The 72,089-nt window shown below is 42.1% G+C and overlaps 2 protein-coding genes and 1 long non-coding RNA gene across 6 annotated transcripts; 2 read left to right on the top strand and 1 right to left on the bottom strand.

The window, feature by feature from the left end:
• The first annotated feature begins 4,141 nt into the window (after positions 1-4,141).
• Positions 4,142-19,655, top strand: dcp2 (decapping mRNA 2). 2 transcript variants are annotated; one of them, XM_035757793.2, is made up of 11 exons: positions 4,148-4,476; positions 5,357-5,508; positions 5,803-5,930; positions 6,063-6,161; positions 6,314-6,466; positions 6,576-6,688; positions 13,206-13,310; positions 13,414-13,540; positions 15,043-15,126; positions 17,471-17,522; positions 18,230-19,655. In XM_035757793.2, exons 1-11 carry the CDS (start codon positions 4,424-4,426, stop codon positions 18,370-18,372), a joined length of 1,209 nt encoding a protein of 402 aa, XP_035613686.1. In that variant the 5' UTR covers positions 4,148-4,423; the 3' UTR covers positions 18,373-19,655. The 2 variants fall into 2 exon arrangements, with proteins under 2 accessions (XP_035613687.1, XP_035613686.1); XM_035757794.2 differs by lacking the exon at positions 15,043-15,126 and having other exon boundaries at positions 4,142-4,476.
• Positions 19,656-21,061: 1,406 nt separating this feature from the next.
• Positions 21,062-21,607, bottom strand: LOC127931724 (uncharacterized). 2 transcript variants are annotated; one of them, XR_008142730.1, is made up of 3 exons: positions 21,459-21,607; positions 21,272-21,355; positions 21,062-21,201 (listed from the first exon to the last, which is right to left on the bottom strand). It is a non-coding gene; the product is annotated as an uncharacterized LOC127931724 (long non-coding RNA). The 2 variants fall into 2 exon arrangements; XR_008142729.1 differs by having other exon boundaries at positions 21,084-21,229.
• A 13,465-nt stretch (positions 21,608-35,072) lies between these two features.
• Positions 35,073-56,788, top strand: ca9 (carbonic anhydrase IX). Of its 2 annotated transcripts, none has more exons than XM_052525127.1 (12): positions 35,073-35,432; positions 46,272-46,304; positions 48,132-48,302; positions 48,473-48,615; positions 49,558-49,650; positions 49,901-49,967; positions 51,409-51,566; positions 52,061-52,187; positions 53,541-53,624; positions 54,568-54,582; positions 54,842-54,939; positions 55,456-56,788. In XM_052525127.1, the coding sequence occupies exons 1-11, from the start codon at positions 35,300-35,302 to the stop codon at positions 54,937-54,939; spliced, it is 1,122 nt and encodes a 373-aa protein (XP_052381087.1). In that variant the 5' UTR covers positions 35,073-35,299; the 3' UTR covers positions 55,456-56,788. The 2 variants fall into 2 exon arrangements, with proteins under 2 accessions (XP_052381087.1, XP_052381086.1); XM_052525126.1 differs by having other exon boundaries at positions 54,842-54,935.
• The last annotated feature ends 15,301 nt before the right edge of the window (positions 56,789-72,089 follow it).

Consider the following 72,089-nt stretch of genomic DNA (forward strand, 5'->3'; position numbering starts at 1 on the left):
TGCATTCAGGTGCATTCAACATGTGCATTCAACACCTCTCATAAATAAAAGTAGTGCATTCAACATGTCAATACCTCTCATAAATAAAAGTAGTGATGAAGTCAATCTCTCCTCTACTTTCAGCCTGGAGAGACTGACATGCATATTATTAACATTAGCTCTCTGTGTACATCCAAGGGCCAGCCGTGTTGCCCTGTTCTGAGGCCCAGCTGTGCTGCCCTTTTCTGAGGCCCAGCCGTGCTGCCCTGTTCTGAGGCCCAGCCGTGCTGCCCTGTTCTGAGGGCCGGCCGTGCTGCCCTGTTCTGAGCCAATTACAATTTTCCTAAGTCCTTTTTTGTGGCACCTGACCACACGACTGAACAGTAGTCAAGGTGCAACAAAACTAGGGCCTGTAGGACCCTGCCTTGTTGATAGTGTTGTTAAGGCAGAGCATCGCTTTATTATAGACAGACTTCTCCCCATCTTAGCTACTACTGCATCGATATGTTTTAACCATGACAGTTTACAATCTAGGGTTACTCCAAGCAGTTTAGTCATCTCAACTTGCTCAATTTCAACGTAATTTATTACAAGATTAAGTTGAGGTTTAGGGTTTATTGAGTGTTTTGTTCCGAATACAATGCTTTTAATTTTAGAAATATTTAGAGCTAACTTATTCCTTGCCACCCATTCTGAATCTAACTGCAGTTCTTTGTTGAGTGTTGCAGTCATTTCATTCGCTGTAGTAGCTGACGTGTATAGTGTTGATGTGACGGATGTGAAATGGCTGGCTAGTTAGTGGTGGTGCGCGCTAATAGCGTTTCAATCGGTGACATCACTTGCTCTGAGACCTTGAAGGCAAGGGCCGTGGCTTTTGTGGAGCAATGGGTAACGATGCTTCGTGGGTGACTGTTGTCTGTGTGCAGAGGGTCCCTGGTTCGAGCCCGGGTATGGGCGAGGGGGTGGATGTAATGTTATAATGTTACATTGAGTCATCCGCGTACATAGACAATCTGGCTTTACTCAAAGTCAGTGGCATGTCGTTAGTTAAAATTGATAAAAGCAAGGGGCCTAAACAGGGGAATTCCTGATTCTAACTGGATTATATTTGAGAGGCTTCCATTAAAAAACACCCTCTGTGTTCTGTTAGACAAGTACCTCTTTATCCACATTATAGCAGGGCGTGTAAAGCCATAACACATAAGTTATTCCAGCAGTAGACTATGATCGATAATGTCAAAAGCTGCACTGAAGTCAATCAAGACAGCCCCCACAATCATTTTATCATCAATTTCTCTCAGCCAATCATCAGTCATTTGTGTGCTGTGCCAGTATCGAGTCGATGTGCAAGGGTACGTACGAGGTAATTGAGGTATATATTGTACCAGTCAAAAGTTTGGACACTTACTCATTCAAGGGTTTTTCTTTATTTTTACTATTTTCTACATTGTCTGCACTATTATTCTACAACAAAACAATTAAATAACACATATTGGAATCATGCAGTAACCAAAGATGTGTTAAACAAATCAAAATATATTTCAGATTCTTCAAAGTAGCCACCCTTTGCCTTGATGACAGCTTTGCACACTCTTGGCATTCTCTCAATCAGCTTTACCTGGAATGCTTTTCCAACAGTCTTGAAGGAGTTCCCACATATGCTGAGCTCTTGTTGGCTGCTTTTCCTTCACTCTGCTGTCCAACTCAGCACAAACCATCTAATTTGGGTTGAGATTGGGTGATTGTGGTGGCCAGATAGTCCTGATGCAGGACTCCATCACTCTCCTTGGTCAAATAGCCCTTACACAGCCTGGAGGTGTGTTGTCATTGTCCTGTTGAAAAGCAAATGATAGTCCCTCTAAGCGCAAACCAAATAGGATGGCGTATCACTGCAGAATCCTGTGGTAGCCATGCTGGTTAAGTATGCCTTGAATTCTAAATAAATCACTGACAGTGTCACCAGCAAAGCACCATCAAACCTCCTCCTCCATGTTTCACGCTGGGAATTACACATAAGGAGATCATCCAATCACCTACTCTGCATCTCACAAAGACACAGCGGTTGGAACCAAAAATTTCAAATTTGGACTCATCAGACCAGAGGACAGATTTTCACTCGTCTAATGTCCATTGCTTGTGTTTCTTAGTCCAAGCAAGTCTCTTCTTATTATTAGTGTCCCTTAGTAGTGGTTTCTTTGCAGGAATTCGACCATGAAGGCCTGATTGACGCAGTCTCTGAACAGTTGATGTTGAGATGTGTCTGTTACTTGAAACTTTTGAAGCATTTTTTTGGGCTGCAATCTGAGGTGCAGATAACTCTAAGTCCTCTGCAGCAGAGGTAACTCCGGGTCTTCCTTTCCTGTGGCGGTCCTCACAAGAGCCAGTTTCATCATAGCGCTTGATGGTTTTTGCGTCTGCACTTGAAGAAAATGTAAAAGTTCTTGAAATTTTCCAGATCAACTGACCTTTGTCTTAAAGTATTGATGGACTGTCATTTCTCTTTGCTTATTTGAGCTGTTCTTGCCATAATAGGGTTATCTTCTGTATACCACCCCTACCTTGTCACAACACAACTGATTGGCTCAAACGCACTAAGAAGGAAAGAAATTCCACAAATTAACTTTTAACAAGGCACACCTGTTAATTGAAATGCATTCCAGGTGACTACCTCATGAAGCTGGTTGAGAGAATGCCAAGAGTGTGCAAAGCTGTCAAGGCAAAGGGTGGCTATTTGATTTTGATATGATTATGTATTTTGATTTGTTTAACACTTTTTTTTGGTTACTACATGATTCCATATGTGTTATTTCATAGTTTTGATGTCTTCGCTATTATTCTATGATGTAGAAAATAGTACAAATAAAAACCCTTGAATGAGTAGGTGTTCTAAAACCTTTGACCGGTAGTGTAGCTCTAGAGAAACTGTGCAATGTGCATTGAGCTCACAAGGTGGGGAAAACGAACAAATTGGAATTCAAATTATTGAACAGACATGAGTAAATTAGTTGTTTAAAAAATGAAAAAAGAACCCCACTTATAATAAAGAAAGACCCTTGAATTAGTAGGTGTGTCCAAACGTTTGACTGGTACTGTATGTACATATAGGTACGGGATGAAGTTACTAGGCAACAGGATAGATAGTGCACTGTAACAGCAGTTTATGTGATGAGTCAATGAAGATAGTCCAGGTAGTTATTGGTTAACTATTTTTAACTAACTAGTAGTCTTATGGCTTGGGGGTAGAAGCTGTTCAGGGTCCTGTTTTCTCCAGACTTAGTGCATCGGTATCGCTTGCCGTGCGGTTGCAGAGAGAACAGGCTATGACTTGGGTGGCTGGAGCCTTTAACCATTTTTTATATGATATATTTTTCTACTACAGCCAAGTCACACATATCTCCTTTATGAAACATTTAATATGCCTACACATTAATATGTCAGCCTATGAAAACACATAATATTTATAATGTATATAATGTCATATATATAATGCCATATAACCTAATATTTGTTTTATTTGATTCATATGCATGTTCATTCAAAAAGGTCAATCCCAGGGTTCACTGACATTCTGCCATTCATATCCTAAAAGAGCATCCAACTTTCAAATGACTGTCACAAATGAGAGGTAATCTTGTCTATTTTATTGAATTAAACAACTATTAATATCCACATGTGTAGATGAGGGCAGTAGACTGAATAAATGGTTGTAGCTGTATAATGGTTTAGTGCTTTCACAGGTCGCTTGCCTCTCACAATATAATATATAGAATATAATAATTTATAAGGGCACGTATAACAATATTCTATATATTTTATTACTAGAACAAGTTTATCTTATTCCTATAATAATGTAATTGTGGCCAAGGATATCGCATGTTATTTATTGTGATTACTGCTAATGAGAAACTGTTCTAATGCCACTGGGATGTCCGCGTATAAAATGTCATTTACATGGCTACACAGGCCTCGCCTCTTCCTCAATAATGTCTAGTTGTCTACTTTATAATCTTGCTCGAATATCTTTGCTTACCGTTTCCTTGTTTTTGTCAACCAAACTTAATACATTGTGCTCGAGTTATTGTGCGTCTTGATTGGTTAGAATATTTTGACAGGCCATCATTTAGCCTAATAAGGTACCACCTACTCAACGTGGCCAGCCTCCCCTGATATACGATTGGATAATAACGTTCCCTCACATCATCAACAGTGGCGTTTCTACCTTTCTTTTTCGATTGCGCGGTGTTGGAGTTTGTTTTTAGCGAGCTAACGTAGCTTACATGTATTTATTTGTGTAAGTTTATGGACATTTGACGAACCTGACACATATAGTTCGCCTTGATTGATCAATAGAATGCATTGATTCGAGATTTAAGAAAATAGTAGCTTTGCGCTGTTTATTTTTCGCCTCATTGTTTCGCGAGTTCGGGATGTTTTTATCCTCAACATGGAGACAAAAAGAGGGGAGATTCCCAACGGCGTATTGGACGACCTCTGCAGGTAAATACCGCGTCAAACGTGTCTAACTTGTTTTCTTACTAACACTATACCCGGAGGGGTGTCTTTATTGTGCTTGTGGCTTGTAACGTTGGTTGTGGATAGCTAGCTAGATACCTCGGTAGTGAGTCTGTCTCCAAGTGACAATGGGGTTGACTTAACGAAAGTGCGTTGCATCAGTGTTCTCAGGGGCTGTATTAATTATGTTACAAAACGTTTCTCAAACGCAACGAAACGGGGAGGGACCTATCTGAATGTGCTAATGAAATGTATTGGTCACATACACGTGTTTACTAGATGCTATTGCAGGTGTAGCGAAATGCACGTGTTTCTAGCTCCGACCGTGCAATAATATCAAGTAATATCCAACAATTTCACAACATATACACACATCTAAGTAAAGGAATGGAATTAAGAATATATAAATATATGGACGAGCAATGTTAGAGCGGCATAGACTAAGATACCAGCATATAATATATACATATGAGATGAGTAATGCAAAATATGTAAACATTATTAAAGTGACTAGTGTACCATTTTATTAATGTGGCCAGTGATTTCAAGTCTATGTATATAGGCAGCAGCCTCTGTGCTAGTGATGGCTAATCGTCAAATATTAACTCGTGATTTGCTCTGTTTGGTTCTTAAACGGTTTTCGTAATGAATGCGCACCTAGCTGCATACACGGAACCTCAAGCTTCGCTACAGTCATGATGGTTACATCATTAATGTTTGGCTACCGTCATGGTACTTCATTATACTGTGTTGTAGTTTCATAACTCAAACTGTATTGTGACATGGACCACACACAGTATGTTGTCTAATTAACTATGTCCGTGTAGTTCTGCTACTGTACTGATTTGCCCCTCCTCTCTTCCAGTCGATTCATCCTCCACATCCCTAGTGAAGAGCGAGACAATGCTATCCGCGTGTGCTTCCAGATCGAGCTTGCCCATTGGTTCTACCTGGACTTCTGCATGCAAAATGCACCAGGATTACCTCAGTGCGGGATAAGGGACTTTGCCAAGGCTGATATCCTTACATGAGAATAATGATGTGAGAGGGGGCTGGGGGGGGTTGATTTCATGTTATTTTTTTCTTTGGTTAGCTAATTCCTGATAAAAAAATAAAATTAAAAAAAAGAAGCTTTATGACCATAGGCCCGCTGTGTGAAAGGTTATGTACATGTCATCACCTAACCGTTTCTTGTTGAACTTGCAAAGACCCCACCACCTTCAATTCAAATAACGTCTTGTTAGGGGTGGTACATAAAACGAGATATTTTTTTTGCAAATGTTCCTTACATTCTCCTTGACACCATGCTACTTTTTAATCATTGTCCATTCTTGCTGCCCAATGGGGAGGATGTACAGAAGGTTCTAGAACAGTGGAAGGAATATAAGATGGGTGTTCCAACCTATGGTGCCATTATTCTAGATGAGTCGCTTGACAATGTGCGTATAGTACATACATTATAACACTGGCTGTGTATGGTGATACTTCCTGATAAACATTTCATGTCTTAAGTTGTCTCAGGTGTGTGTGTTGTATGTCCTTTTATAATATTTAATATTTCTTCTCTTCAGGCATTGCTGGTTCAGGGCTATTTGGCCAAGTCAGGGTGGGGCTTTCCAAAGGGAAAAGTCAATGAAGATGAGGCTCCCCATGTTTGTGCTGTACGAGAGGTCATTAATTACCTCTTATTAAATTATCTCAGTTTTATAGGTCTTTATAATTCTGATTTGGCAAAGTATTTGCTCAATACAGAATGGCTAGATACTATATATGACGTTTCATTCAATAATGTTTTCTCATACCCATGTCTGTATTCTCTTAGGTTATGGAGGAGACGGGTTTCGATATCAAAGATCGCATCTGCAAAGATACGTACATCGAGCAGAAAATCACTGATCAGTTGGCCCGATTGTACATAATACCTGGGGTACCCAAGGAGACGAAGTTCAACCCCAAAACAAGGAAGGAGATAAGAGTACAGTTACCCCTTAACGTTCTCCTCTTTTGTTCCTATTTTCAATTTGTATTTACGACGCAGATGAAGAGAACAACTAGGATTAGCTAATGTGCTGTGTTTCTCCTAGAACATTGAGTGGTTCCCGATTGAGAAACTACCATGTCACAGAAACGACATGACTCCCAAGTCTAAACTTGGACTCGCCCCCAACAAGTTTTTCATGGCCATTCCTTTTGTCAGGTAAGGGTCTTATTGCGCTTCACACATTCAGAAGAACATCACTAGGACAAAAGAACAGGCACTTAATGAACTAATGAAAGATTCATCTTTGGTCATCAAACCTGTAGACAAGGGGGGTGCTGTGGTTGTTTTAGATTATGACAAAGAAGATATTCAGAGATAATTCAATAATGAATGTTTAAATAGAAAACTGAGTGTTGATCCCACACAGGTGTTCCAAAGGGATATATGCTCTAATCTGAAGCAAGCCATATTAAACAACCTTATCTCAAAATCTGAATATGAATACTTTTGCTGCAAATGTGTTGTACGTCCATGCCTGTACATTTTGCCAAAATGACACAAACCTAAAAGACAACAAGGCAGTTATCCAGGCAAACCAGTGATCGCAGGAATAGGTTCAATGCTAGAGCCATTGTTGAATTTCGTAGACTCTTTTATTAATTCAAATGGTCAAGTATTGCCATCATATGTGAAAGACTCTATAGACTTCATAAACAAGATCTCGCCAATAAAGGGTTTAACAGAAGACTGTTGGTCACATTTAAATGTCGGAGTCTATGTAACAGCATTCCCATACGGGGTAGCTGGCAGCCCAAGCTCACTATTTGAGAGACAGAGATACTAACGAATACCCACCAACAAACTTTATTCTTGAGCTGGCTGTATATGTTTTGACGTACAACTATTTCAGGTTTGATGATGAATACTACCTCCAAATCAAATGTATTTATATTGCCCTTCGTACATCAGCTGATATCTCAAAGTGCTGTACAGAAACCCAGCCTAAAACCCCAAACAGCAAGCAATGCAGGTGGAGAAGCACGGTGGCAAGGAAAAAGTCAGCCTGGTTCCTCTCTAGATTTCTTCCTATGTGGGATGGCCAGTCATCTTCTGGCTGTGCCGGGTGGAGATTATAACAGAACATGGCCAAGATGTTCAAATGTTCATAAATGACCAGCATGGTCAAATAATAATAATCACAGGCAAAACAGTTGAAACTGGATCAGCAGCACGGCCAGGTGGACTGGGGACAGCAAGGAGTCATCATGTCAGGTAGTCCTGAGGCATGGTCCTAGGACTCAGGTCCTCCGAGAGAAAGAAAGAGAGAATTAGAGAGAGCATACTTAAATTCACACAGGACACCGGATAGGACAGGAGAAATACTCCAGATATGACAAACTGACACTAGCCCCCCGACACAAACTACTGCAGCATAAATACTGGAGGCTGAGACAGGAGGGGTCAGGAGACACTGTGGCCCCATCCGATGACACCCCCGGACAGGGCCAAACAGGAAGGATATGACCCCACCCACTTTGCCAAAGCACAGCCCCCACACCACTAGAGGGATATCTTCAACCACCAACTTACCATCCTGAGACAAGGCCGAGTATAGCCCACAAAGATCTCCGCCACGGCACAACCCAAGGGGGGACGCCAATCCAGACAGGAAGATCACATCAGTGACTCAACCCACTCAAGTGATGCACCCCTCCTAGGGACGGTATGAAAGAGCCCTAGTAAGCGAGTGACTCAGCCCCTGTAATAGGGTTAGAGGCAGAGAATCCCAGTGGAAAGAGGGGAACCGGCCAGGCAGAGACAGCAAGGGTGGTTTGTTGCTCCAGAGCCTTTCCGTTCACCTTTACACTCCTGGGCCGTTCTGAGCTATGCTAACCTTTATGTGGGTCATTTTGAAGAACGTTTTGTTTACAATGAAAACGCAAATCCGTTTTTGAATAAAGTCCTGACTGGTATTGATATGACAGTCTTTTGCATATGGGGAGGGACGGGGGAAAGAGCTGTCAGACTTTCTGGCATTATTCAATGACATTGACTCCAATCTCAAATTCATTATTGAATGTGACACTAAATGTGTTCATTACCTCGACATATGGATTGAGAAATGCCGTATAGAAAAGAAATGGACAGAAACACACTTACAGGGGGGACAGCTTCCACCCTGAGACAGTTTTTCAGACTGCTAAATATACCACTCCACAGAGGACTATCTAGAAAAAGCAGCAGAGATGCGCATTCGGTTTCTAAGAAGAGGCTATTCTCCACAATGTGTGGATGAAGCTCTTCATTTGACATTGGGGAAAACACGAGATGAATGGATACAAAAAAGACCCACTAGAGCATTTTGATATGCACTTTGTTGTATTTGTTAGCACTTATTTGTTTTCCCTCGACTCCAACCCCATTCGATGTGTGGAACGGATGTGGGTGGGGCTAGGTCTACATAAGGGTGTTCATTTTTTAAACGCTCTGATAAAGGCTGTGAGGCCGATACGTAAAGCTTATTCAAGAGCCGTGTGCAGGTTTCTTTTTTTTTCTTGCTTCACACTGATAAAGATGCCCATTTCGGACATATTATTTGTCTTATTTTTTTGAGTGGGTGGTTCAGCTGTAATATTGTAGCTTCCATCAATGTAATCGAAAGGTTGGAAGTTCAAATCCCCAAGCTGACAAGGTACAAATCTGTCGTTCTGAACAGACAGTTAACCCACTGTTCCTAGGCCGTCATTGAAAATAAGAATTTGTTCTTAACTGACTTGACTAGTTAAATAAAGGTAAAATAAAATTTCAAAGCAATCCCCATATATTTTTTGGGTAAATATATAGTGGGGCAAAAAAATATTTAGTCAGCTTACCAATTGTGCAAGTTCTCCCACTTAAAAATATGAGAGAGGCCTGTAATTTATCATAAATCAAATCAAATTTTATTTGTCACATACACATGGTTAGCAGATGTTAGTGCGAGTGTAGCGAAATGCTTGTGCTTCTAGTTCCGACAATGCAGTAATAACCAACAAGTAATCTAGCTAACAATTCCGTAGGTACACTTAGGTACACTTCAACTATGACAGACAAAATGAGAAGAAAATCACATTGTAGGATTTTCAATGAATTTATTTGCAAATTATGGTGGAAAATAAGTATTTGGTCAATAACAAACAAGCAAGATTTCTGGCTCTCACAGACCTGTAACTTCTTCTTTAAGAGGCTCCTCTGTCCTCCACTTGTTACCTGTATTAATGGCACCTGTTTGAACTTGTTATCAGTATAAAAGACACCTGTCCACAACCTCAAACAGTCACACTCCAAACTCTGCTATGGCCAAGACCAAGGACACCAGAAAACAAAATTGTAGACCTGTACCAGGCTGGGAAGACTGAATCTGCAATCGGTAAGCAGCTTGGTTTGAAGAAATCAACTGTGGGAGCAATTATTAGGAAATGGAAGACATACAAGACCACTGATAATCTCCCTCGACCTGGGGCTCCATGCAAGATCTCACCCCGTGGGGTCAAAATGATCACAAGAACGGTGAGCAAAAATCCCAGAACCACACGAGGGGACTTAGTGAATGACCAGCTGGGACCAAAGTAACAAAGCCTACCATCAGTAACTCACTACGCTGCCAGGGACTCAAGTCCTGCATTGCGAGACGTGTCCCCCTGCTTAAGCCCGTACATGTCCAGGCCCGTCTGAAGTTTGCTAGAGAGCATTTGGATGATCCAGAAGAAGATTGGGAGAACGTCATATGGTCAGATGAAACCAAAATATAACTTTTTTGAAAAACTCAACTCGTTGTGTTTGGAGGACAAAGAATGCTGAGTTGCATCCAAAGAACACCATACCTACTGTGAAGCATGGGGGTGGAAACATGCTTTGGGGCTGTTTTTCTGCAAAGGGACCAGGACGACTGATCCGTGTAAAGGAAAGAATGAATGGGGCCATGTATCGTGAGATTTTGAGTGAAAACCTCCTTCCATCAGCAAGGGCATTGAAGATGAAAAGTGGCTGGGTCTTTCAGCATGACTGATCCCAAACACACCGCCTGGGCAACGAAGGAGTGGCTTCGAAAGAAGCATTTCAAGGTCCTGGAGTGGCCTAGCCAGTCTCCAGATCTCAACCCCATAGAAAATCTTTGGAGGGAGTTGAAAGTCCGTGTTGCCCAGCAACAGCCCCAAAACATCACTGCTCTAGAGGAGATCTGCATGGAGGAATGGGCCAAAATACCAGCAACAGTGTGTGAAAACCTTGTGAAGACTTACAGAAAACGTTTGAGCTCTGTCATTGCCAACAAAGGGTAAATAACAAAGTATTGAGCAACTTTTGTTATTGACCAAATACTTATTTTACACCATAATTTGCAAATAAATTCATAAAAAATCCTACAATGTGATTTTCTGGATTTTTTTTCTTCTCATTTTGTCTGTCATAGTTTAAGTGTACCTATGATAAATTACAGGCCTCATCTTTTTAAGTGGGAGAACTTGCACAATTGGTGGCTGACTAAATACTTTTTTGCCCCACTGTATATAGTACCAGTCAAAAGTTTGGACACCTACTCAAGGCTTTTTCTTGATTTGTACTATTTTCTACATTGTAGAATAATAGTGAAGACATCAAACTATATGTAATTACACATATGGAATCATGTGGTGATTCTTCAAAGTAGCTACCTGTTGCCTTGACAGCTTTGCACACTTTTGGCATTCTCTCAAACAGCTTCACCTGGAATGCTTTTCCATCAGTCTTGAAGGAGTTCCCACATATGCTGAGCTCTTGTTGGCTGCTTTTCCTTCACTCTGTGGCCCAACTCATCCTAAACCATCTCAATTGAGTTGAGGTCGGGTGATTGTGGAGGCCAGGTCATCTGATGCAGCACTCCATCACTCTCCTTCTTGGTCAAATAGTCCTTACACAGCCTGGAGGTGTTGGGTTATTGTCCTGTTGAAAAACAAATGATTGTCCCACTAAGTGCAAACCAGATGGGATGGTGTATCGCTGCAGAATGTTGTGGTAGTCATGCTGGTTAAGTGAATTCTAAATAAATGCCTTGAATTCTAAATAAATCACAAACAGTGTCACCATTTAAAGCACCATCACACCACCTCCTCCATGCTTCACGGAGGGAACCACACATGCAGAGTTAATCTGTTCAAATTCTCGATGTCTCACAAGGACACGGTGGTTGGAACGAAATATCTCTCATTTGGACTCATCTGACCAAAGGACAGATTTCCACCGGTCTAATGTCCATTGCTTGTGTTTCTCGGTCCAAGCAAGTCTCTTCTTCTTATTGGTGTCCTTTAGTAGTGGTTTCATTATACCGCTTGATGGTTTCTGCGACCGCGCTTGAAGAAACTTTTTCAAAGTTCTTGAAATGTTCTGCATGGACTGACCTTCAAGTCTTAAAGTAATGATGGACCATCGTTTCTCTTTGCTTATTTGAGCTGTTCTTGCCATAATATGGACTTGGTCTTTTACCAAATAGGGCTATCTTCTGTGTACCACCCCTACCTTGTCACAACACAACTGATTGGCTCAAACGCATTAAGAAGGAACTAAATTACACAAATGTACTATTAAAAAGGCACAGTTGTTAATTGTTAAGGCAAAGGGTGACTACTTCAAAGAATCTAAAATATATTTTGATTTGTTTAGCTATTCTTTTGGGGGGTTACTACATTCCTTGTATTATTTCATAGTTTTGATGTCTTCACTATTCGACAATGTAAAAAAATTACAAAAAACCCTGGAATGAGTAGCTGTCAACTTTTGACTGGTACTAGTATGTGTATATACACACATACAAACACCTTTTTTTTTTTTTATAAAAATATATTTTCAGCATTTCTGAAAGACTTGTGTGACAGCCAACTGCATGTGATAAGAGTATCTAGTAAACGGTGGAATACTCTCTAGTGTTGCTTTTTCAGTTTGTCAAATATAACCTGTTAGTGCAGCATGAATAACAAAATGGTATAACTATTGTATGTTTAGGGTGTAGCTAAAGGTGACACCGGAGTTTCTAGTTTGGGGAAGCATATTTTCACCATTAAAGATGCACCTTCGTCCTTCTGTAGCTCAGTTGGTAGAGCATGGCGCTTGTAACGCCAGGGTAGTGGGTTCAATTCCCGGGACCACCCATACGTAGAATGTATGCACACATGACTGTAAGTCGCTTTGGATAAAAGCGTCCGCTAAATGGCATATATTATTATAAAGCATTCCATGCATCACTGGCATTTGCAGACTAATGTCAGAGCGCCTACTATTCATAATGTGATGATTGGATAGGCATTACAGGCTAATAACTTAACTTGATTACTGTTACTGGCAAAATATACAGTTCAAGGCGTAGCTGAGTGTGTAGTAGAGTAAACCTAGGCTGTTTCCAGGTATGTTTCTTCTTCTCTTGGCCTTTTTTTATTGACCTATTTCATTCCTCCTACACTTTTGAATAGCCTACGACGTCAACTACTCTGCTGATACTGACAAAACAGAATTTTATAAAAATGACGCTCTCTGATCCATGTAATAGGCTTACGGGAAAGGGAGACACAAATACAATATGAAGTCCCCTATAGTTGTAGCCAACTTGTACAGTATTTTATTGTGTAATCATCTATCCTGTGTGTATAAAGCTGACGCCAGTTTTTAATACCATTTTTAATAATTCAGTCATTTGATTCTAGCATCTCTACTTTGCCCTCCACAGACCACTTCGAGAATGGATTGCCAAGCGTAAAGGAGAGTCTACAGACAGTGATGAGGATTTTGCATCCAATGGCAGCACTCCATGCAAACCTCTGGACAAAGCACGGTAAGACACTTATGCCCATGCTGAAGACAATTTGTATATACGTTTGGACAATAAACATTTATTTTTATTTTTTATATGAATTGAATAATTTCTTCTTCTATAGCTCCAAGCATCGACGGGCCCAGATGTTGCCTGAGGCATCTCCAGCAGAGGGGTGGGGGAAGCAGAAGCAACCCAAGCCTCTGGGACAGCTGAGCCAATACGAGGTCTCTGAACTCTTGAAAGCCAAGGTTGGTTGCTGTTTGAACAGTCATCTATGGTCAGGAATGTCTGTTTGGGTAGTGCTGAGCGATTTTAGTGCTATTTAAGGTTGTTTTGGTTAGATTTTTTTTTTTAATAGTTTAGATTTCTGTTTCGATAATAAATAAATAAAAAAATAAGAAAAACGTTAAATGCATAATGAAATAATGACATTTTTAAAATGATTTTAGAGCTTTCTAATGGAAATTCCTAAGCAAAAATGGTGAACATTCAATTGCCAAAACTTCGAAAATATGTTGTCTGTCAGGTCCACATTGGGTAGACATCAATAGAAAATGACTATGAAGTAAAAATTTCAGTTGGTTACATTATTTAGTTTTTATTTGACTTTATTATTTTTCATTCTTTAGTCATCATCTCTGCTCAGGAAGTAGCAGCCACCCAGATCACATCTCTGTGCTTCCTGTACGTTTAGTCATCCTATTTATATAGCCTGCCTAAGTATGCTGCAGAGCTGTCTGACAATCATTTTACTAGTTCTTCAAAGTAGATAAGGCACACTTTCACGAACTGTCCCTCTTGTCATTGTGTTGTGCACATTCCTCTCTTATGCGCTCTGTGTGTCACTAACCTAATGTAGCGGGCATGAAAGTGTATCCGTCCAGAGATCTGTATATATTGACGAAATGCTCACGCGTGCTTAACTCGAGTCTCCCATTGACATGAATAAATGACTTATGGGAAAGTTGTTATCGTGCACTAATCTCAACTCTGAATCGTGCAGTATCAGAAAATGTTACGGCTCAGGTACCCCACGCTTGCTCCAGCAGACTCTATAAATTGGATACTTTGGGCAGTTATCCGCAGACTTAACTTCAGAGTGCTGAGGCCTGCTGCAGCTGACACGTTTAGTTTAGACCAAATGCAAGATGGGGGGGGTAGATGTATGAAATGTCTGTGGTACATCTGCTTCAAAAATACTACAACGGATAAACTAACAAAAGCATGACACTCAGGTTGAAACACATTGCATGCTCACTGTCAGTCTTCCTCAGGCAAAGCCAGATTGTTTAATGGGTGAGGCAACACTGGGTGTGTGTTTACTCTGCGCAAGGATACTGTAGCATACCGATGATATCTCTTAGTGTGATCAAGACAATGCAGCAATTGCAATCCAGCATCAATTCACTCAAGGGCAAAAGGTCTGCTTTGGGTTGTTTTTCTGTTACCAGCAGAGGGTGACAGAACTAGTCTTCCCATTTTGGCCTTGTTCAGGATCAGGCCTTGTAGAATGCAAAAATATTTCTGTGTCTAGCCTGAAATTATAATTTGTTTTATCAACAATTCCTGCTTTTCTGACAGCACCCATTAATCAAAACTGACCTAAACCAAAATCACCCCCAATTTCCTATGTTATTCAGAGGACACTATAGTAGGAGAAGTGCATCAGTGGCTACTCCAATATATTTTTATTGTTGTTGAATGTCCAAAGTATGAGTCCTGGTTCTATGGTACTTGCTCCTGTCTGCAGAACCTCAATGTGAAAGGCAATGGGAAGAAGCACCAGGATTCTCCCAACCTGAAGAAAAGGGCCAATGGAGTCGGCAACCAGCAGGTGAAACTTAGCTTGGCTGAAGCTGTGTGTAACGCCTCACCATATAGTTTGTTAGGTGTGCTTGCTGAAAGTGAAAACAACTACTGAAATCTGGCTTACTTTTTCCTCATTGGCTGTTCTCCGCCACCTGTAGTCCCAAAACCGTAATGGCTACCAACGCCAAAACTATTTTAAAACATCCAGGCTAGCACTAGTCTTTAAAAAATTATATATATGCTACTTTCTCACTGACTCGGCTTGTATTGCTTGCCAACAAACTTCTGGATTTTGTGTATTCTATAACTTTTTTTCCCTTCCTTCTTTAAAAATATTGAAGCCCTATAGGCCATCCATTTTAGATTCGATTATGGGTCTTCAACTGTTTGCTCTACAAACATCAAACCGACGTTGACAAGTGCGAGCCGTCTCAACTTAGATTTGTTTAATTTTACGTTTAAACTAGGCACGTCGGTTAAGAACAACTTCTTATTTTCAATGACGGCCTAGGAACAGTGGGTTAACTGGTCTAGGAACAGTGGGTTAACTGCCTTGTTCAGGGGCAAAACAACAGATTTTTTTTTTTTACCTAGACGGCTTGGTGATTCGATCTTGCAACCTTTCGGTTACTAGTCCAACATTCTAACCATTGGGCCATTGATTTCGTCAATACAGATTTTTATAGGTACCTTAAGATGAGTGCTCCAACTGTAGTAACTGGGACTTGCTCTGAATAAGACTGTCTGCTAAAATGACTAGATGTAAAACCTTACAGCTTCCCCCCCCCCACCTATAGTACTCACACTACCTTACTGTTTTAGCCCACTATAATAATGCCATACCTACAAGCCACCCCTAAATAGCTCACTATAGCTACTACCATTACTACTGCAGTCACTACATGTGTCAAACTTGCAAAATACGAAACCTTCTGCACACCCTATAGGAGAAGTGTAGGGAAATAGGAACACCGCTTCGGTCACTGTCTCCCTTTCGTCTTGTTGTTTAGTGTTTCCCAAACCTGTACTCCTAGCAAGTCCACTTATTGACGTATTCCCGAACTAGCACAGCTGATTCTAAATGGTCCCATTATAATCAAGCCTCTCATTAGTTAAATCAGTGGACTGGTTTGGGTGTACTCCAGGAGCTTTTGATCTATCCTTATGAGGTATCAAACTTCACTATACATCTAGATCAACTAGACATTTAACTATAACTGACCTAGACCCTCTACACATCTACAATTGAAGTCGAAGTTTACATACACAATTAGTATTTGGTAGCATTGCCTTTAAATTGTTTAACTTGGGTCAAACGTTTCGGGTAGCCTTCCACAAGCTTCCCACAATAAGTCCTCCTGACAGAGCTGGTGTAACTGAGTCGGGTTTGTAGACCTCCTTGCTCGAACTCGCTTTTTCAGTTCTGCCCACAAATGTTCTAATCTGTCTGTAAACAATTGTTGGAAAAATTACTTGTGTCATGCACAAAGTAGATGTCCTAACCGACTTCCCAAAACTATAGTTTGTTAACAAGAAATTTGTGGAGTGGTTGAAAAACAAACAAGTTTTAATGACTCCAACCTAAGTGTATGTAAACTTCCGACTTCAGCTGTAACTATAACTGACCTACACCCTCTACACATCATCATAGATGTAGGTCCAGACCAACTGAACCGCTCCCGAAATAAAGCTAATTATACAAACTAGACCTCTAACTAGTTTAAACTATAGACCAGGATCTAGACCAATTTACTTGACCTCTACCGAGACTATCTTTGTCAAGCCAAGTTGGCAAGAGCACTAACAGATCTGGGACCAGGCTAGATGTAATCTAGACCAATACTAACAAGACTTCTAGCTAGATCTAATTTCTTGTGGACAGATGCAGGTAACATAAATGGTAGTAGCATCTGTCGACAGACTGTGGTGGTATGCGACAACTAACGAGGAATCATTTTGACAAATCACGATTTCACAGGTGCTTGCATCTTTCCAATTTTAGAAGGGACTTGCCCGAAACTGGCCGAGAGCTTCCGTTGAGAGGGGTGGAGACATCGCTAGTCTCGTACTAACCCCCAGAACTCTATCGAGCATCTGAAAAAATTACGGAAGATTTTAGTTCTGGGTGTCCAAGATTAAACTAGATCTAAAACAAGTGAATAGCTGAAGAAACTACACACATTTTCTCAAAGCTTTCTAGTTATTATATACTAATTTAATACAAATCGGTCTCGCATTTTCAATTGCAATTCTATTCATGTTCAATGGTGACTGTGTGTATTGTTGTTTTTTTGCTTGAAGTTTGATCATAGTCTGATTTATCATGGACATATTTTTTTGCATTTAACATGTTAAAACTGTTCTTCCAGAAAGAGGAGAAGAGACTTCAGCCCAGGAGACTACAGGACAACTTCGACACAGGTATGGCACAAAGTGAAGATTAGGAATGAGACAAGTTTTCAATAGATATGTAACAGCTTTTATGTGCTGTTTAAAGCAACTATACGTTCATTTTTTCAGATGCACATTGTTTTGGGTCCCTCTTTTTCACTATAGAGATCTTCTAACTAGCTCAGGGGTGGCCGTGACTCCTGGAGGTCTTCTAACTAGCTCAGGATTGGCTGTGACTTCTGGAGATCTTCTAACTAGCTCAGGATTGGCCGTGTGACTCCTGGAGATCTTCTAACTAGCTCAGGGGTGGCTGTTACTTCTGGAGATCTTCTAACTAGCTCAGGGGTGGCTGTTACTTCTGGAGATCTTCTAACTAGCTCAGGGGTGGCTGTTACTTCTGGAGATCTTCTAACTAGCTCAGGGGTGGCTGTTACTTCTGGAGATCTTCTAACTACTGTAGCTCGGGTACAGTTAACACACCTGATTCAGCCAATCAAGATCCTGAGGAGCACATGACTAGAATGTCACAAAATTATGTTGTGAGAGGGTTGCTCCCCAAGAGGTTTGGCCACCTTTTTATTAGTTCAGAGTGAGAATTGAAAGGTATTGTTCACTTCAACATCAGTCAGACATTTTCAGAGAGCCAACATTTTCAAAATGTCTGGGGGGGGGGTTGAGGTGAACTCTCCCTCTGTGTTCACTGGCCTTGAGTGAAACTGTTCCCTTTCTCTTCCCAGATGCAGCACTGCAATCTGACACGTGCAGCTCCACCAATGGGCAGCAGGTGGTCTGCAACAGCAACTGTGAACACCTCTCCTCCAGGTCCTTCCTCAACTTCAAGTTTGACAGGGAGGCCATCATGAAATGCTTTGACTCCTGAAATAGCCAACGGACACCTTGGTCGTGTTCAGTAGGGACCAAAAGGAAGTAAATGCATTTTTTTTTTTTTGCTTTTCGTTGTATACCCTAATGAACACGACCCTGGAATGGCACACTAGCAGATACTTCAGTTCTATGGAAACGGCAGCCCCTCCAACCATATGGTTGAGATGAAGAGTACTGACCACATATATAAAAGCCTTCTGTTGTAGGTTTCATTTTTTTCTCAAGCACAGAAAGGTGAACTTGGTGTCGCTGTTTGTTCATTCAAGCCAAATCCTTACTTTGGGATTCTTAGTAACTTAGTTTCGCTTCCAGGAAATCATGCAGTGATGTCAATGGCAAAAAAATAGGGATGAACAGTTTGTACTCTTGTGCACAGATCTCTAGTTAGGATTCAGCCCATATGATCCAGATTTACTAAGCATTTGCATCAGGTGCAAATGTTGTACCTGTATTTTTATAGAGGGAATTAATCACAGGAAGTAGTGGGGGGAGGGTTGAAAATACAGGTTCTGAGAAGAATAATGGTAAAGGTAGATTTAAAGGTTAAATGAAGATAGAGTTTTAACTTTGGGGTTTCATCCCCTGTTGACACGAACAAAGCATATGTTTAGTAAATCTGGGCAGTGAGTGATGTCGGCGCCATAACTTGCCAATTTCAGTGTTTTTTTTTTTTGTGTGTTTTTTTTGTCTAATTTTAATGGACGACATAGTCCAACTTTGGTCAGTTTCACCGCCTTACCAACTGAGCTCCCGATTGATGTTTTAGGGCAGTGGTTCCCAACCAGGGGTCCTAAGATCACTTGGGGTACGTGGTCTATCCACAGGGGGTACTTGAGAAGACTCATGAGACCATAGGACTGCTGGTAAAATGCACATGAGGGGGTACTCCGGGTAGAGCGAAATTCATTTGCAGTGGTACAGTAACCGAAAAAGGTTCGGAACCACTTTTTTTTTTTGTGTGTGTGTGTATAGCTGGTGTGAACTGATCTGAGGCTAAGCACAGAGTACTGTACATTGTGCTTCTACGCTTTATCCCCAAAGTCATAGAGCTGGTGTAGATGGTCTTGTACAGGCAGTCATGTTGAATGGCTCAAGCTGTGTCCGCTCCAAGTAGCCTCGTCCTACCAACTGTGATGCCAATGGCCGCGTTCCAGGTCAAGCTTCTTTTTTTGCAGTCGTGCATCTCAGAAGATTGCTATATGATACGAATGTGGTTTCCACAATGTTAAATGTGATTTTTTGCGCAGTACGACTGCAATAAAGACAACCTGGTACGTGTCCTATGTCTGTCTTGTCTGGGGTCTGTAGCGGGGCTCGGTGCAGCTAGCCTGACTTCAGAGGCAGATGGCAGAGATGTAAGACTGAAACAGCTTGTGTTAAGATTCCTCTGTGCAAAACACATCACTCTCACAAAGTAACAAAGTATCTGTACCTATTCTACACCTGGAACAAGACAAATCACATTTTACACAAGGGAACATTAATCAGTGGATGGAATCCTAAGACAAAACAGAAATAAGTGTTTCCTGTTTTCTATCTTTTGTTTGTTCTCCCTTCTAAGAAATGATTCAAAACTGAACGCACAGGTGCAAAGGCTGAGTAAATTTAGCCCAATATGTGTGGTACAAAGCATACTGCTAACTGGCATACGACTATGAATGAAATCGATTTACCCTTGCATCATCAGTATGCTTGTTTTGAAGTATTTCAGACCTCTAAATCATAATACCGTGCCTGCTAGGTATACGTTATGTTTTTCATGGCAACAAGTCATAGAACCCCAACTGTGACTGGAATGTAATGTATGATTGAACAATAAATTGACCCTACATGTAGTCAAAGGTAGGTTTTTAGAGAATTTCATGGTAAAACTTTACTTGATGCTAAGTAATGCATTGTGGTTAAAATGCATGTGTTTTAGTAAGTATCGTCTCTTCATGATCCTTTTAATAAGACTTCTATTTTCAGTGAAGCATTGTTAAGGGCTCATACCTGCTTATAACAGGTCACGAAGCGTCATACCTGCTTGCATTAAGTTAGTAGAGTATTACAAACTTCATGTTCAGAGGTGGTTATTCAACAATACATGAACATTGTCTTCTCATTCAGGAGAAGTTACAGAATGTTTACGTAGAAATAGATTGTGTAGAAGATACACACTTCGTGTAGAATCAAGACTCATTACATGTCTACGTTGCATCTCACGGAATCAGTCCCATGATTCAATCTGAGTAAGAGACAGTCTAAACAGGAATCTGTTAGAGATGTTAGAAGACATACGTCCCCTCTTGGGAGAAACACTCTGATCTTGTTCTGGTGACGCTTCCTAACGGCAGTCATTTCCCCGTCTGTGGTCGGCACTCTGCACTGAGACAGGGTAATAATATAAATAAATAATAATATATGCCATTTAGCAGACGCTTTTATCCAAAGCGACTTACAGTCATGTGTGCATATATTCTACGTATGGGTGGTCCCGGGAATCGAACCCACTACCCTGGCGTTACAAGCGCCATGCTCTACCAACTGAGCTACAGAAGGACCGATCCCATGTTTGTTGGTGTGTATTTCTGGAGTGGAGGTATTTCGGTGTTTCCAGCAGCAAGCTCTGATAATAAATAATGAAAATAGTGGTCAGAAGTGTCCTGTAACCTCTTCACATTGCTTCATCACTATCCCTTATTGGAATAACTGCTTTTAAAGTCATTTGAGTCTCACTGCTCTCTTACAAGTACCAGGCTACTTTTTTAGTCCTAGAATTAGCCACTGTGTGAGTCCATAACCTCATGCTCTCACCTGTCTTCTGGAGGCGGTCTGCTCTCTCCTGTCTTCTCGAGGCGGTCTGCTCTCACCTGTCTTCTCGAGGCGGTCTGCTCGAGGCGGTCTGCTCTCACCTGTCTTCTCGAGGCGGTCTGCTCTCTCCTGTCTTCTCGAGGCGGTCTGCTCTCACCTGTCTTCTCGAGGCGGTCTGCTCTCACCTGTCTTTTCTGCTCTCACCTGTCTTCTCGAGGCAGTCTGCTCTCGTCAGTCTTCTCGAGGCGGTCTGCTCTCGTCAGTCTTCTCGAGGCGGTCTGCTCTCACCTGTCTTCTCGAGGCGGTCTGCTCTCACCTGTCTTTTCTGCTCTCACCTGTCTTCTCGAGGCAGTCTGCTCTCGTCAGTCTTCTCGAGGCGGTCTGCTCTCGTCAGTCTTCTCGAGGCGGTCTGCTCTCGTCGGTCTTCTCGAGGCGGTCTGCTCTCGACTGTTCTCGAGGCGGTCTGCTCTCGACTGTCTTCTCGAGGCGGTCTGCTCTCGACTGTCTTCTCGAGGCGGTCTGCTCTCGACTGTCTTCTCGAGGCGGTCTGCTCTCGACTGTCTTCTCGAGGCGGTCTGTTCTCGTCGTTCTTCTCGAGGCGGTCTGCTCTCGTCTGTCTTCTCGAGGCATCTTTTGTCTTGCAGTAAGTCAAGATATTTTGTGTCCCTTGGCGTTTGAACCATAGTTAACCCAGGTGCCTGCTGAGAAAAAATGAGATTTTTGATATTAGGTACGGTATGCTGATGAACCCGCAGGACTATGACGAAGCAGGACTTTCCTTTTTGATTAACAGTGTTGTATTCACCACGTATGGTTCATTCTCATGTGTCTGTAACAAATACCTGTTCATGAGGGTACAACATTGAAATGTATTGTGTAGAGTGGATATGATGGTCTTTCATATAGAATCTCAATCGTTTGCTATACTTTATGGGTAACACTTCATTTGAGAGGGTTCTTAGTAAGGACTTCCTGACACATTCATTCCATCAATGGCTACGTCAACATCCACAATGTAACGTTCTTTACTTGTGATTGTTGACATAAGCATGTACTGCTTATGAATGTTTTATGCATGGCTTATTAAGTATTTAGGTAGGTACCCTTCAAACACTGTTTTTGCATAAAGTAGACCTGCCATTAGTTTTTACTGAAATTGTGAAGTAAATGCAGTAAGATAGTTAATTAAGAAAAACAGTCCATTATGCTTTTGGTGGGTAAAAAAAAAGAAGTTAATTTAATGTACAAGTTGCTTGTCTCATCTGTTGTCTCCAGGAAGTAATCTCCTCTGACTGTTTTATTGTTATGTTTCTATAAAGACATTGTTCTCTTCGGTCAGAATGGCCTCTTTTTCCTCCCCTCATTAGCAACATCTGATTTATCTGTCAATGGAGCGAAACGACATCAGGCTTTCATAGTGTCTGCCTGATCTGATGGGAATCACGTCTTATGTGAAACTGGATAGCCTCCTATGTCTGTTAGTTTAGAGGATTCAAAGGTTGACAGTACCGATGGTAGTGACAAAAACATAAATTGTCACTATCTTTTTATTTGTTTTTGGTCATAGTTTTACTGTATATGCTTTACATATCTACAACATTTATTTTTTATTTTATTTAACCTTTATTTAACTAGGCAAGTCAGGTAAGAACAAATTCTTATTTACAATGACAGCCTAGGAACAGTGGGTTAACTGCCTTGTTCAGGGGCAGAATAACGGATTTTTACGTTGTCAGCTTGTTGATTCAATCTAGCAACCTTTCGGTTACTGGCCCAACACTCTAATCACTAGGCTACCCGCCGCCCCCAAACATACAGGTAACTTCCAAAATAAAGGAAACCCCAACATAGTGTCTTAATAAGGTGTTGGGCCACCACGAACCAGAACTGATTCAATGCGCCTTGGCAGAAATTCTGCAAGTGTCTGGAACTCGATTGGAGGGATGCAATACCATGTTGCCATAAATTCCATCATTTGGTGTTTTGTTGGTGATGGAAAACGCTGTCTCAGGCGGACCTCCAGAATCTCTCGTAAGTGTTTCATTGGGTTGAAATGTGGTGACTGAGGCACACACCTTTTAACCCCCTATGGTCCTGTGAGACCCCTCTTTCAAAGCCTCTGAGATCTCTTCTAGCCGTGGTAGCCAAAATAAGGGGAAACTGGGAGTTTTTATACATGACCCTACATGTGATTGATGTTAATTGCTTAATTAACTCAGGAACAACACCTTTGTGGAAACACCTGCTTTCAATATATTTTATATCCCTTATTTACTCAAGTGTTTTCTTTATTTTGGAAGTTACCTGTACACGCATGAGGTAGCTTACACATGTTAATGATAGTATAACAGGAAACTGCAAAACGCAAGCGAGACCCCACTACCACAAAAAGCTTATTTCTCTCAAATTTTGTGCACAAATTTGTTTACATCCCTGTTAGTGAGCATTTCTCCTTTGCCAAGATAATCCATCCACCTGACAGGTGTGGCATATCAAGAAGCTGAATGAACAGCAGGATCATTACACAGGTGCTCCTTGTGTTGGGGTCTGACGTTTTGTCACACAACACAATGCCAAAGATGTCTAAAAATTTGAGTGAGTGTGTAATTGGAATGCTGATTTGCAGAAATGTTCACTAGAGAATGTAATGTTAAATTCTCTGCCATAAGCTGCTTCTAACATTGTTTGAGAGAATTTGGCTTTACGGTCCAACTGGCCTCACAACTGCAGACCACGTGTATGGCGTTGTGTGGGCAAGCGGTATGCTGAATTCAATGTTGTGAACAGAGTGCCCCATGGTTGCAGTGGAGTTATGATATGGGCAGACATACAGTGCCTTTGGAAAGTATTCAGACCCCTTCACTTTTTCCACATTTTGTTACGTTACAGCCTTATTCTAAAATTGATTAAATAATTGTTTTCCTCATCAATCTACACACTACCCCATAATGACAAAGCAAAAACAGGTTTTTAGACATTTTTGCAAATGTATATAAAAAAAAAAGAAATATCACATTTAAATAAGTATTCAGACCCTTTACTCAGTACTATGTTGAAACACCTTTGGCAGCGATTACAGCCTCGAGTCTTCTTTGGTATGACGCTATAAAATTGGCACACTTGTAATTGGGGAGTTTCTCCCATTCTTCTCTGCAGATCCTCTCAAGCTCTGTCAGGTTGGATGGGGAGTGTTGCCTCACAGCTATTTTCAGGTCTCTCCAGAGATGTTCGATCTTGTTCAAGTCTGGGCTCTGGCTGGGCCACTCAAGGACATTCAGAAAATTGTCCTGAAGCCACTCCTGTGTTGTCTTGGCTGTGTGCTTAGGGCCTTTGTCCTGTTGGAAGGTGAACCTTTGCCATGGTCTGAGGTCCTGAGCACTTTGGAGCAGGTTTTCATCAAGGATCTCTCTGATCTCTCCGTTCATCTTTGCCTCGATCCCGACTAGTCTCCTGGTCCCTGCCACTGAAAAACATCCCCACAGCCTGATGCTGCCACCACCATGCTTCACCTTAGGGATGGTGCCAGGTTTCCTCCAGATGTGACGCTTGGCAGTCAGGCCAAAGAGTTCCATATTGGTTTCATCAGATAAAATAACCTTGTTTCTCATGGTCTGAGAGTCCTTTAGGTGCCTTTTGGCAAACTCCAAGTGGGCTGTCATGTGCCTTTTTATTGAGGAGTGGTTTCCGTCTGGCCACTACCATAAAGGGCTGATTGGTGGAGGGCTGCACAGATGGTTGTCCTTCTGGAAGATTCTCCCATCTACACCGAGGAACTCTGGAGCTCTGTCAGTGTCCATCGGGTTCTTGGTCACCTCCCTGACCAAGGCCCTTCTCCCCTGATTACTCAGTTTGGCTGGACAGCCAATTCTAGGAAGAGTCTTGGTGGTTCCAAACTTCTTCCATTTAAGGATGATGGATGTCACTGTTCTTCGGGACCTTCAATGATGCACACATTTTTTGGTACCCTTCCCCAGATCTGGCCTAATTTACTGCAGGTGGACTCCAATCAAGTTGTAGAAACATCTCAAGGATGATCAATGGAAACAGGATGCACCTGAGCTCAATTTCAGGTCTCATAGCAAAGGGTTGGAATACTTATGTAATTAAGGTATTTCTGTTTTTTTATTTGTAATAAATTAGCAACATGTTCATAACTGTTTTTTCTTTGTCATTATGGTGTATTGTGTGTAGATTGATTACATATTTTTAATTATTTAACATTTGATTTAACTAGACAAGTCAGACAAGAACAATTGTAGATTGATGAGGCCATTTTTAAAAATGTAATCCATTTTGGAATAAGGCTGTAAACGTAACAATGTGGGAAAGATCACGTGGTCTGAATACTTTCCGAATGCGCTGTATTTTACGAACAGCGGACACAATTGCGTTTTATCGATGGCAATTTGAATGCACAGAAATACCGTGACGAGATCCTGAGGCCCATTTTGGTTTTTGTATCTGTAATCAACAGATGCGTATCTGTATTCCCAGTCATGTGAAATCCATAGATTAGGGCCTAATGAATTTATTTAAATTGACTAACTTAGTAAAATCTTTTAAATTCTTGCATCTTGTTTTTTAAAATTTTTGTTCAGTGTAATAGTAGTATTATACTGCCTAAGATCATCATACACAATGCCAAGCGTCGGCTGGAGTGGTGTAAAGCTCAACGCCATTGGACTCTGGAGCAGTGGAAACACGTTCTCTGGAGTGATGAATCACGCTTCACCATCTGGCAGTCCAACCAGGAGAACGCTACCTGCCCCAATGCATAGCGCCAATTAGAAAGTTTTGATGGAGGAGGAATAATTGTCTTGGGCTGTTTTTCATTGGTCGGGCAACAGTTTGGGGAAGGCCCTTTCCTGTTTCAGCATGACAATGCCCCCTTGCACAATGCGAGGTCCATACAGAAATGATTTGTCAAAATGAGTTTGGAAGAACTAGACTGGCATTCACAGAGTCCTGACCTCAACCCCAATGAACACCTTTGGGATGAATTGGAACGCCGACTGCGAGCCAGGCCTAATCGCCCAACATCAGTGCTCAACCTCACTAATACTCTTGTGGTTGAATACTGCAGGGACTTGCTTCCAATGTTCCAACATCTAGTTTAAAGCCTTCCCAAAAGAGTGGAGGCTGTTATAGCAGCAAAGGGGGGACCAACTCCATATTAATTCCCATGATTTTGGAATGAGATGTTCGAAGAGCAGGTGTCCACATACTTTTGTAGTGTACCTTGCTCGTAGAAATGGAGGAGGCACGTGCATTTTGGGATAGAATATGTTCTGCAATTATCCACTATTGATCTTAAAGAATAAAGAGTGCCTTCCACTGGCCAACCAACATCACTCCTAAAGCAGAAGGTTATGCTGAAGCTGGGCTTATCCACTGGCCAACCAACATCACTCCTAAAGCAGAAGGTTATGCTGAAGCTGGGCTTATCCACTGGCCAACCAACATCACTCCTAAAGCAGAAGGTTATGCTGAAGCTGGGCTTATCCACTGGCCAACCAACATCACTCCTATAGCAGAAGGTTATGCTGAAGCTGGGCTTATCCACTGGCCAACCAACATCACTCCTAAAGCAGAAGGTTATGCTGAAGCTGGGCTTATCCACTGGCCAACCAACATCACTCCTAAAGCCAACCAACATCACTCCTAAAGCAGAAGGTTATGCTGAAGCTGGGCTTATCCACTGGCCAACCAACATCACTCCTAAAGCAGAAGGTTATGCTGAAGCTGGGCTTATCCACTGGCCAACCAACATCACTCCTATAGCAGAAGGTTATGCTGAAGGTGGGCTTATCCACTGGCCAACCAACATCACTCCTAAAGCAGAAGGTTATGTTGAAGCTTGGCTTATCCACTGACCAACCAACATCACTCCTAAAGCAGAAGGTTATGCTGAAGCTGGGCTTATCCACTGGCCAACCAACATCACTCCTAAAGCAGAAGGTTATGCTGAAGGTGGGCTTATCCACTGACCAACCAACATCACTCCTAAAGCAGAAGGTTATGTTGAAGCTTGGCTTATCCACTGACCAACCAACATCACTCCTAAAGCAGAAGGTTATGCTGAAGCTGGGCTTATCCACTGGCCAACCAACATCACTCCTAAAGCAGAAGGTTATGCTGAAGGTGGGCTTATCCACTGACCAACCAACATCACTCCTAAAGCAGAAGGTTATGTTGAAGCTGGGCTTATCCACTGACCAACCAACATCACTCCTAAAGCGGAAGGTTATGCTGAATCTGGGCTTATCCACTGGCCAACCAACATCACTCCTAAAGCAGAAGGTTATGCTGAATCTGGGCTTATCCACTGGCCAACATCTAGGCTACCTGCTTTAGTCTCAACCATATGCCAATTTGAGAACAATTAATTAATGTACTTCCACTCACTGTGATCATCCAAAAACCTGTATTATATTAACCTGTATATTATTATATTAACCTGTATATTATTATATTAACCTGTATGTGTATTATTCCCCAGGGGGGAATTGTTTCAGTTGAGCTGTTTAGTACATAAATGGCTCTTTTTTTGGTTGCTTTATTTGGAAAATTTGCGAGGAACATTGAAACTGAATGCATTTGAATTAAGTCACAAATGTCTTTGTCACGACTTACAAAGGGAGGCCACCTCCTTGAGAAGTATGATACTTGCATAAGACATTTATGTCATTAACCAACCGCGTTGTTGCTCCTGTAAAAGCATTGGGTCGGCTCAGTCAAGCGGAAGCCTTGCACAGTCCACGGGGAATTGGAAAGACAGGAGTTATTCATTAAAACTTCCTTCAGGAAAGCGTGAATTTAATGAGGGATTACAACGGCAAACGTAGCTTTTAATCCTATTTATATCAGTGTAAGGCAGTGTCAAGTTACTACTACAAGTTATGAAATCGGGGCACCAGTCCGTTATTGGAAAAAATACGTCTTAAAAAGACCTGACTTGTGAGTTATTTTAACAATAACTACATAGATAAAACGAGAACATTAGTTTAACTTGGTCTATCTGAAGGTATAGTGAATTCTATAGCTGTTAGAAGAGTGTGGTACCAGAAACAACACACTTGTAAAAACACAACATTTATTAAACTATAAAACAAACCAACAATACACAAGATAAAATGGTACAGAATAAATGAAAAGGGTTTTGGGATAGTGATTTTCGACAAAGCATTCAGGCAGTGCTTCTGGGGACACGGACAGTTTCTGAGCATTGAATAGGTAGGTAGGTAGGTAGGTAGGTAGGACTGGAGCCTGATTGGATAGTGCAGAGCTTCTGGGGACACGGACAGTTTCTGAGTATTGAATAGGTAGGTAGGTAGGTAGGACTGGAGCCTGATTGGATAGTGCAGAGCTTCTGCTCGTTGAGATGCAGTGCCTTAGACCGCTGCACCAGTCGGGAGTAGTATCAAATATCAAAATGCAATTAGCTTATTTCCTAACCTGATTTGAATTAAAACCAACTTTAATGAGATGAAAGATAAGAAATCAGGTCTCTAAAACATTCACAGTAGTTATAGTTTTCCAGGGAGTGTCTTCACAGTAGTTATAGTTCTTCAGGGAGTGTCTTCACAGTAGTTATAGTTCTCCAGGGAGTGTCTTCGCAGTAGTTATAGTTCTCCAGGGAGTGTCTTCACAGTAGTTATAGTTCTCCAGGGAGTGTCTTCGCAGTAGTTATAGTTCTCCAGGGAGTGTCTTCGCAGTAGTTATAGTTCTCCACAGTAGTTATAGTTCTTCGCAGTAGTTATAGTTCTCCAGGGAGTGTCTTCAGTAGTTATAGTTCTATAGTTCTCCAGGGAGTGTCTTCACAGTAGTTATAACTCTCCAGGGAGTGTCTTCACAGTAGTTATAGTTCTCCAGGGAGTGTCTTCGCAGTAGTTATAGTTCTCCAGGGAGTGTCTTCACAGTAGTTATAGTTCTCCAGGGAGTGTCTTCACAGTAGTTATAGTTCTCCAGGGAGTGTCTTCGCAGTAGTTATAGTTCTCCAGGGAGTGTCTTCGCAGTAGTTATAGTTCTCCAGGGAGTGTCTTCGCAGTAGTTATAGTTCTCCAGGGAGTGTCTTCGCAGTAGTTATAGTTCTCCAGGGAGTGTCTTCGCAGTAGTTATAATTCTCCAGGGAGTGTCTTCATAGTAGTTATAGTTCTCCAGGGAGTGTCTTCGCAGTAGTTATAATTCTCCAGGGAGTGGCTCCTGAGTGGTGCAGCGGTCTAAGGCACTGCATCTCAGTGCTAGAGGCATCACTACAGACACCCTGGTTTGAATCCAGGCTGTATCACAACCGGCCGTGATTGGGGGTCCCATAGGGCGGCGCACAATTGGCCCAGCGCCATCCCGCTTTGGCCAGCGTAGGCTGTCATTGTACGTAAGAATTTGTTCTTATTAACTGACTTGCATAGGTAAATAAAACAGTTTTGACTCTGTCTACTTGACCGAGTTTCAGATCAGGTGTGGCTGAGTTAGGTTCTGTTTGTGCAATCACAAAACCTGTTTCAATATTTACATTTTAGCCGCCGCTCTTATACAAAACAAATAAAATGAGTTTTTGAATACAACAAGTGTAGACCTTACAGTGAAATGCTTGCTTACAAGCCCTTAACCAACAATGCAGTTTTAATAAAATAAAGTTAAATGAACTAAAGTTTTTTTTTGAAATAACAAGGCTATATACAGTGGGTACCGGTACCAAGTTCATGTGCGAGGGTACAGGTTAGTCATACAGGGGACTTACAGGAGCAATTAGGGTTAACAACCTTGCTCAAGGGCACGTCAACAGATTTTTCACTCAGAGATTCAAACTAGCAACCTGCCAGTTAATGGCCCAACGCTCTTAATCGCTAGGCTACCTGCCGCCCAATGTTTGTGTATTTTCCTTGTGGATACCAAAATTGACATAGTAATAACTTAAAGTTCATGATTGCTAGCAAATATCTGAAATTCATTACACAAAGCATAGTAATTCTACTCTATCATTAATTTATAACGCTGGATATCAGAAATACTTGTTGGCACTCCTTGTGTCCTAAGGTCTCCTGAGTGGCGCAGCGGACTAAGGCACTGCATCTCAGTACTAGAGGCCTCACTTCAGACCCTGGTTCGATTCTGGGCTCTAGCACAACCAGCCGTGATCGGGAGTCCCATAGGGCGGCGCACAATTGGCCCAGTGTCATTAGGGAAGGGGTGACTGGGGTAGGCCGTCATTGTAAAATAAGAATTTGTTCTTTAACTGACTTACCTAGTTTAATAAAGGTTAAATAAAGGAAAAAGTGAATGGAAGTTTCAGGGACTTTTTACTGTAGCTGTCTGGTTCCTGGGTGTCATCCAGGACATACACTCTGCATATCTCCTTTGTTATGCAAAACTGGAATAGTCTTCCATTGAAAGTAGACCATTTGCTACTTCCTTTGTTATCCAACCATGGCCATTTGGCAGCATTCTAATCTCAGTCTAATCTCCATTTGAATGAGGGGAAGAAGGGTTCTCAGCTGGGTGCCTTCCTGGATAAGGTGAAGCCATTGAAGTAGAATGGGGGCCTTCTTCCTGGTGGAAAGGTGTCGCCTGTGATTTTGGAGATTGTTCAGCCTTCTCCATTTTAGTGTTAATTTGCAGATTGGGAGAAGGTGTCCTTCCTGGCCAGACGGCATGGACGAGAGGGGTGGTGGGAGTCGACTCCGTATTTGAGATCTAGTGTTGCGGCGTGACGTCGCTACATCAGTCAAAAGCATGTTTTCTCCAAATACCGCTCCAGCACAGTGTGAAGAGAGGTAACTTAACTGCTTGTAGTGACAGAGAGTAAACCACTAGGCACAGACCTCAATTCAACATCTATTCCACGTTGGTGGCAACAATGTTGATTCAACCAGTGTTTGCCCAGTGCGAAGTTATTGTGTGATGAAGAAACAAAGTATATTGCAAACTGTAAATAACTTTTTCTCCTCACAAGCAGAACCTGAGAAAGCAACCAAGCTGCACCTGCTTGTTGAGCCACTGGGGGGGGCTGATCCCCATTGGGATTCAGGAGGATTAACGGCATTTGTCCAACTATGTAGCCTCGTGCTTAGTGTCCACCCTGAGATTGGAAGGTTGTGAGTTTGATCCTTGGCTGAGCTCCCTGCCATCCAGGACCTCTATATCAGGTGGTGTGAAAATAAGGCCCGTAAAATCGTCAAAGATCGCAAGCCATAGACTATTTTGGGGCGGCAGCGTAGCCTAGTGGTTAGAGCATTGGACTAGTAACCGGAAGGTTGCGAGTTCAAACCCCTGAGTTGACATGGTACAAATCTGTTGTTCTGCCCCTGAACAGGCAGTTAACCCACTGTTCCCAGGCCGTCATTGAAAATAAGAATATGTTCTTAACTGACTTGCCTGGTTAAATAAAGGTAAAATTAAAATTTTCTCTGCTGCCACACGGCAAGAGGTTGCGGTGCATCAAGTCTGACCCCAACAGGCTGTTGAACAGATTCTATCCCCAAGCAATAAAATGGATAAATAGCTACACGGACGGACGGACCGAGTTTAACTTGTATCTTTATTGACCTTTTATTATTTACACTGTCTCTATGCACACTCACAGGGCCCCACACACACACACACACACACACTGTCACTCCAACGCACACACAAACACTCACTCCATCATCTGCTCCCTCACACATAATATGCACATACATTTATACTGACTCTACACATCCACTCACATACAAGCCACTGCTACTCTGTTTATCTTATGTCCTGTTGCCTAGTCACCTTACCCCTATACATATCTACCTCCATCACTCCAGTATCCCTGTACATTGTTAATATGGTACTGACCCTGTATATAGTATGGTACTGAACTGACCCTGTATATAGTATGGTACTGAACTGACCCTGTATATAGTCACCATACCCCTATACATATCTACCTCCATCACTCCAGTATCCCTGTACATTGTTAATATGGTACTGACCCTGTATATAGTCACCTTACACCTATACATATCTACCTCCATCACTCCAGTATCCCTGTACATGTTAATATGGTACTGACCCTGTATATAGTCACCTTACACCTATACATATCTATCTCCATCCTTTTCTACCTCTACCAGTATCCCTGCACATGTACATATGGTATTGGAACTGACCTTTTAAATATTACCTGTATATAGTATACTTACTTACTTTATAGTATATTTCTTATTCTTATTTCTTGTGTTTTTTTTATTTTCTAGTAATACATTGTTATTGATTATTGCATTGTTGTGATTTGAGTTTGCAAATAAGGCATTTCACTGTGCTTGTGCCCTGAGATAGACTAGCGTCCTGTTGAGGGGGTGTAGTTGTACATCAAGCTCCCTCATGCTACAGAAACCGGAGATTGGTTCCTGCCACTATGAGGCAAGGCTACTTACTGCTATTTGTCTTCTCTACCTGATTCATTAGCTTTCATCATCCAGGGCTGACCTCATGTTGATCTCCCAAATGTCTACACGCTCAATGACTCTGAAAATACCACGAATTAGGGAAGAAGAAGTAGGATATGGTTATTATAGATGCCTCTCTGCACAGAGTAAAAGGGACCCCACCCCCACCCCCCACCCCCCAATGACTTGTTGGTCCATACTTTTGAAAACCAGTTTAGATATGAATGAATTTGATTGATGAATGCAGCAAGCTACCCCTATATATAAGTGCCTAAACATGAGATGAATATGAATAGCCTCATGTACTGTCATCTGAGTAGGATCAGTTATCTATGGAATTAATCTGTATGCGTGATTTATTGAGAGATGTGATCATAACGATCCCTGATGACCTCCAGCTTGAGATAGACTCTACTCAAGCCCTCGAGGGCCAAAGTGTGTGTGTGTGTGTTGCAGTGGGAGGGGATGAATTCCACAAAATGGAGGGTGAATGTGGCTTCCACAGAATAGGGAGTAAGAATTGCTAATTTTCTCCGGTTGCAAAATGCTAATGTCTCCAGAAATTATTTGAATAAAAAAAAATATGTTTCAATATTGCTGCTAAACATGGTTGGGGTTGTTGTTTTTTTAAATGATTTTTATTATTGAGGTTGTTGTTGGGGTTGTTGTTATGGTTGTTGTTCTTGGGGTTGTTCTTGGGGTTGTTCTTGGGGTTGTTGGGTTGTTGTTAGGGTTGTTATTTGGGATGTTGTGTTGTTATTGGTGTTGTTGTTAGGGTTGTTATTGGGGTTGTTATTGGGGTTGTTGTTAGGGTTGTTATTGGGGTTGTTATTGTGGTTGTTCTTGGGGTTGTTGTTAGGGTTGTTATTTGGGATGTGTTATTATTGGGGTTGTTGTTGGGGTTGTTATTGGGGTTGTTGTTAGGGTTGTTATTTGGGATGTTGTGTTATTATTGGGGTTGTTGTTAGGGTTGTTATTGGGGTTGTTGTTAGGGTTGTTATTTGGGATGTTGTGTTATTATTGGGGTTGTTGTTGGGGTTGTTGTTAGGGTTGTTATTGGGGTTGTTGTTAGGGTTGTTATTGGGGTTGTTATTGGGGTTGTTGTTAGGGTTATTATTTGGGATGTTGTGTTATTATTGGGGTTGTTGTTAGGGTTGTTGTTGGGGTTGTTGTTAGGGTTGTTGTTGGGGTTGTTGTTAGGGCTGTTATTGGGGTTGTTGTTAGGGTTGTTATTTGGGATGTTGTGTTATTATTGGGGTTGTTGTTAGGGTTGTTATTGGGGTTGTTGTTGGAGTTTTTGTTATGGTTGTTATTGGAGTTGTTGTTAGGGTTGTTATTGGGTTGTTGTTGGGTTGTTGTTGGGGTTGTTAGGTTTGTTATTGGGGCCGTTGTTAGGGTTGTTGTTGGGGTTGTTATTGGGGTTGGCGTTGTTGTTATTGGGGTTGTTGTTGGGGTAGTTGTTATTGGAGTTGTTGTTGGGGTTGTTGTTATTGGGGTTGTTGTTGGGGTTGTTGTTATTGGGGTTGTTATTGGTGTTGGTGTTGGTGTTAGGGTTGCCAGTGAACAACATGTGTAAGTAATAGTAAAAATCCCTGGCTGTAGTGAATGTGTTTATCTTTCAAAGTACAGTTACAACCCCTTGTCAGGCAGAACAAAGAAGGTGACAAACATGTTTATATGTCCTTGAGTAAGGCACTTAACCCTAATGTGCTCCAGGGGCACAGTACTACTCTGACTGACCCCTATAAAACAACACACTTCACCTATCCGATGTATGTGACAATACATCTTAATTGATTTATTTTTCACTTTGATATTTAATTAATTCCTGACTGCCCTTATCATTACCTGCATTTCTCCTCACTCCATCAAACTCCCCCTCTCACACCTCCTCTTGGCAGTCCTCTGGACTTTGCTCTGTGCAGCTATAGGGACTGAGAGATAGAGAAAGAGAGAGTCTGACAAGGCAGGAGATTAGATAGGGACTGTGTGTGCGTGTCTGTGTGTGTGAAATTGTGCACAAGTGTGTGTGTCTGACCGACTGTGCCTGTGTGTGGGTCTAGTCCAGCAGAAAGAGAGGGAGGTGGGGGAGAACAGGGGATGTGCCAGGCACCTTGAGCAGCTCCTAGGCTCCTGATTGGTGCCTGGGCTGTCCTCTGAGTTGCCTTTAAAAAGCCCAGCCCAGATGTCCTGGCCCTGGATCCAGTAACAGTGAAGGAGAGGAGACACAGGTCAATGAGTGAAGAGAGAGCATGAAGACTGAAGCTGGGCATATTGAAGACAACTTTACTCCTCTTACCTTCTTGCTAAGTGTGCTTTGTGGAAACGTGCTCTGTTGAAATGTGCTCTGTTGCCTAGCTGAACATTTCTCTTCTCAGGACAAAATGACTACTGAGTGTCCGGTTGATAACTAGCTGGGTGCTGTCTCACTGAAGACAGTTTGACTGAACACAGACGGACAGTAGACTTCCTTACATAGTCTATCTGTAGACTACCTGAGAGACAGACAGTAGACTTCCTTACATAGTCTATCTGTAGACTACCTGAGAGACAGACAGTAGACTTCCTTACATAGTCTATCTGTAGACTACCTGAGAGACAGACAGTAGACTTCATGACATAGTTTAACTGTCGACTGAATACCTGACAGACCATTTTCAGAGAACTGCCACAGTGCTCGTTTGACACAGGAGATCCTAACAATACCTTGACCAGATGATTCTCAAGATCTTCCTCACCCTCCTCTTCCTCCACGGTTTGGTGCTAAATGCATCCTCCTCTTCCTCATCCTCCGAAGAGGAGGATGGCGGGAGCAGTGAGAAGGACAGCGGGGAGCATCATCCTAAAGGTGAGTGTTGTGGCTGCTACTGACCCAGCAAGGTGGTGTTATTTCAACTGGTCAGGTGGGATGTTTTATGATGTTTAGTGGTGGTGTTATTTCAACTGGTCAGGTGGGATGTTTTATGATGTTTAGTGGTGGTGTTATTTCAACTGGTCAGGTGGGATGTTTTATGTTGTTTAGTGGTGGTGTTATTTCAACTGGTCAGGTGGGATGTTTTATGATGTTTAGTGGTGGTGTTATTTCAACTGGTCAGGTGGGATGTTTTATGATGTTTAGTGGTGGTGTTATTTCAACTGGTCAGGTGGGATGTTTTATGATGTTTAGTGGTGGTGTTATTTCAACTGGTCAGGTGGGATGTTTTACGTTGTTTAGTGGTGGTGTTATTTCAACTGGTCAGGTGGGATGTTTTACGTTGTTTAGTGGTGGTGTTATTTAAACTGGTCAGGTGGGATGTTTTATGTTTAGTGGTGGTGTTATTTCAACTGGTCAGGTGGGATGTTTTATGTTTAGTGGTGGTGTTATTTCAACTGGTCAGGTGGGATGTTTTACGTTGTTTAGTGTGATTTGTGTAGTAGTGTGATTTGTGATGTGTGTAGTAGTGTGATGTGTGTAGCAGTGTGATGTGTATGGTGCTTCAGAAGACGTTGGCGAAACGTTGAATGGACAGTGGACCTGGTTTCAGTTCAGAAGACGTTGGCTAAACGTTGAATGGACAGTGGACCTGGTTTCAGTTCAGAAGACGTTGGCTAAACGTTGAATGGACAGTGGACCTGGTTTCAGTTCAGAAGACTTTGGCTAAACGTTGAATGGACAGTGGACCTGGTTTTTGGTATTGCATCATTGCTTCATTTCGAGATTAATTCATGATTCACTTTTTTATTTGAATACTTGGTTAAATATAAAAATGTTTTTTTTTTTACAATAATGCTTTTTTTTATTGTAACATCTCAATAAAGACTGTTACTCAAGTTTGTATTCAAAAGCTAGTCTTTCCAGCAATAATTTTCACCTTTTATGCAAGTTTTATCAAAATGGTTTTGATTAAAGTTCATTAAAAAAATATTTAAACCCAAAACATGTGTTTTAAAGCCTGTAAGAGTGATTAGGCAAAGCTGCGGATGTGTGTGGGTAAGCGTTCTAACACGAGGAAAATAGAGCCAGTGTTTTTCACCACTGTCATAATCACTCCTCCAGATCACCTCAGGCTTATTTACCAGTGCAGATAAGTCACCTAATTGTGTCAGACGCAATTACCACCTAGATAAACGAGTCCTTCCTTTAGACTTTGGACAATGGACGAGACATACAGGGGCAGGGAAAGGAGTATTGATTATGTTATAACCTACAGTATTATCTCAAATTTCAACAAATAGTTTGAGGATATTGTTTATTGCAGAGTATTATATTCCAACAAGTGATGACTTAGTGCTTCCTAGTTGAATGTATTTGATTTATTTCAACAGGAGGAGGCCTACACCTGAGATTAGAACACTAGGAAATATTCAGTATTTAACCAGTCTATTGTACCATTTGTTTGTTTAAGCTGGTTAGAGATGTTCCATCATGAAAAGGCATACAGGAGTAATCAAAGTAAGGATTTCAAGATTCAAAATCATATTTTACGTCCATTTCTTTTCATGACATGTAAAACCTTCAATTGTTGCTCTTTATGAATATTCCAATGGCAGCCTAATTTCTTAATTTAATATTGTCACTGTAAAAACAAATTTCCGTCAGGTTGGACTCTACTGACAGCTTACAATTAAGTGCTCGGTCCCAAAGAAAATACCTCAGATCTGAACACAAGTCTCACAGGAATTCATTCAAAAAAATAAAAAAGTTGGAATTTTCCTCAGCCAGTCTGTGGTATTTCGGGGGCGTACAGGCAAAGTCACTGGGATACGTGCTGTATTGGGAGTACTGACAACTAAACCAATGATGTTTCATCGTGGCTGACTCAGTCTGTCTTTGACAGGAAGTTACAAAGCGGAGACAGCAATATGGATAGAATATGTCAAAAAGATAGCTGTCCCTAAAGGACATGCTGTGTTTGGCTAAGTAGACAGCCAATATGGATAGAATATGTCAAAAAGATAGCTGTCCCTAAAGGACATGCTGTGTTTGGCTAAGTAGAAAGCCAATATGGATAGAATATGTCAAAAAGATAGCTGTCCCTAAAGGACATGCTGTGTTTGGCTAAGTAGACAGCCAATATGGATAGAATATGTCAAAAGATAGCTGTCCCTAAAGGACATGCTGTGTTTGGCTAAGTAGACAGCCAATATGGATAGAATATGTCAAAAAGATAGCTGTCCCTAAAGGACATGCTGTGTTTGGCTAAGTAGAAAGCCAATATGGATAGAATATGTCAAAAAGATAGCTGTCCCTAAAGGACATGCTGTGTTTGGCTAAGTAGACAGCCAATATGGATAGAATATGTCAAAAAGATAGCTGTCCCAAAAGGACATGCTGTGTTTGGCTAAGTAGACAGCCAATATGGATAGAATATGTCAAAAAGATAGCTGTCCCTAAAGGACATGCTGTGTTTGGCTAAGTAGACAGCCAATATGGATAGAATATGTCAAAAAGATAGCTGTCCCTAAAGGACATGCTGTGTTTGGCTAAGTAGACAGCCAATATGGATAGAATATGTCAAAAAGATAGCTGTCCCTAAAGGACATGCTGTGTTTGGCTAAGTAGACAGCCAATATGGATAGAATATGTCAAAAAAGAAGAAAGAAAAAAAGTTACATTCTTTTGTCCAAATAATCAGACCTTTGAAAATACTTGAAGATTTTCATTTAGTTTCAAAAACAAGGAATCCTTTAGCTCTTTTAAAACAAGATTTTTGGCATTCGTGGAAGTTGCCCAACAAACTTATTAATTAGGGTTTCAGTGTTTACAAATACCGAAACAGTGAGTTTACTAATCCATATTAAGCACTTGTGAGAACAAACACATTTTCTGTTTATTTTCACACAGAGACATGCTTCCATGATAGTTGTTTGAAAGTAAATTTGGCCTCAGCGGTATTTTGAACTGTCTAAATGAAAGTTCAACATTTACTTTAACACATCCTTGTTGAGGAATAGGAAGGGCTTTCATTTCTAACTCTTATCTTTGTTTTGATACAATAATCGGATGCAGTGGGATTTGGTAAAGTAGTTTATAGAAAAGTATTTACACCCAATTAAATTGTAACCATTGTAACCTAACTGTAATTAATGTTCATCCACCTTATGGGCAATATAAAAGTCGAATTACAGCTACCCAAAAATAAAAGCACATTTGTGCTTCTTTAGCATCTTTTGGTGTAATAATGCAATTATTTCGAATGAGGTGGACTAATATAGTAACATTTATTTGAAATGATAAAAAAATACTGACATCAGGTTTTCCCTTCTACTGACTTACTGTAGAAGAAGTGAGGTACTAAATGCCAGACTGCACATTCTGAATCACAGCACATTCTGCCTTGAGACTTGACTGTACGTTTTTAAAGGCACGTAGAGTCCATTTGCCCTGGCAAAAGGTGCAGTGATTCAGAATGTGCAGTCTGGCATTTCATCAGCCAGGCCTCTTCCACGTGTCAGAGACTCAATAGCAGTAATACACTACTGTCTTCTGTGTGGCTGCCTGCCGCAGAGACACAACCACAAACCAATAGTATGGTGGCTCTTTTTAAACCGTAGAATGAAAAAAAAGAGGCATCACCAATGTTGGGGTAAAATATTGAATTGGAGGTTTTACTGACCAAGTGTTAAACTTGGGGTTCTGCTTGTGGCTTTTCTCAGTGGTACAATAAGTATATCCATACATCAAACAGACAGGTTAATCGACTGAACGTTCCCTCCAAAGTTGTTGGCGAGGTTGTTATAGTAAACTAAAACTAGGGGGGAAAATGTGTAAACTGAAATAACATTTTAAAAAACGGTAACCTTTTGAGAAAATTAAACCTAACTGAAAGTCAACTCAGTCTGGCTGTGTGCAGTGGGTGACTCAACTCAGTCTGGCTGTGTGCAGTGGGTGACTTCTCACCAGTTTCTAAATGAAGTCTGAAGACGTCACTCACAGAACTACCGGTTTCAAAATGAAGGGTCACCTCCCTTCCTAAAGTATGTCTCAGACAGACACAGTGAGGTTTTCACAGTCAAGTCTCACTGCCAGTTGTTCAATGCATCAAACTTCTCACTAAGATTCCTCAGTCCAGTCCTATGGTCTATTCTTAAAGTGGGATAACTGTATTCCAAATTGGATCACGGTTTTAGTGATGTCAACATTCTGATGATATCATCATCAGGCATGTCTTTAGGTGATGACATGCTCACAATGGTGAAACTAACGGAGGAGCTATTTACAATGGAGGCCAGTCTGTCTCCTCGGTCTCACTGGTGGCTCAGGGGCCATGTAACGCAACAATGACCCGGGGTTTTCCAATCAGGCTGTTTGGACCCTTCTACCCCCTTAGGAACCTGGCTCTCTGTCCCGTCTGATCCCTTAGGAACCTGGCTCTCTGTCCCGTCTGATCCCTTAGGAACCTGGCTCTCTGTCCCATCTGATCCCTTAGGAACCTGGCTCTCTGTCCCGTCTGATCCCTTAGGAACCTGGCTCTCTGTCCCGTCTGATCCCTTATGAACCTGGCTCTCTGTCCCGTCTGATCCCTTAGGAACCTGGCTCTCTGTCCCGTCTGATCCCTTAGGAACCTGGCTCTCTGTCCCGCCTGATCCCTTAGGAACCTGGCTCTCTGTCCCGTCTGATCCCTTAGGAACCTGGCTCTCTGTCCCGTCTGATCCCTTAGGAACCTGGCTCTCTGTCCCGTCTGATCCCTTAGGAACCTGGCTCTCTGTCCCATCTGATCCCTTAGGAACCTGGCTCTCTGTCCCGTCTGATCCCTTAGGAACCTGGCTCTCTGTCCCGTCTGATCCCTTATGAACCTGGCTCTCTGTCCCGTCTGATCCCTTAGGAACCTGGCTCTCTGTGCCGTCTGATCCCTTAGGAACCTGGCTCTCTGTCCCGTCTGATCCCTTAGGAACCTGGCTCTCTGTCCCGTCTGATCCCTTAGGAACCTGGCTCTCTGTCCCGTCTGATCCCTTAGGAACCTGGCTCTCTGTCCAGTCTGATCCCTTAGGAACCTGGCTCTCTGTCCCGTCTGATCCCTTAGGAACCTGGCTCTCTGTCCCGTTTGATCCCTTAGGAACCTGGCTCTCTGTCCCGTCTGATCCCTTAGGAACCTGGCTCTCTGTCCCGTCTGATCCCTTAGGAACCTGGCTCTCTGTCCCGTCTGATCCCCCTGATCAAGGTTTAAAGGCGTCCGCTCGCTTCTCAGCCAAAACAGTTTGGAAGAGTTTGTGCATATATTATGAAGACACTTTGTGAAGTTTTTGTTCATTTTGGACTTCAGTGTTTTTTTTACGGCTGTTCAGGCACACATTTTTTTTCAAGTTAAAGTCTATGCTCATTTTCATGCATTTTTTTCATTGAAAAATACTGCATCAAACATCCTAGTTAGATGTAAAATTGCGTGACTAAGATCTCTGAATAACGTCAAAATTAATGACATATTTAAAAAAAAATCTTAGCTTAAGACCCAAATTGCTACAGACCTATATCTATTCTACCCTGCCATTGTAAGGTCTTTGAAAGCCAAGTTAACAAAACGATTACCGAACATTTCGAATCTCACCTTACCCTCTCCGTTATGCAATCCGGTTTCAGAGCCTTCTGTGGCTCAGTTGGTAGAGCATGGCGCTTGTAACGCCAGGGTAGTGGGTTCGATTCCCGGGACCACCCATATGTAGAATGTATGCACACATGACTGTAAGTCGCTTTGGATAAAAGCGTCAGCTAAATGGCATATATTATTATATATTATTATTATTATTATTATTATAGAGCTGGTCATGGGTGCACCTCAGCCACGCTCAAGGTCCTAAACGATATCATAACCACCATCGATAAGAGACATTACTGTGCAGCCGTATTCATCGACCTGGGTAAGGGTTTCAACTCTGTCAATCACAACATTCTTATTGGCAGACTCAACAGCCTTGGTTTCTCAAATGATTACCTCACCTGGTTCACCAACTACTTCTCTGATAGAGTTCAGTATGTCAAATCGGAGGGCTTGTTGTCCGGACCTCTGGCAGTCTCTATGGGGGTGCCACAGGGTTCAATTCTTGGGCCGACTCTCTTCTCTGTATACATCAATGATGTCACTCTCGCTGCTGGTGATTCTTTGATCCAACTCTACACAGACAACACCATTATGTATACCTCTGGCCCTTCTTTGGACACTGTGTTGCCTTCGATACTGTGAACCATCAGATCCTCCTCTCCACCCTCTCCGAGTTGGGCATCTCCGGCGCGGCCCACGCTTGGATTGCGTCCTACCTGACAGGTCGCTCCTACCAGGTGGCGTGGCGAGAATCTGTCTCCTCACCACGCGCTCTCACCACTGGTGTCCCCCAGGGCTCTGTTCTAGGCCCTCTCCTATTCTCGCTATACACCAAGTCACTTGGCTCTGTCATAACCTCACATGGTCTCTCCTATCATTGCTATGCAGACGACACACAATTAATCTTCTCCTTTCCCCCTTCTGATGACCAGGTGGCGAATCGCATCTCTGCATGTCTGGCAGACATATCAGTGTGGATGACGGATCACCACCTCAAGCTGAACCTCGGCAAGACGGAGCTGCTCTTCCTCCCGGGAAGGACTGCCCGTTCCATGATCTCGCCATCACGGTTGACAACTCCATTGTGTCCTCCTCCCAGAGCGCTAAGAACCTTGGCGTGATCCTGGACAACACCCTGTCGTTCTCAACTAACATCAAGGCGGTGGCCCGTTCCTGTAGGTTCATGCTCTACAACATCCGCAGAGTACGACCCTGCCTCACACAGGAAGCGGCGCAGGTCCTAATCCAGGCACTTGTCATCTCCCGTCTGGACTACTGCAACTCGCTGTTGGCTGGGCTCCCTGCCTGTGCCATTAAACCCCTACAACTCATCCAGAACGCCGCAGCCCGTCTGGTGTTCAACCTTCCCAAGTTCTCTCACGTCACCCCGCTCCTCCGCTCTCTCCACTGGCTTCCAGTTGAAGCTCGCATCTGCTACAAGACCATGGTGCTTGCCTACGGAGCTGTGAGGGGAACGGCACCTCAGTACCTCCAGGCTCTGATCAGGCCCTACACCCAAACAAGGGCACTGCGTTCATCCACCTCTGGCCTGCTCGCCTCCCTACCATTGAGGAAGTACAGTTCCCGCTCAGCCCAGTCAAAACTGTTCGCTGCTCTGGCCCCCCAATGGTGGAACAAACTCCCTCACGACGCCAGGACAGCGGAGTCAATCACCACCTTCCGGAGACACCTGAAACCCCACCTCTTTAAGGAATACCTAGGATAGGATAAGTAATCCTTCTCACCCCCCTTTAAGATTTAGATGCACTATTGTAAAGTGACTATTCTACTGGATGTCATAAGGTGAATGCACCAATTTGTAAGTCGCTCTGGATAAGAGCGTCTGCTAAATGACTTAAATGTAAAATGACTTAAATGTGTTAACTAACCTCCAGATGAGCTTCAATGCCATACAACTCTCCTTCCGTGGCCTCCAACTGCTCTTAAATGCAAGTAAAACTAAATGCATGCTCTTCAACCGAACGCTTCAACCAAACTCTCCTTCCAGACTCACATTAAACATTTCCAATCCAAAATGAAATCTAGAATCGGCTTCCTATTTCGCAAACAAAGCATCCTTCACTCATGCTGCCAAACATACCCTAGTAAAACTGACCATCCTACCGATCCTTGACTTCGGCGATGTCATTTACAAAATAGCCTCCAACACTCTACTCAACTAATTGGATTCAGTCTATCACAGTGCCATCTGTTTTGTCACTAAAGCCCCATATACTACCCACCACTGCGACCTGTACGCTCTCGTTGGCTGGCCATTGCTTCATACTCGTCGCCAAACCCACTGGCTCCAGGTCATCTACAAGTCTCTGCGAGGTAAAGCCCCGCCGTATCTCAGCTCACTGGTCACCATAGCAGCACCCACCCGTAGCAATTCTTCCTTTGGCCGCCTCTCCTTCCAGTTCTCTGCTGCCAATGACTGGAATGAACTGCAGAAATCTCTGAAGCTGGAGACTCTTACCTCCCTCACTAGTTTTAAGCACCAGCTGTCAGAGGAGTTTACATTTACATTTACATTTAAGTCATTTAGCAGACGCTCTTATCCAGAGCGACTTACAAATTGGTGCATTCACCTTATGACATCCAGTGGAACAGCCACTTTACAATAGTGACTGTTCACAGATCACTGCACCTGTACATAGCTCATCTGTAAATAGCCCATCCAATCTACCTCATCCCAATACTGTATTTATTTATTTATCTTGCTCCTTTGCACCCCAGTATCTCTACTTGCACATTCATCTTCTGCACACCCTACCATTCCAGTGTTTAATTGCTATATTGTAATTACTTTGCCACCATGGCCTATTTATTGCCTTACCTCTCTAATCCTACCTCATTTGCACATGCTGTATATAGATTTTTATACTGTATTATTGATTGTACACTGCTCAAAAATATAAAGGGAACACTAAAATAACACATCCTAGATCTGAATGAATGAAATATTCTTATTAAATACTTTTTTGTTGAATGTTGAATGTGCTGACAACAAAATCACACAAAAATTATCAATGGAAATCAAATTTATCAACCCATGGAGGTCTGGATTTGGAGTCACACTCAAAATTAAAGTGGAAAACCACACTACAGGCTGATCCAACTTTGATGTAATGTCCTTAAAACAAGTCAAAATGAGGCCCAGTAGTGTGTGTGGCCTCCACGTGCCTGTATGACCTCCCTACAACGCCTGGGCATGCTCCTGATGAGTTGGCGGATGGTCTCCTGAGGGATCTCCTCCCAAACCTGGACTAAAGCATCCGCCAACTCCTGGACAGTCTGTGGTGCAACGTGGCGTTGGTGGATGGAGCGAGACATGATGTCCCAGATGTGCTCAATTGGATTCTTGCCACATCTCGCATTGATGTGCCATCCTGGATGAGCTGCACTACCTGAGCCACTTGTGTGGGTTGTAGACTCCGTCTCATGCTACCACAAGAGTGAAAGCACCGCCAGCATTCAAAAGTGACCAAAACATCAGCCAGGAAGCATAGGAACTGAGAAGTGGTCTGTGGTCACCACTTGCAGAACCACTCCTTTATTGGGGGTGTCTTGCTAATTGCCTATAATTTCCACCTGTTGTCTATTCCATTTCACAACAGCATGTGCAATTTATTGTCAATCAGTGTTGCTTCCTAAGTGGACAGTTTGATTTCACAGAAGTGTGATTGACTTGGAGTTACATTGTGTTGTTTAAGTGTTCCCTTTATATTTTTGAGCAGTGTATGTTTGTTTATTCCATGTGTAACTCTGTGTTGTTGTATATCGAACTGCTATGCTTTATCTTGGCCAGGTCGCAGTTGCAAATGAGAACTTGTTCTCAACTAGCCTACCTGGTTAAGTAAAGGTGAAATAAATAAAATAAAAATGTATTCTGACTATTTTGAGGAAGTGTCTACTGGCTACGGTGTCTCAAAATGGACAAACGGTACTATTGCAGCTTTTTTCAAGTTTTTCAAGTGAAAGTCTTTTAAGTGAGTATGCGAGTACACTCGTTAGGTTCTCTACTGTTCGGTTCTCCGCAAGGCGCCAGCCGAACTGAAGCATGCCTTTACTGGCAGGCTGGATAATATACTCATTCACACAAGGGCATACAGTGGGGATTGATAATGGACTCATTCACACAAGGCGATACAGTGGGGATTGATAATGGACTCATTCACACAAGGGCATACAGTGGGGATTGATAATGGACTCATTCACACAAGGGCATACAGTGGGGATTGATAATGGACTCATTCACACAAGGGCATACAGTGGGGATTGATAATGGACTCATTCACACAAGGGCATACAGTGGGGATTGATAATGGACTCATTCACACAAGGGCATACAGTGGGGATTGATAATGGACTCATTCACACAAGGGCATACAGTGGGGATTGATAATGGACTCATTCACACAAGGGCATACAGTGGGGATTGATAATGGACTCATTCACACAAGGGCATACAGTGGGGATTGATAATGGACTCATTCACACAAGGGCATACAGTGGGGATTGACAATATACTCACGCACACAAGGGCATACAGTGGGGATTGATAATGGACTCATTCACACAATAGCATACCGTTAGGATTGTGTGTGTGGTTAAAAGAGTAATAGCAAATATCTGCGTCATCCAGAACCAGAGTGCTCAGATACCTGGCTCTTTCAACTTGGCTGCTTCCTTTTTAACCATTAGAGGAACCTGCGCTGATGAAATACATCCTGAATGGTTGACCAGAATTGTACAGTTATGCCTAAATATGTACTTTCGTCATAAATGGATATGTATTGGGTTAGCCTAACACATAAGAATGGGTTACAGTTGTTCCATGTCCCAGCCTTATAATCCAAGTTATTTTTTTGATGAGTACATTTGCCAATCTCTGTTTGGTTGCTGCAATAGCCTGATGTTGTTTTAGCATAGTTCTGCAATTAACTTTAATAGACACAATATTTCAAGATCAGATGAGACAACTTGTTAGCCTGAAGCTTTAGCCACAAAACAGTTTGAATGATTATTCTCGAATATAACGGCAACTTTTTTTGTAACCAGTAAAATTATAAACTCACAAATGCATATATTCATGCTTGCTCATATTGTTTTTCTGCCTTTCACTACAAATCACTGATGAATGAATCCTCTTCCCTCTTTTTCTGCAGGTGTCCCTCATGGTGGACACTGGGGCTACGAAGGTAAATATACACAACCGTTGTTATTACGAGAATACGTGCACTGTATCCTTCTCTCTGCACAGGCTAATCTTGATCTGCCTTATCAGTCCAACTATCAGTTACCAACACAAGTCTCTTTTTCTGTCGCTCAAAGAAAGGCTTATCATGTCTGTAATAAAGAGAGAACCATATGTTGTTTTAGTTACGGTGGTAAAATAAGATCATAATGTAAGCCAGAGATGTCAACTCTACCAATACTCAAGACACCTTACTTGGAATCTAGTCTTCATTGATATGAGTGGAACATCCCACTGTACCTGTAGCTTGGTATTACTTAGTGAGAAGAAGCCATAATGTAAGCCAGAGATGTCAACTCTACCAATACTCAAGACACCTTACTTAGAATCTAGTCTTCATTGATATGAGTGGAACATCCCACTGTTAATGTCCACCTCCACGATCAATCTTGTACCTGTAGCTTGGTATTACTTAGTGAGAAGAAGCCATAATGTAGCTGAATGAGTGAAGTTAGCGTGACCTAAGATCGATAGTTATTAAACAGTTCATTGATAACAATAATAATTGTGTTTGCTATTGTTGATCTCTTTATGACTGGTTGTGATCAGGAACTTTAATTTATATCCTCTTGTTACAGGTGTTAAACTAAACACATTAATACTCCCACTTAATTAATCAAATATTGTCGTCCTGGAGTTAAATAAGACGGTATACAGCTTATTCATTACTATTTCGTGGTGGTCACCACTCTTTCCTGGTGGTCATTACTATTTCCTGGTGGTCATCACAATTTCCTTGTGGTCATCACTATTTCCTGGTGGTCATTACTATTTCCTGGTGGTCATCACTATTTCCTGGTGGTCATCACTAGTTCCTGGTGGTCATCACTATTTCCTGGTGGTCATCACTATTTCCTGGTGGTCTCACTATTTCCTGGTGGTCACCACTATTTCCTGGTGGTCATCACTATTTCCTGGTGGTCACCACTATTTCCTGGTGGTCATCACTATTTCCTGGTGGTCATCACTATTTCCTGGTGGTCACCACTATTTCCTGGTGGTCATCACTATTTCCTGGTGGTCATCACTATTTCCTGGTGGTCATCAATATTTCCTGGTGGTCATCACTATTTCCTGGTGGTCACCACTATTTCCTGGTGGTCATCACTATTTCCTGGTGGTCATCACTATTTCCTGGTGTTCATCACTATTTCCTGGTGGTCATCACTATTTGCTGGTGGTCATCACTATTTCCTGGTGGTCATCACTATTTCCTGGTGGTCATCACTATTTCCTGGTGTTCATCACTATTTCTTGGTGGTCATCACTATTTCCTGGTGGTCACCACTATTTCCTGGTGGTCATCACTATTTCCTGGTGGTCATCACTATTTCCTGGTGGTCATCACTATTTCCTGGTGGTCACCACTATTTCCTGGTGGTCATCACTATTTCCTGGTGGTCATCACTATTTCCTGGTGGTCATCACTATTTCCTGGTGTTCATCACTATTTCCTGGTGGTCATCACTATTTCCTGGTGGTCACCACTATTTCCTGGTGGTCATCACTATTTCCTGGTGGTCATCACTATTTCCTGGTGGTCATCACTATTTAGTATTTAATGATTCCTTACTAACTTTTTCTTGCTGGTGTTCATAGTTTCATTTTGACACTTGAAGTGTCATGCATATTGACTTCTGGGATTTCCTGTGTAAATCTCATGTGCAAAAAACTTGTGTTCATAAGAAGAAAGCCGTGTCTTATCATTAACTAAGTCACACTGCCGAAGGGCCATTGTTCTGTTAATCATTTCCCCACATCCTACTGATAGATCAAGCTGCCTGGTCCTCTGAGTTCTCACACTGCAGTGGAAAATCCCAGTCTCCCATTGACATTGATACGAGGAGAGCCCTCTATGACCGCAGCCTGCCACCCATAACTCTGGAGGACTATGATCTGACAGACAGCTCAGCATTGACACTGTTGAACAACGGCCATACCTGTAAGTTCCTGGCTGTCCAATATGCATTATATTGACGGTACAAGCAACATTTATTAGGCAACATTTTTCCTTATAAAGCTGTACCAAAACGTGGATGGCTTTGCAGAGGGTTCTACACTGGAAAAACGAAATAGAACCAAGTAGTTGTTGTGCCCTGTGTGTGTCTCCAGTGCAGCTGGTCCTGCCCAACACCATGCGCATCACCAGTGGGTTTGACAACGAGTTCCGGGCCGCCCAACTGCATTTCCACTGGGGGACCAAAGAGGTGCCAGGATCTGAACACACCATAGATAACGTCCATTTCCCTGCAGAGGTGAGGAAGTCAGACATACTGGGGAACTGAAAAAATGCCCCAGAATTATTGCAGGTTCAATTAGTTTAAACTCAAAATCATTTTATTGCCCATCAAATGTATATGTCAAGACAGGAAGTTGTCTTTGGCATGTGGCTCATTGTCAAAATACTAAAAGCGACAACACTGACAAGACAACACAGCTATTTTAGTATTTTATTAGGACCCCATAAGCTGTTGTGATAGCATCAACAACTCTTCCGGGGTTACGCAAAACATGAAACATGACATAATACAGTACATTAATAGACGAGAAGAGCTCAAGGACAGAACTACAGAAATGTATAACAAGAAAAAAGTTCTGTACTTACTCAGTACTGAGAAAAGAAACCTAATATTCTAGGCTTTTAACATTTACATATTTACACATTCTAGGGCTTTTTCATTAGCATATTTACATATTCATATATTCTGTGGCTTTAACATGTACATATTCTAGGATGTTACCATTTACACATTTACATATTCATATATTCTATGGTCTTTACCATTTACATATATACATATTCATACATCACATTTACACCCAGAAGCACCGAGGGCATCACTTACATGATTCACTACTAACTCTTTCTAGCTGGTGTTCATAGTTTCACTGACACTTGCAGTGTCTGTACTGACTCAACTCTGAGAATAAAAACTTACTATTCAAGGCTTTTAACATTGACATATTCTAGGCCTTTAACATGTACATATTCATATATTAAATGTATATTCAGTAGCATCAAGGCCATCACTTACACATAGCCTACATATCAATACATGCATACAACATATTCAGGTCAAATAGGGGAGAGGTGTTGCTTTATCTGATTTTTGAAACCAGGTTTGCTGTTCACTTGAGCAGTAGGAGATGGAAGGGTGTTCCGTGCAATCATCATGTTCCCATGCTTCTCTTCCCAGATCCACATAGTTCATTACAACTCTAAATATGCAAATCTGTCCGAGGCAGCCAGCAAATCAGATGGCCTGGCTGTATTAGGGGGCTTCATCGGGGTAAGTTATTCCACACATGTAGAATTATACCAGTACCCTCATAATAACTCATCATGGTGACTCAAAGGTTTGAAGTGTCATTAGTCTATTTTCAGGCACTACTATTGGATAAGATTCGAGGATAAGACAATTGTCTTGGGTTTCACACACTTAAAAACAGACATTAATCAGAAGAATCCTCGAGATGATTAAATAAATTATACAGAAGTAATCACTTTAATCTGCTTCTTTCTGACTCTTTTTGATTAAGATTGGTCTTCATGAGAATGACAACTATGAAAAGATCCTGTCTGCGCTCGCTGATGTCAGCATCGAAGGTAACCCCGTGATACACCTCTAGCCATAGACCTTTTTTTTTGTGGCCAAAACATTGTGTACTACAACGTTGGATGTAGTTTACATACTCCTTTCTTGAAATGTCCAACAGATTGGAGACTGTTTTCTCATTTATGCTTTCTAGGTTCACAAAATGAACATAGCAAGATCATTTTAGAAAATTGACTGAAAATTAAACTGCACTGTATTACTGAGAATCTAATCTTGGAAACGCAGAACTAAAATCTTGCATAATTGCATCAGATGCTCCATTAGCTTCTAGGGGAGATATATGAGAAAAGATGCTAACAAGATGAGCAAAGTCTTCACCCCCCAAACAGAAACTCTCAGCAGGGTTGGGGTCAATTCGGGAAAATTATATTCTAATTCAAATACCTCTACCTGTAAATTCCATTTCATTAAATTAAATTCCAGGTTAGTCTTTTAATTTTAATTTTACATTTTTTTTCCTATCAATTCAAATGTTAGGTAAATTCCAAGAATTCAATTTCCACTTTGGTATTATCCCCAACAGGTATTATACCTAACATATGAATTCCAATTTGAATTCAGTGGCTGTACAACATTTACCAGATTTGACATCTGCAGAAGTAAGAGCATTCATAGTTCTTGCGCTTCAGGGGACTGTCATACACATTCAATACTCGTAGAGATTCAGGGCTAATTACGAGCAACTGGCTAAATGAAAAAAAAAACAAGACTTTACCTTTTCTCAGATTTTGGAATCCATTACCCGGTGCTTGACATAGGAACTCAGCCACGATAACATGAAGTAAAAAGGCTGTATGGTTTCCCCACCTGCATCTCCACTTCAACCATTCATTTAGCTCCATGAGCTTATCCTACAACTGTCTTCACTTCTTGTGGAAAGCTTCCCCTTCCATAGATACGGAAAGAGGTCAATGGAACTCAACCAAAACAAATGGGAATGCCATGGAAACGGGTTGGGGAAAGATCCCGAATCTCCTCTTTCCCCCCCAGCAAACTTTGCCTGCATTTAAGCTAATGTTTATATATATTTCACACTATGTTGAGGTAAAATCAGAGTATAATGCTTGTATGGATGTTAAACCCAATACATGTTCACGTCATCGCCACCAATCAACTGCATTACAGTTAAAAACAACATTGACTACCACCACCGATTTCTGTATGCTAGCTGCGAACGGGAGTCAGCATTTATGTGCGTCTGTCCACAAGAGATTACTAAGAACCCCCATGGATTTCTCACATTCTTAGTGATTAGATTAGATAGTACTTTAATGTCAGTTTTCACGGCAATGTGTATTCCATAAAGAAACTGTAGTGCGTTAAAAGAAATCCACAACAGAAGGAGAGACATAGTCATGAAGGAGAAACAAAATGACAGCTTAAGGACCCACATGGTCCACACAATTGATGAACTATTTTACACCTTTCCAGAGTCTAACACTGAGATCCCTGCCTTCAATGTCCGTCATCTTTTGCCAAACAAGCTGGAGCGCTTCTACAGATACAATGGCTCCCTTACCACTCCTCCCTGCTTCCAAACTGTCAACTGGACAATGTTCAATGATACCATCACAGTGTCCAGGAGGCAGGTCAGTAATGATACCATCACAGTGTCCAGGAGGCAGGTCAGTAATGATACCATCACAGTGTCCAGGAGGCAGGTCAGTAATGATACCATCACAGTGTCCAGGAGGCCGGTCAGTAATGATACCATTGGGTACAGGAGGTAGGTCAGTAATGATACCAGGGTTTCCAGGAGGCAGGTTGGTCACCAACCAAGGAGATTGATTTATAGATTGACATGAATACCTCCTTGAGAGTACAAGAGATCCACTACTACTTGTACTGTCTGTATTTTCATGTCTAAAAATAGATCTTCAAACAAGATAAAAAAGAACCTTTAGACAGAGCACTACTAGATACTGTTTTAATTTGTTCTAGACATTTATTAAATTCAATTATATGGTAATCTGTTTGAAAACTGTGTGGGTCATGTGGGCTGAACATAACAGTAGAATCTATCTTCAATCTACAATATGATCATGGTTTTCCATGTTGATGGTGCCCATGTTGTGTTCTCCAGTTGGGTGCTCTGGAGGACACCCTGAAAGCAGGCCAACACCAGCACCTGACCAAGAACTTCAGAGCACCTCAGCTTCTACATGGGAGACACGTCCTCGCCTCGTTCACAGACACTCCCACCATAGTCGGTTAGTAAACATCATCCCACTATGCACACTTGACGTGTGTTCCCCCTCAGGCAACCTTGCTGTCTTGTGAGACATTCACAAACTATAGACCAACGTCATTTGAGAAGCTGAGCCCAGGTCAAGGGTTACGTTCCTGGTTGCACTTATCTTACAAGCCAGAGACTTTCTGTTGAGGTTTTGTATGTAAACACGACACAGGTTTAACAAGACAGGAACCCAGTGTGCCCTTAACAGGTCTTAGCACTTGATCTTAGCACTCTATACATGTTGTTCAGTCTCATGACCAGAGCACACATGTACATACATATACTTCATGTCAAATGGGTTCATGTATGACCTTGTAAAGGTTGGGAGTACTTACCTTTCAGAAACAAACTCACCACTCAAAGACAGGGGTATTGCATGGTAACGTGCAACCTTCACGAGAAAATCTGAAAATTCCTTCTTCTACATGATGCATCTCATATTATTGGTGTGACGGTTGCATGCGAGGCCGCAGGTGGTCGACTCTAGGGAATTTTGTCATTTATTTGTTTATTCATTCATGTTCTTCTGACCACTACACTATTCACATTGATATTATTATTCATATTATTACGGTTATTACAGTTATTAATATAGTTAGTATCAATATGATCAATAGTATTAATAGTATTAATATTATTATTAATATTATTATTAATATTATTATTAATATGATTATTATTAATATGATTATTAATATGAGTATTAATATGATTATTATTAATATGAGTATTATTAATATGATTATTATTAATGTGAGTATTATTATTATTACTATGATTATTAATGTGAGTATTAATATTATTACTATGATTATAAATAGTATTCTTATTATTAATATAATTATCAATACTATTATGATTATTATGATTATTAATAGTAGCATTATTATTAATATGATTATTAATAGTAGCATTATTATTAATATGATTATTAATGTTATTGCTATTATTAATATGATTATTAATGTTATTGCTATTATTAATATGATTATTAATGTTATTATTATTAATGTGATTATTAATGTTATTATTATTAATGTGATTATTAATGTTATTATTATTAATGTGATTATTAATGTGAATATTCATACTATTACTATTATTATTAATATGCTTATTCATGTTATTATTATTAATGTGATTATTAGTGTGAGTATTCATATTAATATTATTAATATTATTATTATTATTATTATTGATATTATTATTACAATTGTTATTATTCATATTATTATTATTGATATGGTTATTAATAGTATTATTATTAATGTTGTACTTTCTATCTATTCCCATTAACATTGAGATAAGTCAATGTTTTTGCTTGCAGTTGCAGGACATCCAAGTATCTCTATCAACACCTTGTCGGAGACTGATGCCTCTAACAGTGAAGGGCCATCAACTGGGCCATCTGGTAAGCAAAGTATGAGGGCTAATAATCACGTGTTGACTATGCAGGCCCCAATTGCCATCCATTTAGAAAAAAATATGGTAGCCTTGTCCCAGATCAGTTTGTGCTATCATTTCAACATGGTTTGGCATGACAAAGAGTGACAAGGAGTTGATAAGTAGCTGACCTGAGCACAAACAGATCTGGGACCAGGTTAAAACGCTGGTGAGCACAAACAGATCTTGGACCAGGTTAAAACGCTGGTGAGCTCAAACAGATCTGGGATCAGGTTAAAACGCTGGTGAGCACAAACAGATCTGGGACCAGGTTAAAACGCTGGTGACCACAAACAGATCTGGGACCAGGTTAAAACATTAGTGGTGCATAGGACAATTATTCTCTGGACGTACATGGGTTTTAATAAGGGCAGGTGGCGCATGGTAGCCATACTCCCCTTATCTTAATGTTTTCTTGAACATGCTCTTAGGCTGTTTGTCATACAGTTAACTGGAGTCCTGTGTGTACTGTGCGGTGTGTACACAGCATCTTGACTTTTCATTATTGATGTGATTGATGTCACTGGCTTTGATTCCAGAGCTTTTATTTGTAAAGGTAAACTGTTATTGGAGTAGAGACGCTGATTTTGGGTCAGTACTTCATTTCCCCCACTAAAGGTTAAAGTTAGGATTGGGGGAGGGGAAGCTGATCCTAGATCTGTACCTAGGGGAAACTTCACCCCGGAGCACTATTATCAGTGTCTGACGGGGCGTTTAGATGTAGATTGTACATATCAGAAGTTAAACAAGGCCTTGTGCTCTGAGCTGATGTTAAACGTTCACCATGCTGACCTTACCTGTGTGACAAGAACACAGACTGTTTATATGTAGGACTGTTTAACATTTTACATGATGGAGTGTATGTTTTACATGCTTTAATATACATCTGTCTTTTTGTCATGTTTCTGTAGAGGTCCTGGCAAGAGGTAAGCTGTGCTCAACGGTAATACAAATCCAACGTGTACAACTTCTAACTAAATATAAGATATACAGTTTAAACTGTTTAAATACTTTCCCATGTATTCACTTCTTAATTAAATAAAGTTATTAAAAAACAAAATATGTAATTGATAACTGATGATGTTACATTTTCAAAATTCAGAATTGGTTTGTAACTGCCCTATGAAGGTAGGTTTTATAAAAACATCTACATGGTAAAAATCTAATTTATCCCTTGATTTACAGGAGATATCTTGGCCATAGCCTTCGGAGCTCTCTTTGCCATCACTTTGCTGCTGTTCACGCTCTACGCATACCAACAGCGTAAAAGATACTCTAGGTAGGTAAGACGTCTTGATTTTCTCATTTCTGACAAATTATGAGTTCTGGTGTTGTTCCCAGCATTTCCCAGAATAAAGACAGTCTTTGGCCTGCCTGTCCAATCATAAAACCAAAAGTCCATGGAAAGAAGCCTCTGTTTTGGTATGCAACAGATCTTCATTGCTGAAGACCAAATGTCCTTCGTCAAAGACCAAAATGTCCTTCGTCAAAGACCAAAATGTCCTTCGTCAAAGACCAAAATGTCCTTTGTCAAAAGATTGTTTGGCTAAGAATAAGTCGTTTTGTGACCCTTTGTTCCCTTGATTCCGGGATTCGTCATGTTTTCTAATGATTGGACCCTCTGCACCCAACATACTATACAACATACTGTACATGCACACAGCTATACAACTGGTCAATATCGACCATTGTTATGTCATACCATACGGGTTACATGTACACTCCTATGCCTTTGAGTTAAGCAGAGGCTGCAGGTACACCTTTTGTAGACTAAGTCTGTGTATTTCCTTTCTCTGCAGTATCAAAAAGGACTCCAGGCAGAACGTTATCTACAAACCAGCAACTAAAGAAGAGGCATAGATGTCACTGGAAAGGAGTCCTATTCAGATTCCATATTCAAACTATTTTCAATAGGAATTAAAGAGATTATCCAGTACTTTTGTAGACTTTTTAGCCTAGAACTAGGTACCTGTGTAGACTTTTTAGCCTAGAACTAGGTACTTTTGTAGACTTTTTAGCCAGTAGTTCTGAAAGTAGCTCTCACAAGCCAAAAGTGGTCCCTGGAAATTGCATACTATATCAGATTGTGTGCAGATACTGTATGAGCAGCACGTTATCGCTCTCTCGCTCGCTCTACTGTGGTGCATGATGTGCCTCTTGCTAGCTGTCACTATTATGAAGAGGGGTTGAAGCTCATTAGTTGAAATCAAACTGGAAAATGGAGGGAAAATGGACAAATACAGCTTCCCGAAAAACAGTCGCTTTCAAGCTCGTGATTTCATGGCTAATTACAGTAAGACAGTAATTCTGATAATAGATTTATTCATGTATGAACTGCACATTGACACATCCAGCCCAAAGTGGGATGTTTAAAACATACTTAGTCGTTGCCAATGTTTCGGAGGCGGGTGTCTTTAAAAGAGTTATGATCGAGAATTCATATTGCTCAAACCAAGTTTGACATTTGCTCAGAATTATTGTTTTCGCCTTTTGTTACTCATGCAAAGTGGTTTAAGTATGTAATACGTGTCAGTGGAGGCTGCTGGGTGGAGGACGGCTCATAATACTACCTGGAATGGGGCGAATGGAATGGCATCAAACACATGGAAACCGTGGAAACCATGTGTTTGATGTTGTTGATCACTTTCCACCTAATTCTGCTCCAGCCATTACTACGTGCCTGTCCTCCCCAATTAAGGTGCCACCAACCTCCTGTGATGTGTGTATATGGTACTTGTAGAAGAACAACTGTAGTTACCACCTGAGTAAGAATGTATACAATGTGTTCTATTTAATTGTGGTGGCAAAATTATAAGATGTTCATGAACTTCAATACAATTGACTTACTGTCGAAGAAAGTCAAATCACTTTTTCCCAGGGTGTTCACTTCGTTACAAGTACTAGAGCTGCAGATGAAAGTGTTATGCTGTATCGTGTGTGTTGGATATCATGCAGGAAGTGTTTTATATGAGTTGTTGTATTGTTATTACTATATATCCTCTAATGTATGGACACTTGTCACTAAAACCTTTAAGTTGTTTTGTAGTTTACCTCTCAACCTCTCCACAATGGTGTATACTGATGTGCAATTGGACCTTGAAATGTACAATAAATGTGTTATATTCTTATAAAGTCTGTCTCATAGGCCATCTATTAACTATGAGCATTACAAATCCACCAAAATGGGGATTAAATGAAGCCATAGCACCTACTGTGTCATTTAGTTAGTAGGGTCAATCAATCATCAGTAAAATGCTATCGTAAATAGCTATTTTATTTAACTAGGCAAGTCAGTTAAGAACAAATTCTTATTTACAATGACGGACTACACCGGCCAAACCCAGATGACCTGGGCCAATTGTGCGCCGCCTTATGGGACTCCCAATCACAGCCGGATGTGATACGAACCAGGATTCGAACCAAGGACTGTAGTGACGCCTCTTGCACTGAGATACAGTGCCTTAGACCGCAGTGCCACTCAAGAGCTATATAGTAATACATTTTATGGTTTCTCAACAATGTATAAAAAATAAATAATAAAAAAACTATCTACTGTATTCCACATAGCATTTATAGTAATAGACATGGTTTTTTAAGCAGGGTTTCTGTACAGCACTTTGTGACATCAGCTGATGTAAGAAATGCATTTTAAAATAAATGTGATTGACATACACAGTGTGATCAGGGAATCATACAGACAACATACGGTGCCTGTGTCCTAGAGGAACGTCAGCTGAACATGAACCCCAGCAGGCCTGGATGATGACAAACCCAGAACATGGTGGTGCCGTGTATCAACACCATCTCTTTTTTTTTTGTGTGTGCGAACCCAGAGTCTCTGATGGCACAGCTGGCGCTGCAGTACAGCGCCCTTAACCACTGCGCCACCATGGCCCATCAACACTATCTCAAGACTCCCTGGAAGAAGGCCATAACATGCATGTGAATTAAAGAATGCCATATGACTTGTGATATGGCTAAAACGATAAGCAGACACACACCAGCTTGAATATATAAACTACCAAAAGTTCCTTTTCTGAAGAAAATCTGTGTGCTTCTATCAATTGTCTTAGTATTTTTCATAGTAGTGGTGGAAGTTACCATTTTTTAGAATGTAAAAATATAAAGACGATCGACAGAAGAAAGGGAAATCAAACTAAAAGACGTATATTTCAGAAAATGTGTTTTCATTTGTGGGTTGGAAAAATGTTGGAAAAATGTGTGGGTTGATGGAAGGATGCATTGGATGATAGGGTGGATGGAAGGATGCATTGGATGATAGGGTGGATGGAAGGATGCATTGGATGGTTGGGTGGATGGAAGGATGCATTGGATGGTAGGGTGGATGGAAGGATGCATTGGATGGTAGGGTGGATGGAAGGATGCATTGGATGGTTGGGTGGATGGAAGGATGCATTGGATGGTAGGGTGGATGGAAGGATGCATTGGATGGTTGGGTGGATGGAAGGATGCATTGGATGGTTGGGTGGATAGAAGGATGCATTGGATGGTATGGTGGATGGAAGGATGCATTGAATGGTTGGGTGGATAGAAGGATGCATTGGATGATAGGGTGGATGGAAGGATGCATTGGATGGTTGGGTGGATGGAAGGATGCATTGGATGGTATGGTGGATAGAAGGATGCATTGGATGATAGGGTGGATGGAAGGATGCATTGGATGATAGGGTGGATGGAAGGATGCATTGGATGGTATGGTGGATGGAAGGATGCATTGGATGATAGGGTGGATGGAAGGATGCATTGGATGGTTGGGTGGATAGAAGGATGCATTGGATGGTATGGTGGATGGAAGGATGCATTGAATGGTTGGGTGGATAGAAGGATGCATTGGATGATAGGGTGGATGGAAGGATGCATTGGATGGTTGGGTGGATGGAAGGATGCATTGGATGGTATGGTGGATAGAAGGATGCATTGGATGGTAGGGTGGATGGAAGGATGCATTGGATGATAGGGTGGATGGAAGGATGCATTGGATGGTATGGTGGATGGAAGGATGCATTGAATGGTAGGGTGGATAGAAGGATGCATTGGATGGTATGGTGGATGGAAGGATGCATTGGATGGTTGGGTGGATAGAAGGATGCATTGGATGGTAGGGTGGATGGAAGGATGCATTGGATGGTTGGGTGGATGGAAGGATGCATTGGATGGTATGGTGGATGGAAGGATGCATTGGATGATAGGGTGGATAGAAGGATGCATTGGATGGTATGGTGGATGGAAGGATGCATTGAATGGTTGGGTGGATAGAAGGATGCATTGGATGGTATGGTGGATGGAAGGATGCATTGGATGGTTGGGTGGATAGAAGGATGCATTGGATGGTATGGTGGATGGAAGGATAGGGTGGATGGAAGGATGCATTGGATGGTTGGGTGGATGGAAGGATGCATTGGATGGTTGGGTGGATGGAAGGATGCATTGGATGGTATGGTGGATGGAAGGATGCATTGGATGATAGGGTGGATAGAAGGATGCATTGGATGGTATGGTGGATGGAAGGATGCATTGAATGGTTGGGTGGATAGAAGGATGCATTGGATGGTATGGTGGATGGAAGGATGCATTGGATGGTATGGTGGATGGAAGGATAGGGTGGATGGAAGGATGCATTGGATGGTTGGGTGGATGGAAGGATGCATTGGATGGTTGGGTGGATGGAAGGATGCATTGGATGGTATGGTGGATGGAAGGATGCATTGGATGATAGGGTGGATGGAAGGATGCATTGGATGGTATGGTGGATGGAAGGATGCATTGGATGGTATGGTGGATGGAAGGATGCATTGGATGGTATGGTGGATGGAAGGATGCATTGGATGGTTGGGTGGATGGAAGGATGCATTGGATGGTATGGTGGATGGAAGGATGCATTGGATGGTATGGTGGATGGAAGGATGCATTGAATGGTTGGGTGGATGGAAGGATGCATTGAATGGTTGGGTGGATAGAAGGATGCTTTAAATGGATCGGTGGAAGAATGACGTTTTGGAGGGATGGATGATGGATAAAGAGAGGAAAGTTTCAAATGTAATTATATATCATTTACCTCCAAGTTTTTAGAGGACAAAAAGCTAATAATAAGTCATTTAAAAAATCCCAGTAACCAATCATATCCCACTTCTCCTCAATCTCATCAGCAGAGGTGGGACTTCCAACACATCCTTTCCTTCACTGAACGGTGGTGTATCAGCCTGGATGGTAGTGTACCAGCCTGGATGGTGGTGTACCAGCCTGGACGGTAGTGTGGCAGCCCGGACGATAATGTAGCAGCCTGGACAGTGGTGTATCAGCCTGGATGGTAGTGTACCAGCCTGGATGGTGGTGTACCAGCCTGGACGGTAGTGTGGTAGCCCGGACGATAATGTAGCAGCCTGGACAGTGGTGTATCAGCCTGGATGGTAGTGTACCAGCCTGGATGGTGGTGTACCAGCCTGGACGGTAGTGTGGCAGCCCGGACGATAATGTAGCAGCCTGGACAGTGGTGTATCAGCCTGGATGGTAATGTAGCAGCTTGGACTGTGGTGTACCAGCCTGGATGGTAATGTACCAGCCTGGACGGTAATGAACCAGTCTGGACTGTAATGTACCAGTCTGGACGGTAAATGTACCAGCCTGGACTGTAATGTACCAGCCTGGACGGTGGTGTATCAGCCTGGATGGTAATGTACCTGTCTGGACGGTAATGTGCCAGCCTGGACTGTAATGTACCAGCCTGGACGGTGGTGTACCAGCCTGGATGGTAATGTACCTGTCTGGATGGTAATGTGCCAGCCTGGACGGTAATGTACCAGCCTGGACGGTGGTGTACCAGCCTGGATGGTAATGTACCTGTCTGGACGGTAATGTACCAGCCTGGACGGTAATGTACCAGCCTGGACGGTGGTGTACCAGCCTGGATGGTAATGTACCTGTCTGGACGGTGGTGTACCAGTCTGGACGGTAATGTACCAGCCTGGACGGTGGTGTACCAGCCTGGACGGTAATGTACCAGCCTGGACGGTGGTGTATCAGCCTGGACGGTAATGTACCAGCCTGGATGGTAATGTACCAGCCTGGACGGTAATGTACCAGCCTGGACGGTGGTGTATCAGCCTGGACGGTAATGTACCAGCCTGGACGGTAATGTACCAGCCTGGACGGTAATGTACCAACCTGGACGGTGGTGTACCAGCCTGGACGGTAATGTACCAGCCTGGATGGTAATGTACCTGTCTGGATGGTAATGTACCAGCCTGGACGGTAATGTACCAGCCTGGACGGTGGTGTATCAGCCTGGACGGTAATGTACAAGCCTTGACGGTAGTGTACCAATCTGGACGGTAATGTACCAGCCTGGACGGTGGTGTACCAGCCTGGAAGGTGGTGTATCAGCCTGGACGGTGGTGTACCAGCCTGGACGGTAATGTACCAGCCTGGATGGTAATGTACCTGTCTGGACGGTAATGTACCAGCCTGGCCGGTAATGTACCAGCCTGGACGGTGGTGTATCAGCCTGGACGGTAATGTACCAGCCTGGACGGTGGTGTATCAGCCTGGACGGTAGTGTATCAGTCTAGGTGAATTCCTGCTCTCTACTACCAACTCATTCTGTGAGTATAACGCATGCATGCCACACCACACACACACTCAATATCCAATTTGTAAGTCGCTCTGGATAAGAGCGTCTGCTAAATGACTTAAATGTAAATGTAAATGTAAATATAGATGTCAAACACTGATACGCGCACATCAAATCAAAGTTTATTTGTCACGTTCACCTTACAGTGAAATGCTTACTTACAGGCTCTAACCAATAATGAAAAAAAGGTATTAGGTGAACAATATGTAAGTAAAGAAATAAAAACAACAGTTAAAAGACAGTGAAAAACAGTAGCGAGGCTATAAAAGTAACGAGGTTACATACAGACACCGGTTAGTCAGGCTGATTGAGGTAGTATGTACATGTAGATATGGTTAAAGTGACTATGAGGATATATGATGAACAGAGAGCGTAAAAGAGGGGTTGGCGGGTGGTGGGTGACGGGACACAATGCAGATAGCCCGGTTAGCCAATGTGCGGGAGCACTGGTTGGTCGAGCCAATTGAGGTAGTATGTACATGAATGTATAGTTAAAGTGTTTATGCATATCTGATAAACAGAGAGTAGCAGCAGCGTAAAAGAGGGGTTGGGGGGGTGCCCACAATGCAGATAGTTCAGGTAGCCATTTGGTTACCTGTTCAGGAGTCTTATGGCTTGGGAGTAAAAACTGTTGAGAAGCCTTTTTGTCTTAGACTTGGCACTCCGGTACCGCTTGCCATGCAGTAGCAGAGAGAACAGTCTATTACTGGGATGGCTGGGGTCTTTGACAATCTTTAGGGCCTTCCTCTGACACCGCCTGGTGTAGAGGTCCTGGATGGCAGGCAGCTTAGCCCCAGTGATGTACTGGGCCGTACGCATTACCCTCTGTAGTGCCTTGCAGCTGTAGAACCTTTTGAGAATCTCAGGACCCATTCCGAATCTTTTTAGTTTCCTGAGGGGGAATAGGCTTTGTCGTGCCTTTTTCACGACTGTCTTGGTGTGTTTGGACCATTCTAGTTTGTTGGTGATGTGGACACCAAGGAACTCGAAGCTCTCAACCTGCTCCACTGCAGCCCCGTCGATGAGAATGGAGGCGTGCTCGGTCCTCCTTTTCCTGTAGTCCACAATCATCTCCTTAGTCTTGGTGACGTTGAGGAATAGGTTGTTATTAATAATAATAATAATATATGCCATTTAGCTGACGCTTTTATCCAAAGCGACTTACAGTCATGTGTGCATACATTCTACGTTATTCTGGCACCACCCGGCCAGATCTCTGACCTCCTCCCTATAGGCTGTCTCGTTGTTGTCGGTGATCAGGCCTACCACTGTTGTGTCATCTGTAAGTTTAATGATGGTGTTGGAGTCGTGCTTGGTCATGCAGCCGTGGGTGAACAGGGAGTACAGCAGGGGACTGAGCACGCACCCCTGGGGGGCTCTAGTGTTGAGGATCAGCGTGGCAGATGTGTTGCTACCTACTCTCACCACCTGGGGGCGGCCCGTCAGGAAGTCCAGGACCCAGTTGCATTGGGAGGTGTTTAGTCCCAGGATCCTTAGCTTAGTGATGAGCTTTGAGGGTACTATGGTGTTGAACGCTGAGCTGTAGTCCATGAATAGCATTCTCACATAAGTGTTCCTTTTGTCCAGGTGGGAAAGGGCAGTGTGGAGTGCAATAGAGGTTGCATCATCTGTGGATCTGTTTGGGCAGTATGCAAATTGGAGTGGGTCTAGGGTTTCTGGGATAATGGTGTTGATGTGAGCCATTACCAGCCTTTCAAAGCACTTCATGGCTATGAACGTGAGTGCTACGGGTCTATAGTCATTTAGGCAGGTTGCCTTTGTGTTATTGGGCACAGGGACTATGGTGGTCTGCTTGAAATGTGTTGGTTTTAAACATGCACACAGACAGACAGCCAACCAACCAGACAGCCAGCCAGGGACAAGAGAGGCCAGCCAGCCAACCAACAAGCCAACCAGCCAGCCAGCCAGGGACAAGAGAGGCCAACCAGCCAGCCACCAAGCCAGCCAGCCAGTCAGCCAGGGACAAGAGAGGCCATGCAGCCAACCAGCCAAGGACAAGAGAGGCCAGGCAACCAACCAACCAGGGACAAGAGAGGCCAGCCAGCCAACCAGCCAGCCAGCCAGTCAGCCAACCAGGGAGTTACAGAAAAACATGCAACACTGTATGTCAGGCTTTCTTCTAGCACGCCACATGTATCCTCAGAGTAATGGAATGTGGTGGAGTTTTTTTTAAAGCAGCCAACCAGCCAGCCAACCATTCAGGGACAAGAAAGGCCAGCCAACCAACCATCCAGGGACAAGAGAGGAAGCATGCCAACCAGCCAGCCAGCCAGCCAACCAGCCAACCAGGGACAATAGACATTGCCAGTTCACACTGCACTATATATTCTGCGTCTGAGCTGGGATTCAAACAGGCAACCCTCTGGATGCTGGCCCGCCTCTCTAACCTCTAGGCTACCTTATGCAATTAATGTAGTCTATTCAGTAGCTATAACTCAGCAAAGAACCCCTCTAGCTTTCCGCGTGTTTAAAAAAAAACTCCACCACATTCCATTACTCTGAGCATACAGCATCCAGTGTTGTATGTTCTTCTGTAACTCCCAAAAGAACATGCACAGGACACACTGTACTGGACAGGCCTATAGGAGCTATGCAAGCAGATTCCAGAGGTGACTGATTCATGTGTCTATAATACTTTAATCTACCATGACAGACTGTCCGTGGACATAGCTACGTACAATACCTTCTAGACATGTACTGGTTGCGTGACAAATTCTTAAGGTATTGTATGAACATTCTGGGTGTAATGTGGCAATAGAGCTTATTAACTCCTCCTGAGAAATTGGTCAAGTACTGTTATGTAGCTTCTCAAATCCACTTTAATGACATCAAGAGCTCTAAATGAAGTGTGCAATTCTTATCCATCACTTTGGCTACAGTACATACTTAACTAAATGACATAGATAGAAAATTAGGCGTTCATGTGAGTTACATAACTCAAGATCATAAGCAAGCAAGTTGTGTCCTGGTCAAGTTCTTTTTTTGATAGGTGTCAGTCTAGTTCGTTCTATGTTAATACGTTTCTCACTGCAAAACCTCCACTGGTAGCAGTGGACACGTTAGTCAGGATGTGAGGCAGTAGAGCAGAAGTTTAGAGATAGGGCCGGTTTCCTGGACACAAATTCAGAGAATCTCCATTGAAAGTGCTTATTAGTCCGATTCCGATTTAGGAAATGACCCGCTCCTTTCCTACGCACTTCTCTTTTTTTGGGGGGGGGGGGGATTAAACAGTAACATGCTAAACATAAACAAGACAGCCAGAGGGATTCCACAGAGAAATGAGAGAATACATCAAATCAAATAAAATCCACATTATATCAATTCAAATACAGACTTGTAGAGAACACATTTTTCAGGATTATATTTAGAAATCAAGCTATTATACAGATATAATCTATGGATAATCTCAAAGGCGATCTCCTTTACTTTATTGGTCACCATAAATTTGTGTGGAGTGAGCCAAGCAAAGCGCCAGTTTACATCAAACGATGAAGCCCAACAAAATATAGCAGAGGGATTAGACTTCCTGTAGAAAATATCCCTTAATAAACGAATGTTGAAATTCTTATCTAGTAGACCTATGCCATTCACCCGGATATCACTTACAATGGGAGATATGACAAAATATGCATTATTCTGAAGTAAAGTTTTTATCCCACTAGGTATAGCTTTAATAACAGTGTCATATTCCTTGCTTGAAACCTCAAAGTTAAATCTTTCCATAAATTCCACGTAAATAGATTCCTACTAATACTAGCTAATTGGGCGACAAGGATAATGTTTTTCGAGAACCAGTTACGGTAAAATATAATCTTGTTTCTTTGAAATATCGACCCATTGTTCCACATAAAACATTTATGAGGTGAAAAGTTGTGTTTAAACCGCAAAGCCCAGCACATTAAAGCCTGCATGTGAAAATCCGCCAATTTCACAGGATGTTCCTATGCACTTCTCAGTAGTTGGTATTCAGATTTACTGTTACGGGCCTTACAAGCATAGTTTCCTTGCCTGCACTGAATAAATGTAATTCAACCACTGACAAGCCTCCCACTTGCTGGCAAACAGATTTTCTCAAGGAGTTTTCATTCAATAGGGTTTTCATTTATCTGAAGCCATCCCTTTAAATATAGTGTACCTTTTAGTTAGTATTTTGTTGACAGACCCAATTTAATATATAGAGAGAACAGGTTCAGAATATTAGGGATCAATGAAAGCAAGCCATCTAAATATATGCATATTAGTCTCCGTTTCTGCACCAACTGGTAGATGTAAAAATACTCTGATCTTGTAAATGATTTAGGGTTAGGAAAGTACTTATGAATCATAAAAGAACTGGTTTGGAGAGGCTTTACACACGAAAGAAAGAAAATGGTGGTTTGATTCATTTTGAAAATTGCCACATTCAGTTCTTTAATTCATGGTAATGTTGGAAGATAAGTATACATATAATTATAGTAGGGAGAATAGTGTACAATAGTAGGCTACACCCTCGTCTATTGCCTGGACTAACCATGGAACTGTGTGATGTCACAGCCAAGTATAGGCTACACCCTCGTCTATTGCCTGGACTAACCATGGAACTGTGTGATGTCACAGCCAAGTATAGGCTACACCCTCGTCTATTGCCTGGACTAACCATGGAACTGTGTGACGTCACAGCCAAGTATAGGCTATACCCTTATCCATTACCTGGACTAACCATCGAACTGTGTGATGTCACAGCCAAGTATAGGCTATACCCTCGTCTGATGGTCGATACTGATAGTGGCTCAAAATTTAACATGATAGAAACAGGAAACAGAGAAAGTCAGGGTAGCCTATAATTAAGACAATTGACAGTGCACATCCCTGCAAGTTAAAAGGCCACACAGTTAAAATTCAGCATAATGGCACAGCATTTCATAAACTTTAGCGTGGGAAAGTTGATACAGTTGACACAGTTGAAGTCGGAAGTTTACATACAGTGCCTTGCGAAAGTATTCGGCCCCCTTGAACATTTCGACCTTTTGCCACATTTCAGGCTTCAAACATAAAGATATAAAACTGTATTTTTTTGTGAAGAATCAACAACAAGTGGGACACAATCATGAAGTTGAACGACATTTATTGGATATTTCAAACTTTTTTAACAAATCAAAAACTGAAAAATTGGGCATCACATTCCCAGTGGGTCAGATGTTTACATACACTCAATTAGTTTTTGGTAGCATTGCCTTTAAATAGTTTAACTTGGGTCAAACATTTCGGGTAGCCTTCCACAAGCTTTCCACTATAAGTTGGGTGAATTCTGGCCCATTCCTGACAGAGCTGGTGGAACTGAGTCAGGTTTGTAGACCTACACGCTTTTTCAGTCCTGCCCACACATTTTCTATAGGATTGAGGTCAGTGCTTTATGTTGGCCACTCTAATACCTTGACTTTGTTGTCCTTAAGACATTTTGCCACAACTTTGGAAGTATGCTTGGGGCCATTGTCCATTTGGAAGACCCATTTGTGACCAAGATTTTAACTTCCTGACTGATTTCTTGATATGTTGCTTCAATATATCCACATAATTTTCCTGCCTCATGAAGCCATCTATTTTGTGAAGTGCATCAGTCCCTCCTGCAGTAAAGCATCCCCCACAACATGATGCTGCCATGGTGTTCTTCGGCCTGCAAGCCTCCCCCTTTTTCCTTCAAACATAATGATGGTCTTTATGGCCATTTTTGTTTCATTAGATCAAATCAAATCAAATTTATTTATATAGCCCTTCGTACATCAGCTGATATCTCAAAGTGCTGTACAGAAACCCAGCCTAAAACCCCAAACAGCAAACAATGCAGGTGTAAAAGCACGGTGGCTAGGAAAAACTCCCTAGAAAGGCCAAAACCTAGGAAGAAACCTAGAGAGGAACCGGGCTATGTGGGGTGGCCAGTCCTCTTCTGGCTGTGCCGGGTAGAGATTATAACAGAACATGACCAAGATGTTCAAATGTTCATAAATGACCAGCATGGTTGAATAATAATAAGGCAGAACAGTTGAAACTGGAGCAGCAGCACAGTCAGGTGGACTGGGGACAGCAAGGAGCCATCATGTCAGTTAGTCCTGGGGCACGGTCCTAGGGCTCAGGTCCTCTGAGAGAGAGAAAGAAAGAGAGAATTAGAGAGAGCATATGTGGGGTGGCCAGTCCTCTTCTGGCTGTGCCGGGTGGAGATTATAACAGAACGTGGCCAAGATGTTCAAATGTTCATAAATGACCAGCATGGTTGAATAATAGTAAGGCAGAACAGTTGAAACTGGAGCAGCAGCATGGCCAGGTGGACTGGGGACAGCAAGGAGTCATCATGTCAGGTAGTCCTGGGACATGGTCCTAGGGCCCAGGCCAGTTGAAACTGGAGCAGCAGCATGGCCAGGTGGACTGGGGACAGCAAGGAGTCATCATGTCAGGTAGTCCTGGGGCATGGTCCTAGGGCTCAGGTCCTCAGAGAGAGAGAAAGAAAGAGAGAAGGAGAGAATTAGAGAACGCACACTTAGATTCACACAGGACACCGAATAGGACAGGAGAAGTACTCCAGATATAACAAACTGACCCTAGCCCCCCGACACATAAACTACTGCAGCATAAATACTGGAGGCTGAGACAGGAGGGGTCAGGAGACACTGTGGCCCCATCCGAGGACACCCCCGGACAGGGCCAAACAGGAAGGATATAACCCCACCCACTTTGCCAAAGCACAGCCCCCACACCACTAGAGGGATATCTTCAACCACCAACTTACCATCCTGAGACAAGGCCGAGTATAGCCCACAAAGATCTCCGCCACGGTACAACCCAAGGGGGGGGGCGCCAACCCAGACAGGCTGACCACAACAGTGAATCAACCCACCCAGGTGACGCACCCCCCCCAGGGACGGCATGAGAGAGCCCCAGCAAGCCAGTGACTCAGCCCCCGTAACAGGGTTAGAGGCAGAGAATCCCAGTGGAAAGAGGGGAACCGGCCAGGCAGAGACAGCAAGGGCTCCAGAGGTTCACCTTAATATATAATATAATAATATATGCCATTTAGCAGACGCTTTTATGCTGCATACCAGAGCCTGGCGTTCCGCTCTACCAACTTCACCTTCCCACTCCTGGGCCAGACTACACTCAATCATATGACCCACTGAAGAGATGAGTCTTAAAGACTTAAAGGTTGAGACCGAGTTTGCGTCTCTGACATGGGTAGGCAGACCGTTCCATAAAAATGGAGCTCTATAGGAGAAAGCCCTGCCTCCAGCTGTTTGCTTAGAAATTCTAGGGACAATTAGGAGGCCTGCGTCTTGTGACCGTAGCGTACGTGTAGGTATGTACGGCAGGACCAAATCAGAGAGGTAGGTAGGAGCAAGCCCATGTAATGCTTTGTAGGTTAGCAGTAAAACCTTGAAATCAGCCCTTGCTTTGACAGGAAGCCTGTGTAGAGAGGCTAGCACTGGAGGAATATGATCAAATTTTTTGGTTCTAGTCAGGATTCTAGCAGCCGTATTTAGCACTAACTGAAGTTTATTTAGTGCTTTATCCGGGTAGCCGGAAAATAGAGCATTGCAGTAGTCTAACCTAGAAGTGACAAAAGCATGGATAAATTTTTCTGCATCATTTTTGACAGAAAGTTTCTGATTTTTGCAATGTTACGTAGATGGAAAAAAGCTGTCCTCAAAATGGTCTTGATATGTTCTTCAAAAGAGAGATCAGGGTCCAGAGTAACGCCGAGGTCCTTCACAGTTTTATTTGAGACGACTGTACAACCATTAAGATTAATTGTCAGATTCAACAGAAGATCTCTTTGTTTCTTGGGACCTAGAACAAGCATCTCTGTTTTGTCCGAGTTTAATAGTAGAAAGTTTGCAGCCATCCACTTCCTTATGTCTGAAACACATGCTTCTAGCGAGGGCAATTTTGGGGCTTCACCATGTTTCATTGATATGTACAGCTGTGTGTCATCCGCATAGCAGTGAAAGATCAGAGGACATTTCTCCAAAAAGTTCATCTTTTTTCCCATGTGCAGTTGTAAACCGTTGTCTGGCTTTTTTATGGCGATTTTGGAGCAGTGGCTCCTTCCTTGCTGAGCGGCCTTTCAGGTTATGTCGATATAGGACTCGTTTTACTGTGGATATACATACTTTTGTACCTGTTTCCTCCAGCATCTTCACAAGGTCTTTTGCTGTTGTTTGCTGTTGTTTTGGGATTGATTTCTCTAGGAGATGAACGCGTCTCCTTCCTGAGTGGTATGACGGCTGCCTGATCCCATGGTGTTTATACTTGCCTACTATTGTTTGTACAGATGAACGTGGCACCTTCAGGTGTTTGGAAATTGCTCCCAAGGATGAACCAGACTTGTGGAGGTCGACAATTATTTTTCTGAGATCCTTTCATTTTCTCATGATGTCAAGCAAAGAGGCACTGAGTTTGAAGGTAGGCCTCGAAATGCATCCACAGGTACACCTCCAAATGACTCAAATTATGTCAATTAGCCTATCAGAAGCCATGACATAATTTTATGGAATTTTCCAAGCTGTTTAAAGGCACAGTCAACTTAGTGTATGTAAACTTCTGACCCACTGCAATTGTGATACAGTGAATTATAAGTGAAATAATATGTACGTTAAAAAAAATTAACTGTGTCATGCATAAAGTAGATGTCCTAACCAACTTGCAAGAACTACAGTTTGTTAACAAGAAATTTGTGGAGTGGTTGAAAAACGAGTTTTAATGACTCCAACCTAAGTGTATGTAAACTTCCGACTTCAACTGTAGGTGTCTGGTTAGACTGTACTCTCCTTCCAGACTCACATTAAACATCTCCAACCTAAGTGTATGTAAACTAGTTTTAATGACTCCAACCTAAGTGTATGTAAACTAGTTTTAATGACTCCAACCTAAGTGTATGTAAACTAGTTTTAATGACTCCAACCTAAGTGTATGTAAACTAGTTTTAATGACTCCAACCTAAGTGTATGTAAACTAGTTTTAATGACTCCAACCTAAGTGTATGTAAACTTCCCACTTCAACTGCATGTTTGATATGCTTCAGTTTGCCTCCATATGACTGGTTTTACATGTCTCTAGAAATTATAAGGTAAAATATATCTGAAAACAATTTGTATTTGTATTTATTATGAATTCACATTACACTACTCTTCCTGGGGTCCACTGACATAAGACAGTTAAAAACAGTTTAAAATACTACATGACATTACATTTCATAACACCTTACCCAACACATTCAGTGTGTTCCCTCAGGCCACCACTCTACCACCACATATTTACAATGCAACATCCATGTGTATGTGTGTGTAGATTGTGTGTCTTATCATGTGTATGTGTGTCTTGTCCTGTGTGTGTCTCTTCACAGTCCCCGCTGTTCCATGAGGTGTATTTCTATCTGTTTTTTAAATCTAATGTTACTGCTTGTATCAGTTACCTGATGTGGAACAGAGTTCCATGTAGCCATGACTCTCTATGTAGTGTGTGCGCCTCCCATAGTCTGTTCTTGACTTGGGGATTGTGAAGGACCTTTGGGGCATGTTTTGTGGGGTATGCATGTGTGTCCGAGCTGTGACAGTCATGAAGAGGGCACAACAAAACCTTTTCCCCCTCAGGAGGCTGAAAAGATTTGGCATGGGTCCCCAGATCCTCAAAAAGTTCTACAGCTGCACCATCGAGAGCATCCTGAGCGGTTGCATCACTTCCTGGTATGGCAACTACTCGGCATCTGACCGTAAGGTGCTACAGAGGGTAGTGCCATTCAGGACCTATATAATAGGTAAAACTGTCAGAGACTCCAGTCACCCAAGTCATAAACTGTTTTCTCTGCTACGGCATGGCAAGCGGTACCGGAGAGCCAGGTCTAGGACCAAAAGGCTCCTTAACAGCTTCTACCTCCAAGCCATAAGAATGCTGAACAATTAATCAAATGGCCACCGGACTATTACATTGACACTGCTGCTACTCGCTGTTTATCTATCTACATGTACAAATTACCTCAAGTAACCTGTAGCCCCGCACACTGACTCGGTACCGGTACCCCCTGTATATAGCCTCGTTATTGTTATGTTATTGTGTTACTTGTATTTTTTATTTTTGTTTATTTGGAAAATATTTCCTTAACTCTTCTTGATCTGCACTGTTGGTTAAGGGATTGTAAGTAAGCATTTCACGGTAAGGTCTACCTTTGTATTCGGCGCATGTGACAAATAAAGTTTGATTTCATTTGATTTGTGTGCACGTAGTTTAAACACCTTGGTGCATTCAGCATGTCAACACTTCTTACAAAAAGTAATGATGAAGTTAATCTCTCCTCCACTTTGAACCATGAGAGATTTACATGCATATTATTAATGTTAGCTCTCTGTGTAATTTAAGGACCAGATGAGCTGCCCTGTTCTGAGTCAATTGTAATTTTCCGAGGTCCCTCTATGTGACACCTGACCACAGGACTGAACAGTAGTCCAGGTGCAACAAAACTAGAGGCTGTAGGACCTGCCTTGTTGATTGTGTTTTTAAAAATGCAGAGCATCACTTTATTATGAACCAAATTCTCCCCATCTTAGCTACTGTTGTATCAACATGTTTTGACCATGACAGTTTACAATCCAGGGTTACTCCAAGCAGTTTAGTCACCTCAACTTGCTCAATTTCCACATAATTTACTACAAGAATTTGTTGAGGTTAATGGCTTAGTGAGTAATTTGTCCCAAATACAATGCTTTTAGCTTTTGAAATATTTAGGACCAACTTATTCCTTGC

This window comes from Oncorhynchus keta, chromosome 9, assembly GCF_023373465.1.
Source record: "Oncorhynchus keta strain PuntledgeMale-10-30-2019 chromosome 9, Oket_V2, whole genome shotgun sequence".
NCBI classification, from domain to species: Eukaryota; Metazoa; Chordata; class Actinopteri; order Salmoniformes; family Salmonidae; genus Oncorhynchus; species Oncorhynchus keta.

What these genes read in the sequence shown, in the direction of transcription:
- ca9 (XM_052525126.1), top strand. Translation starts at nt 35,300, where the DNA reads ATGATTCTCAAGATCTTCCTCACCCTCCTCTTCCTCCACGGTTTGGTG. An exon ending in CGGGGAGCATCATCCTAAAG is followed by an intron (nt 35,433 to 46,271) that starts GTGAGTGTTGTG and finishes CTTTTTCTGCAG; the next exon opens with GTGTCCCTCATGGTGGACAC. An exon ending in AGACACTCCCACCATAGTCG is followed by an intron (nt 52,188 to 53,540) that starts GTTAGTAAACAT and finishes TTTTGCTTGCAG; the next exon opens with TTGCAGGACATCCAAGTATC.
- dcp2 (XM_035757793.2), top strand. Translation starts at nt 4,424, where the DNA reads ATGGAGACAAAAAGAGGGGAGATTCCCAACGGCGTATTGGACGACCTC. An exon ending in ATGTTTGTGCTGTACGAGAG is followed by an intron (nt 6,162 to 6,313) that starts GTCATTAATTAC and finishes GTATTCTCTTAG; the next exon opens with GTTATGGAGGAGACGGGTTT. An exon ending in ATGGCCATTCCTTTTGTCAG is followed by an intron (nt 6,689 to 13,205) that starts GTAAGGGTCTTA and finishes TGCCCTCCACAG; the next exon opens with ACCACTTCGAGAATGGATTG.